The sequence below is a fragment of the Mytilus galloprovincialis genome, chromosome 8, assembly GCF_965363235.1.
Source record: "Mytilus galloprovincialis chromosome 8, xbMytGall1.hap1.1, whole genome shotgun sequence".
NCBI classification, from domain to species: domain Eukaryota; kingdom Metazoa; phylum Mollusca; class Bivalvia; order Mytilida; family Mytilidae; genus Mytilus; species Mytilus galloprovincialis.
Window position 1 is genome coordinate 11270266 of NC_134845.1, and position 63744 is coordinate 11334009.

A 63744-nucleotide genomic window follows, 5' to 3' on the forward strand; every position below is an offset into this window, starting at 1 on the left:
TTTTTACCTTTTTTCATTTCTTTTCGAAAGCCTTATGAGATTTCAACAACATATTTTGCTAAATTGTAATTGCGAAATTTCATAACACCTACATTGTGGTTAACAGGGTATGTTGACATTAAATGACAGTTTTCTCTCTGTTATGTTTGAAATCCTCCAAATGGTAATACAACTCATTTGCCATATGTGATAAGCACCTAAGGTTTTTTTGATTAAAGGGCCTAGGTTAATGACCCTAAAAATGCGGTAAAAGTCCTATTTTATTTTGACGTTTAAGATTTAGACTTTTTCTTATTTTATACATGATAAACTAGAGGACTTTTGTATTAGGGTTGCAAGCCATATGTATACCGTAAATGACCTTGTGTTATCCTGTAGTGACTTTTTTATATCATTTAATGTGAAAGTATAAAGAATCATATTTTTAGGAATCAGTGTCAAGCAAATTGTGAAGTACTAATAAGAGTGACATTTTCAAACAGGAAGTACCAAATTATGTCCCTTTTTTCGAACAAAAGTGTATAGAAACCATATTTTTTAATCAGCTTACAATAAGCTATCATATGGCACTTTAATGGACATACAGTACCAAACCCAATTTTAATATTTGTCATATCATTGGTGGAAAGACCTTCGATTGCTCTTTGAACAATTGATTTTTAACTGTGATTTATTGTGATTAATTGTGTTTTATGCTTTTATTGATGGCAATATCTCTCTTTACATGTAATTGTGTTGTCATGTGTAGAAATTTGGCATTTGTATTATTTCTTAATGTACCTTATGGCTTTGATGCAATCTGATACAGGTTGCTGCACAACACTTGTATGTCCAAAACTGTTATTAAACACATCGAAAAAAAAATTGTATATCAGATATATCTCAGCTTTTTCCTTGTGTCATTTCAAATTACCATTAAAGTGGTATTTATATTCAATTATTAATCCTGACTTTTTTTGCAAAACGTAATTTCATTATTTGTGTAGTTATAGTTCATGCTACATGCAAATGACTTGTAATGTATGATATATGACTTTATGTTCAGAAATAGGGATCTCTTGTGTTAAATGCAAGGTACAATTTATTTCTTTAATAGATAAAAATTAAAAAAAACAAAGGGACTTTTTCATGGATTCAATTGTGTTTTCTTTCATTTCCCAAATAAGCTAACCTTATGATGACAAATTCCTATGGGTCTAGGACATTATTGAAAAAGGCCATTTTGAATGCAATTAATACCTCCACCACTTGTATAATTGCCCATTGGGAGAATTTCTTAGTTTGGCCATCCGGTAATAGTTGATTTCGGCTTCGTGATACTTAAGGGTACCTCCTAAGCGCTTGCTGACTTACTCGTACGGGTCAAGGGTATTACTGACATGGACAATTTTCAAGGCAATAACTACCTCTACCTCTGCCAAAATGGCACATAGAGGGAATATCTTAGTTTGGCCAGCCGGATACCATATCTCCAATTTTAACCTTTTACCGACAAAGTCGTACGGGTCTAGGGTATAAGTGCTATAAGCTATTTTAAAGGCAATAAGTACCTCTTCCTCTGGTATCATTGCCCACGTGGAGAATCTCTTCGTTTGTCCAGCCGGCAATAGTTCAGTTCGAATTCGTTGTATCCGGGATACCATACCCCCCCTTTGAACCCTCTACTGACAAACTCGTACGGGTCTAGGGTATAAGTGATATGGGCCATTTTAAAGGCAATAAGTACCTCTTCCTCTGGTATCATTGCCCACGTGGAGAATCTCTTCGTTTGGCCAGCCGTCAATAGTTCATTTTAGAATTTGTGATATACCAGGGAACCCCCCTAATCCTTTTCTGACTAACTCGTACGGGTCTAGGGCATAAGTGCTATGGGCCATTTTAGAGGCAATACCATCTTCTACCTCTGGTATAATGGTCGATGTGGAGAATCTCTTAGTTTGGCCAGCCGGCAATAGTTCAGTTCGAATTCGTTGTATCCGGAATACCATATCCCCCCTTTGAACCCTCTACTGACAAACTCGTACGGGTCTAGGGTATAAGTGCTATGGGCCATTTTAAAGGCAATAAGTACCTCTTCCTCTGGTACCATTGCCCACGTGGGGAATCTCTTCGTTTGGCCAGCCGGCAATAGTTCATTTTCGGATTTGTGATATACCAGGGTACCCCCCCTTATCCTTTTCTGACTAACTCGTACGGGTCTACGGCATAAGTGCTATGGGCCATTTTAGAGGCAATACCAACCTCTACCTCTGGTGTGATAGTCGATGTGGAGAATCTCTTAGTTTGGCCAGCCGGAAATAGTTCAGTAAGAATTCGTTGTAAACCGGATACCATATCACCTCTTTTAACCCTCTACTGACAAACTCGTACGGGTCTAGGGTACAAGTGCTATGAACCATTTTAAAGGTAATAAGTACCTCTTCCTCTGGTATCATTGTCCACCTGGAGAATCTCTTCGTTTGGCCAGCATGCAATTGTTCATTTTCGAATTTGTGATATACCAGGGTACCCCAGTAATCCTTTTCTGACTAACTCGTACGGGTCTAGGGCATAAGTGCTATGGGCCATTTTAGAGGCAATACCATCCTCTACCTCTGGTATAATTGGTCGATGTGGAGAATCTCTTAGTTTGGCCAGCCGGCAATAGTTCAGTTCGAATTCGTTGTATCCGGGATACCATATCCCCCCTTTGAACCCTCTACTGACAAACTCGTACGGGTCTAGGGTATAAGTGCTATGGGCCATTTTAAAGGCAATAAGTACCTCTTCCTCTGGTATCATTGCCCACGTGGACAATCTCTTCCTTTGGCCAGCCGGCAATAGTTCATTTTAGAATTTGTGATATACCAGGTACCCCCTTATCCTTTTCTGACTAACTCGTACGGGTCTAGGGCACAAGTGCTATGGGCCATTTTAGAGGCAATACCAATCTCTACCTCTGGTATAATGGTCGATGTGGAGAATCTCTTAGTTTGGCCAGCCGGCAATAGTTCAGTTCGAATTCGTTGCATCCGGGATACCATATCCCCCTTTTGAACCCTCTACTGACAAACTCGTACGAGTCTAGGGTATAAGTGCTATAGGCCATTTTAAAGGCAATAAGTACTTCTTCCTCTTGTATCATTGCCCACGTGGAGAATCTCTTCGTTTGGCTAGCCGGCAATAGTTCATTTTCGAATTTGTGATATACCAGGGTACCCCCCTTATCCTTTTCTGACTAATTCGTACGGGTCTAGGGAATAAGTGCTATGGGCCATTTTAGAGGCAATACTAATCTCTACCTCTTGTATAATGGTCGATGTGGAGAATCTCTTAGTTTGGCCAGCCGGCAATAGTTCAGTTCGAATTCGTTGTATCCGGGATACCATATCCCCCTTTTGAACCCTATACTGACAAACTCGTACGAGTCTAAGGTATAAGTGCTATAGGCCATTTTAAAGGCAATAAGTACTTCTTCCTCTTGTATCATTGCCCACGTGGAGAATCTCTTCGTTTGGCCAGCCGGCAATAGTTCATTTTCGAATTTGTGATATACCAGGGTACCCCCCTTATCCTTTTCTGACTAATTCGCACGGGTCTAGGGCATAAGTGCTATGGGCCATTTTAGAGGCAATACCAACTTCTACCTCTGGTATAATGGTCGGTGTGGAGAATCTCTTAGTTTGGCCAGCCGGCAATAGTTCAGTTCGAATTCGTTGTATCTTGGATTCCATATCCCCCCTTTGAACCCTCTACTGACAAACTCGTACGGGTCTAGGGTATAAGTGCTATGGGCCATTTTAAAGGCAATAAGTACCTCTTCCTCTGGTATCATTGACCACGTGGAGAATCTCTTCGTTTAGCCAGCCGGCAATAGTTCATTTTCGAATTTGTGATATACCAGGGTACCCCCCCCCCTTATCCTTTTCTGACTAACTCGTACGGGTCTAGGGCATAAGTGCTATAGGCCATTTTAGAGGCAATACCAACCTCTACCTCTGGTATAATGGTCGGTGTGGAGAATCTCTTAGTTTGGCTAGCCGGAAATAGTTCAGTTCGAATTCGTTGTATCTTGAATTCCATATCCCCCCTTTGAACCCTCTACTGACAAACTCGTACGGGTCTAGGGTATAAGTGCTATGGGCCATTTTAAAGGCAATAAATACCTCTTCGTCTGGTATCATTGCCCACGTGGAGAATCTCTTCGTTTGGCCAGCCGGCAATAGTTCATTTTCGAATTTGTGATATACCAGGGTACCCCCCTTATCCTTTTCTGACTAACTCGTACGGGTCTAGGGCATAAGTGCTATGGGCCATTTTAGAGGCAATACCAATCTCTACCTCTGGTATAATGGTCGATGTGGAGAATCTCTTAGTTTGGCCAGCCGGCAATAGTTCAGTTCGAATTCGTTGTATCTTGGATTCCATATCCCCCCTTTGAACCCTCTACTGACAAACTCGTACGGGTCTAGGGTATAAGTGCTATGGGCCATTTTAAAGGCAATAAGTACCTCTTCCTCTGGTATCATTGACCACGTGGAGAATCTCTTCGTTTAGCCAGCCGGCAATAGTTCATTTTCGAATTTGTGATATACAAGGGTACCCCCCCCTTATCCTTTTCTCACTAACTCATACGGGTCTAGGGCATAAGTGCTATGGGCCATTTTAGAGGCAATACCAACTTCTACCTCTGGTATAATGGTCGGTGTGGAGAATCTCTTAGTTTGGCCAGCCGGAAATAGTTCAGTTCGAATTCGTTGTATCTTGGATTCCATATCCCCCCTTTGAACCCTCTACTGACAAACTCGTACGGGTCTAGGGTATAAGTGCTATGGGCCATTTTAAAGGCAATAAGTACCTCTTCCTCTGGTATCATTGACCACGTGGAGAATCTCTTCGTTTAGCCAGCCGGCAATAGTTCATTTTCGAATTTGTGATATACCAGGGTACCCCCCCCCCCCTTATCCTTTTCTGACTAACTCGTACGGGTCTAGGGCATAAGTGCTATAGGCCATTTTAGAGGCAATACCAACCTCTACCTCTGGTATAATGGTCGGTGTGGAGAATCTCTTAGTTTGGCCAGCCGGAAATAGTTCAGTTCGAATTCGTTGTATCTTGAATTCCATATCCCCCCTTTGAACCCTCTACTGACAAACTCGTACGGGTCTAGGGTATAAGTGCTATGGGCCATTTTAAAGGCAATAAATACCTCTTCGTCTGGTATCATTGCCCACGTGGAGAATCTCTTCGTTTGGCCAGCCGGCAATAGTTCATTTTCGAATTTGTGATATACCAGGGTACCCCCCTTATCCTTTTCTGACTAACTCGTACGGGTCTAGGGCATAAGTGCTATGGGCCATTTTAGAGGCAATACCAATCTCTACCTCTGGTATAATGGTCGATGTGGAGAATCTCTTAGTTTGGCCAGCCGGCAATAGTTCAGTTCGAATTCGTTGTATCTTGGATTCCATATCCCCCCTTTGAACCCTCTACTGACAAACTCGTACGGGTCTAGGGTATAAGTGCTATGGGCCATTTTAAAGGCAATAAGTACCTCTTCCTCTGGTATCATTGACCACGTGGAGAATCTCTTCGTTTAGCCAGCCGGCAATAGTTCATTTTCGAATTTGTGATATACAAGGGTACCCCCCCCCCCCCCTTATCCTTTTCTCACTAACTCATACGGGTCTAGGGCATAAGTGCTATGAGCCATTTTAGAGGCAATACCAACCTCTACCTCTGGTATAATGGTCGGTGTGGAGAATCTCTTAGTTTGTCCAGCCGGCAATAGTTCAGTTCGAATTCGTTGTATCTTGGATTCCATATCCCCCCTTTGAACCCTCTACTGACAAACTCGTACGGGTCTAGGGTATAAGTGCTATGGGCCATTTTAAAGGCAATAAGTACCTCTTCCTCTGGTATCATTGCCCACGTGGAGAATCTCTTCGTTTGGCCAGCCGGCAATAGTTTATTTTCGAATTTGTGATATACCAGGGTACCCCCCTTATCCTTTTCTGACTAACTCGTACGGGTCTAGGGCATAAGTGCTATGAGCCATTTTAGAGGCAATACCAACCTCTACCTCTGGTATAATGGTCGATGTGGAGAATCTCTTAGTTTAGCCAGCCGGCAATAGTTCAGTTCGAATTCGTTGTATCTTGGATTCCATATCCCCCCTTTGAACCCTCTACTGACAAACTCGTACGGGTCTAGGGTATAAGTGCTATGGGCCATTTTAAAGGCAATAAGTACCTCTTCCTCTGGTATCATTGCCCACGTGGAGAATCTCTTCGTTTGGCCAGCCAGCAATAGTTCATTTTCGAATTTGTGATATACCAGGGTACCCCCCCCTTTATCCTTTTCTGACTAACTCGTACGGGTCTAGGGCATAAGTGATATGAGCCATTTTAGAGGCAATACCAACCTCTACCTCTGGTATAATGGTCGGTGTGGAGAATCTCTTAGTTTGGCCAGCCGGCAATAGTTCAGTTCGAATTCGTTGTATCTTGGATTCCATATCCCCCCTTTGAACCCTCTACTGACAAACTCGTACGGGTCTAGGGTATAAGTGCTATGAGCCATTTTAAAGGCAATAAATACCTCTTCGTCTGGTATCATTGCCCACGTGGAGAATCTCTTCGTTTGGCCAGCCGGCAATAGTTCATTTTCGAATTTGTGATATACCAGGGTACCCCCCCCCCCTTATCCTTTTCTGACTAACTCGTACGGGTCTAGGGCATAAGTGATATGGGCCATTTTAGAGGCAATACCAACTTCTACCTCTTGTATAATGGTCGGTGTGGAGAATCTCTTAGTTTGGCCAGCCGGCAATAATTCAGTTCGAATTCGTTGTATCTTGGATTCTATATCCCCCTTTGAACCCTCTACTGACAAACTCGTACGGGTCTAGGGTATAAGTGCTATGGGCCATTTTAAAGGCAATAAATACCTCTTCGTCTGGTATCATTGCCCACGTGGAGAATCTCTTCGTTTGGCCAGCCGGCAATAGTTCATTTTCGAATTTGTGATATACCAGGGTACCCCCCCTTATCCTTTTCTAACTAACTCGTACGGGTCTAGGGCATAAGTGATATGGGCCATTTTAGAGGCAATACCAACCTCTACCTCTGGTATAATGGTCGGTGTGGAGAATCTCTTAGTTTGGCCAGCCGGCAATAATTCAGTTCGAATTCGTTGTATCTTGGATTCCATATCCCCCCTTTGAACCCTCTACTGACAAACTCGTACGGGTCTAGGGTATAAGTGCTATGGGCCATTTAAAAGGCAATAAGTACCTCTTCCTCTGGTATCATTGCCCACGTGGAGAATCTCTTCGTTTGGCCAGCCGGCAATAGTTCATTTTCGAATTTGTGATATACCAGGGTACCCCCCCCCCCCCCCCTTATCCTTTTCTGACTAACTCGTACGGGTCTAGGGCATAAGTGCTATGGGCCATTTTAGAGGCAATACCAACCTCTACCTCTGGTATAATTGTCGGTGTGGAAAATCTCTTAGTTTGGTCAGCCGGCAATAGTTCAGTTCGAATATGTTGTATCTTGGATTTCATATCCCCCCTTTGAACCCTCTACTGACAAACTCGTACGGGTCTAGGGTATAAGTGCTATGAGCCATTTTAAAGGCAATAAGTACCTCTTCCTCTGGTATCATTGCCCACGTGGAGAATCTCTTCGTTTCGCCAGCCGGCAATAGTTCATTTTCGAATTTGTGATATACCAGGGTACCCCCTTATCCTTTTCATACTATCTCGTACGGGTCTAGGGCATACGTGCTATGGGCCATTTTAGAGGCAATACCAACCTCGACCTCTGGTATGATGGTCGATGTGGAGAATCTCTTAGTTTGGCCAGCCGGCAAAAGTTCAGTAAGAATTCGTTGTAAACCGGATACCATATCCCCCCTTTTAACCCTCTACTGACAAACTCGTACGGGTCTAGGGTACAAGTGCTATAGGCCATTTTAAAGGCAATAAGTACCTCTTTGTCTGGTACCATTGCCCACGTGGAGAATCTCTTCGCTTGGCCAGCCGGCAATAGTTCATTTTCGAATTTGTGATATACCAGGGTACCCCCCCCCCCTTATCCTTTTCTGACTAACTCGTACGGGTCTAGGGCATAAGTGCTATGGGCCATTTTAGAGGCAATACCAACCTCTACCTCTGGTATAATGGTCGGTGTGGAGAATCTCTTAGTTTGGCCAGCCGGCAATAGTTCAGTTCGAATTCGTTGTATCTTGGATTCCATATCCCCCTTTGAACCCTCTACTGACAAACTCGTACGGGTCTAGGGTATAAGTGCTATGGGCCATTTAAAAGGCAATAAGTACCTCTTCCTCTGGTATCATTGCCCACGTGGAGAATCTCTTCGTTTGGCCAGCCGGCAATAGTTCATTTTCGAATTTGTGATATACCAGGGTACCCCCCCCCCCCTTATCCTTTTCTGACTAACTCGTACGGGTCTAGGGCATAAGTGCTATGGGCCATTTTAGAGGCAATACCAACCTCTACCTCTGGTATAATTGTCGGTGTGGAAAATCTCTTAGTTTGGTCAGCCGGCAATAGTTCAGTTCGAATTCGTTGTATCTTGGATTTCATATCCCCCCTTTGAACCCTCTACTGACAAACTCGTACGGGTCTAGGGTATAAGTGCTATGAGCCATTTTAAAGGCAATAAGTACTTCTTCCTCTGGTATCATTGCCCACGTGGAGAATTTCTTCGTTTGGCCAGCCGGCAATAGTTCATTTTCGAATTTGTGATATACCAGGGTACCCCCTTATCCTTTTCATACTATCTCGTACGGGTCTAGGGCATACGTGCTATGGGCCATTTTAGAGGCAATACCAACCTCGACCTCTGGTATGAGGGTCGATGTGGAGAATCTCTTAGTTTGGCCAGCCGGCAATAGTTCAGTAAGAATTCGTTGTAAACCGGATACCATATCCCCCCTTTTAACCCTCTACTGACAAACTCGTACGAATCTAGGGTACAAGTGCTATAGGCCATTTTAAAGGCAATAAGTACCTCTTTGTCTGGTACCATTGCCCACGTGGAGAATCTCTTCGTTTGGCCAGCCGGCAATAGTTCAGTTCGAATTCGTTGTATCTTGGATTCCATATCCCCCCTTTGAACCCTCTACTGACAAACTCGTACGGGTCTAGGGTATAAGTGATATGGGCCATTTTAAAGGCAATAAATACCTCTTCCTCTGGTATCATTGGCCACGTGGAGAATCTCTTCGTTTGGCCAGCCGGCAATAGTTCATTTTCGAATTTGTGATATACAAGGGTACCCCCCCTTATCCTTTTCTGACTAACTCGTACGGGTCTAGGGCATAAGTGCTATGGGCTATTTTAGAGGCAATACCAAACTCTACCTCTGGTATAATGGTCGGTGTGGAAAATCTCTTAGTTTGGTCAGCCGGCAATAGTTCAGTTCGAATTCGTTGTATCTTGGATTTCATATCCCCCCTTTGAACCCTCTACTGACAAACTCGTACGGGTCTAGGGTATAAGAGCTATGAGCCATTTTAAAGGCAATAAGTACCTCTTCCTCTGGTATCATTGCCCACGTGGAGAATCTCTTCGTTTCGCCAGCCGGCAATAGTTCATTTTCTAATTTGTGATATACCAGGGTACCCCCTTATCCTTTTCATACTATCTCGTACGGGTCTAGGGCATACGTGCTATGGGCCATTTTAGAGGCAATACCTACCTCTACCTCTGGTATGATGGTCGATGTGGAGAATTTCTTAGTTTGGCCAGCCGGCAATAGTTCAGTAAGAATTCGTTGTAAACCGGATACCATATCCCCCCTTTTAACCCTCTACTGACAAACTCGAACGGGTCTAGGGTACAAGTGCTATAGGCCATTTTAAAGGCAATAAGTACCTCTTCGTCTGGTACCATTGCCCACGTGGAGAATCTCTTCGTTTGGCCAGCCGGCAATAGTTCATTTTCGAATTTGTGATATACCAGGGTACCCCCCTTATCCTTTTCTGACTAATTCGTACGGGTCTAGGGCATAAGTGCTATGGGCCATTTTAGAGGCAATACCAACCTCTACCTCTGGTATAATGGTCGGTGTGGAGAATCTCTTAGTTTGGCCAGCCGGCAATAGTTCAGTTCGAATTCGTTGTATCTTGGATTCCATATCCCCCTTTGAACCCTCTACTGACAAACTCGTACGGGTCTAGGGTATAAGTGCTATAGGCCATTTCAAAGGCAATAAGTTCCTCTTCCTCTGGTATCATTGCCCAGGTGGGGAATCTCTTCGCTTGGCCAGCCGGCAATAGTTCATTTTCGAATTTGTGATATACCAGGGTACCCCCCCCTTATTCTTTTCTGACTAACTCGTACGGGTCTAGGGCATAAGTGCTATGGGCCATTTTAGAGGCAATACCAACCTCTACCTCTGGAATAATGGTCGGTGTGGAGAATCTCTTAGTTTGGCCAGCCGGCAATAGTTCAGTTCGAATTCGTTGTATCTTGGATTCCATAACCCCCCTTTGAACCCTCTACTGACAAACTCGTACGGGTCTAGGGTATAAGTGCTATGAGCCATTTTAAAGGCAATAAGTACCTCTTCCTCTGGTATCATTGCCCACGTGGAGAATCTCTTCGTTTCGCCAGCCGGCAATAGTTCATTTTCGAATTTGTGATATACCAGGGTACCCCCCCTTATCCTTTTCATACTATCTCGTACGGGTCTAGGGCATACGTGCTATGGGGCATTTTAGAGGCAATACCTATTTCTACCTCTGGTATGATGGTCGATGTGGAGAATCTCTTAGTTTGGCTAGCCGGCAATAGTTCAGTAAGAATTCGTTGTAAACCGGATACCATATCCCCCCTTTTAACCCTCTACTGACAAACTCGTACGGGTCTAGGGTACAAGTGCTATGGACCATTTTAAAGGCAATAAGTACCTCTTCGTCTGGTACCATTGCCCACGTGGAGAATCTCTTCGTTTGGCCAGCCGGCAATAGTTCATTTTCGAATTTGTGATATACCAGGGTACCCCCCCCCCCCTTATCCTTTTCTGACTAACTCGTACGGGTCTAGGGCATAAGTGATATGGGCCATTTTAGAGGCAATACCAACCTCTACCTCTGGTATAATGGTCGGTGTGGAGAATCTCTTAGTTTGGCCAGCCGGCAATAGTTCAGTTCGAATTCGTTGTATCTTGGATTCCATATCCCCCCTTTGAACCCTCTACTGACAAACTCGTACGGGTCTAGGGTATAAGTGCTATAGGCCATTTCAAAGGCAATAAGTTCGTCTTCCTCTGGTATCATTGCCCACGTGGGGAATCTCTTCGTTTGGCCAGCCGGCAATAGTTCATTTTCGAATTTGTGATATACCAGGGTACCCCCCCTTATCCTTTTCTGACTAACTCGTACGGGTCTAGGGCATAAGTGCTATGGGCCATTTTAGAGGCAATACCAACCTCTACCTCTGGTATAATGGTCGGTGTGGAGAATCTCTTAGTTTGGCCAGCCGGCAATAGTTCAGTTCGAATTCGTTGTATCTTGGATTCCATAACCCCCCTTTGAACCCTCTACTGACAAACTCGTACGGGTCTAGGGTATAAGTGCTATAGGCCATTTTAAAGGCAATAAGTACCTCTTCCTCTGGTATCATTGCCCACGTGGAGAATCTCTTCGTTTGGCCAGCCGGCAATAGTTCATTTTCGAATTTGTGATATACCAGGGTACCCCCCCTTATCCTTTTCTGACTAACTCGTACGGATCTAGGGCATAAGTGCTATGGGCCATTTTAGAGGCAATACCAACCTCTACCTCTGGTATAATGGTTGGTGTGGAGAATCTCTTAGTTTGGCCAGCCGGCAATAGTTCAGTTCGAATTCGTTGTATCTTGGATTCCATATCCCCCCTTTGAACCCTCTACTGACAAACTCGTACGGGTCTAGGGTATAAGTGCTATGGGCCATTTTAAAGGCAATAAGTACCTCTTCCTCTGGTATCATTGCCCACGTGGAGAATCTCTTCGTTTGGCCAGCCGGCAATAGTTCATTTTCGAATTTGTGATATACCAGGGTACCCCCCTTATCCTTTCTGACTAACTCGTACGGGTCTAGGGCATAAGTGTTATGGGCCATTTTAGAGGCAATACCAACCTCTACCTCTGGTATAATGGTCGGTGTGGAAAATCTCTTAGTTTGGCCAGCCGGCAATAGTTCAGTTCGAATTCGTTGTATCTTGGATTCCATATCCCCCCTTTGAACCCTCTACTGACAAACTCGTACGGGTCTAGGGTATAAGTGCTATGGGACATTTTAAAGGCAATAAGTACCTCTTCCTCTGGTATCATTGCCCACGTGGATAATCTCTTCGTTTGGCCAGCCGGCAATAGTTCATTTTCGAATTTGTGATATACCAGGGTACCCCCCTTATCCTTTTCTGACTAACTCGTACGGGTCTAGGGCATAAGTGCTATAGGCCATTTTAGAGGCAATACCAACCTCTACCTCTGGTATATTGGTCGGTGTGGAGAATCTCTTAGTTTGGCCAGCCGGCAATAGTTCAGTTCGAATTCGTTGTATCTTGGATGCCATATCCCCCCTTTGAACCCTCTACTGACAAACTCGTACGGGTCTAGGGTATAAGTGCTATGGGACATTTTAAAGGCAATAAGTACCTCTTCCTCTGGTATCATTGCCCACGTGGATAATCTCTTCGTTTGGCCAGCCGGCAATAGTTCATTTTCGAATTTGTGATATACCAGGGTACCCCCCTTATCCTTTTCTGACTAACTCGTACGGGTCTAGGGCATAAGTGCTATAGGCCATTTTAGAGGCAATACCAACCTCTACCTCTGGTATATTGGTCGGTGTGGAGAATCTCTTAGTTTGGCCAGCCGGCAATAGTTCAGTTCGAATTCGTTGTATCTTGGATGCCATATCCCCCCTTTGAACCCTCTACTGACAAACTCGTACGGGTCTAGGGTATAAGTGCTATGGGCCATTTTAAAGGCAATAAGTACCTCTTCCTCTGGTATCATTGCCCACGTGGAGAATCTCTTCGTTTGGCCAGCCGGCAATAGTTCATTTTCGAATTTGTGATATACCAGGGTACCCCCCTTATCCTTTTCTGACTAACTCGTACGGGTCTAGGGCATAAGTGCTATGAGCCATTTTAGAGGCAATACCAACTTCTACCTCTGGTATAATGGTCGGTGTGGAGAATCTTTTAGTTTGGCCAGCCGGCAATAGTTCAGTTCGAATTCGTTGTATCTTGGATGCCATATCCCCCCTTTGAACCCTCGACTGACAAAGTCATACGGGTCTAGGATATAAATGATATAGGCCATTTTAAAGGCAAAAAGTACCTCTTCCTCTGGTATCATTGCCCACGTGGAGAATCTCTTCGTTTGGCCAGCCGGCAATAGTTCATTTTCGAATTTATGATAAACCAGGGTACCCCCCCTTATCCTTTTCTGACTAACTCGTACGGGTCTAGGGCATAAGTGCTATAGGCCATTTTAGAGGCAATACCAACCTTTACCGCTGGTATAATGGTCGGTGTGGAGAATCTCTTAGTTTGGCCAGCCGGCAATAGTTCAGTTCGAATTCGTTGTATCTTGGATTCCATATCCCCCCTTTGAACCCTCTACTGACAAACTCGTACGGGTCTAGGGTATAAGTGCTATGGGCCATTTTAAAGGCAATAAATACCTCTTCCTCTGGTATCATTGCCCACGTGGAGAATCTCTTCGTTTGGCCAGCCGGCAATAGTTCATTTTCGAATTTGTGATATACCAGGGTACCCCCCCCCCTTTATCCTTTTCTGACTAACTCGTACGGGTCTAGGGCATAAGTGCTATGGGCCATTTTAGAGGCAATACCACCCTCTACCTCTGGTATAATGGTCGGTGTGGAGAATCTCTTAGTTTGGCCAGCCGGCAATAGTTCAGTTCGAATTCGTTGTATCTTGGATTCCATATTCCCCCTTTGAACCCTCTACTGACAATTTCGTACGGGTCTAGGGTATAAGTGCTATGAGCCATTTTAAAGGCAATAAGTACCTCTTCCTCTGGTATCATTGCCCATGTGGAGAATCTCTTCGTTTGGCCAGCCGGCAATAGTTCATTTTCGAATTTGTGATATACCAGGGTACCCCCCCTTATCCTTTTCTGACTAACTCGTACGGGTCTAGGGCACAAGTGCTATAGGCCATTTTAAAGGCAATAAGTACCTCTCCGTCTGGTACCATTGCCCGTGTGGAGAATCTCTTCGTTTGGCCAGCCGGCAATAGTCCATTTTAGAATTTGTGATATACAAGGGTACCCCTTATCCTCTCCTGACTATCTCGTACGGATCTAGGGCATAAGTGCTATGGGCCATGTTAGAGGCAATACCGACCTCTACCTCTGGTATGATGGTCAATGTGGAGAATCTCTTAGTTTGGCCAGCCGGCAATAGTTCAGTAAGAATTCGTTGTAAACCGGATACCATATCCCCCCTTTGAACCCTCTACTGACAAACTCGTACGGGTCTAGGGTATAAGTGCTATTGGCCATTTTAAAGGCAATAAGTACCTCTTCGTCTGATACCATTGCCCACGTGGAGAATCTCTTCGTTTGGCCAGCCGGCAATAGTTCATTTTCGAATTTGTGATATACCAGGGTACCCCCTTATTCTCTCCTGACTAACTCGTACGGGTCTAGGGCATAAGTGCTATGGGCCATTTTAGAGGCAATAATATGAATTGTTAATAATGACTCAGATTGGTCTGATTGGTTGGATTTTGAAGAATCATATGTCATTGAAATAGTAATTGACAGTTGTTATTTTTCTGTTATTTTTATTTCTGCAATTAACTATGTTTCTATTTTTCTGATATGTTTGAATAGAAAATACTGTCGTAATATTGTATGTTTTAGTTTCATGATTGGACTATATTTGTAGACAACGAACAAATGACCATCAATTCTCTGTCATTCCTAAATTTCTATATTTAATCAATTTTTTAAATTTATTGTAGCTTACATTGATTTAATTATCACAAAATTTTAATAAGAACTGTTCTTTACTTTATTTGTTTGTTGTAATGTCCCGTTTAATTTCTATATTTAATTATATTTTTTAAAAACTTGTTATTGCTTTAGTTTACATTATTTCTCTAATCACAGAATGTTAAAAGACCATTTCTTTGTTTTATATTGATGGAGGCATTTACATTGTTTTTATTACATTTACAATGTTGTTTAAAGACGCAGACCTTGAAGAAGACCCAAAGTTGATTCAATAAACGCGGACCTCGAAGAAGACACCCATTGACATGCCTATTTGAAGTAATATCAAATATAAATAGGAACGTTATTTAATTATAATTATCGTTCATAGTTTCTAACAACACTTCTTCGAACGCAAGTCATCTCATGAATATTATTGACGGCTCATGAATATTATTGAAGGCTGGCCTCATGAATATTAACGCCGGCTGCTATCGACGGCTAGATCCACACTAGTTGTGTTTTGTTGTCGTTTGCCTTTTCTTCGTTTTCGTTGTTTTTTTTACCATGCATTGTCAGTGTATTGTCAGTTTGTTTCTGAGGTTTGTTTTTGACTTATTTGTTTGAATGTCACTTTGTTATTTTTCGCATCTCTTTTACTCAATATAACATTGACGGGGACAAATCGAACCATCGACTTTGTTTAATGGGTTTACTTTTATAAATTGTTACTTGGATGGAGAGTTGTCTTATTGGCACTCATACCACATTTTCTTAGATCCATTTCCAGAATTATAACATTGTTCAAATGTGCATTATGCCAATGCAGATGCTATTGTGTTGTAAGAATCAATAATATTACTGCTGACATCCTGGCTATAGTTATGTAAACATTGTGCCTAATGATGAAGACATTGTAATAACAATACCAGTATCATACCCCTGGGATTCATTACAATGTTTATACTGTACTAAAACCGATCACATGGTTAATCATATATCTCTAAATACAAACTGACAACATTGGAATAGTTAACCTGTTGTTCAGAGCTTCCTAGAACTAGAGGAATAAATATGCAATTTCTAAATGACTAAATTGTAACCATGTATATATAAATTCTGTCTTTACTTATGAATCTATACCGTTTTACGAGTTTACTCAAGAGATGAATATCAAATGATCTCGTTTATTAAGCTTAATTAATCAAATTTATTTTCTTGTCATGTCGTTTACTTAATCGGTTTAATAAATAAAGTCTCTCCAATAAAAAGGATGAAATGATACGTAATTCAAATAATTTCAGATATATGAGGAATGTCAAAAAGAGATATTCCGAATGGATGAACGTTATACGATGTATCAGAAATTCTCTTTATCTTGCTTAATTATGTTTAATAAATGAGAATACATTGTAAAGCGGAATAATTTGATTAACGAAGACTTTTATCCATTTATTTGTACTTTGTGCAATTTCCTGTCGCCTTTCTTGATTAAAGGATGAAAAATGACATTAGACGACGCTTCCCGTGTCCAATTTGACAGGGAGAATCTATCTAATAACCAACGACATCAATTTGCTTTTAAATGGTATCACGTACTTATCTAAATGTTCATACATAGTTAAATGAATATTATAATTATATTTGAAAAAGATTTAACATAATATAAAGTAAAAATGGCGTGCGTCCGGCCAATTATCCACGTTACCTTCAAATTGTGCGATAATAGCATTCTTTCGTTATCAGTTAATTATAAATTTAAAAATTCGCCGTATTTTTAAACTTTCCTTGCCTTCGTCATTATCAAACTTGTAAAATAGGACAATTTTCTAATTTGATAATTATAATATTGAGTTGTTTTTTCAACCTTGATGGCGTGATTTTTCAATAATTATCTTATTAGTGAAGGACAATATTATAATAGTTATGAAGAACTATAATTTCCAATCTGAAAGCATGTTGTTTTTCAGATCACTGACATGTGACTGTGACGTGAAACAAAACGAGAGGAAGGATTTAAGAACTTTATTTTAATTCAACAATTAGTCTAACAGTAGAATGGTGAGTTTGTTTATATTTTCCTAAAAAATTACCACATTTTAACAAATCATGATGGAAGTATTAAAATATACATTATAACATTTGGCTAGATACAATATTCTAGATATATAGAAATCAAACATTGAAACTAAAAACGTCTTTAATAAAAATAGATTTTTAAAGCATGATTAAAACCTTTTAAAAGTTAACTTAAATAAGTTGGTGTTTTAACAAACAGTGGCAAATATCACATTTATTAATATTCAACTCATTGCGCAGGGTACATTTTTGAACAACTATGACTAGAATAGGAAAATGAAAGCATATTTGGTCGGGTTATTAACCGATACAATATAGGCTCCTTTTTGAATAGGTTTATTTTTGCCGCCAGATTAATTTTTCATCGGAAGATTTTGTTTTCTGCGACAAGCGTTTAAAACGACTGTCGTTAGTCGTGCAAAGTGAGGGAACTATAATGTACTGTATAGTATACTTCAAGTAAACGAAGTTGTGTTGAGCAAAAACAGATCAGTGAGGGAAAAAGAAAGAAACGGTATACATGTAGCATGAAAACAACGTCACAAGATGGAGTGATATTTCTTATTAAGAATTGTTGAATGGCATAAGGATCGTATACATTTGTACATATTGTTCGTGTGAAACTTTTATTTCGTCATCACAATATAAAAAGTAGAGTTTTATTTCAAAGAAAATAAAGGCGTTCATTCATAAATATAGAATTATTTCAAATAAAAATAAATCTTTTACTAGTAATTCAAACTTCCAAGCATACAAGCACGGCTGCCTGTCTGGTATTTGCCCCTGTTAATTATTTTGAGAAAGAACATATCAGATAGGATACGAGCATTGAACTATATATATATACATTTCCTTTGTTTGGCATACACCAGAAACTAATTTATTTTGCATCCTTGTATTGAGACTAATGTCAGTTATAATGAAATATAGAGTTTTGCAAATTCTGACATATATTTCACTGGATTACTGTTGACAGCCACGGGTTACTGGTTGTTGTTTCTGTTGATGTACTTCTTGTTTTATTACATTGTAAAATGTCGATATGGAACATACGGTTCTTTTCGGAATTTTACTTGAAATATTTATCAATTTATATAGCAATTACACAAATAACTCTACATATATATCAATGTAAGCAAACAATTTCCCCTTCAATTATTCCACTTAAAACTACCAATAAAGATGGACGTTCGATAACATTTATTTGCCTTATCAGTATTTGGGGATATCATGGCGGGCGTTGTTTGGTCATCGATAAAACATTTTTATGACCCTGTTGATTAGTGGTCGACCATGAAAAGGGACAAAGGCTTCGTCAATATTGAACTTTCACACAAACAGTGTCACGAATGAAATAAAACTGATTATACTGATTAACATCTTTGATTTCGCGGTATTTTAAACTAGAGCCTTTCACCTTCATAATCTGTATCGTAAATCTAACTGTCTCCAAAAGCCTCAGAAAAGCTTACTTTGTTGTGTCCCCCGAGTACATCCCTAGAGCTAACAACAAACCCTCAGAAAATAGTGTAATACTCGTGGATATGTTCTATAAATATTTAAAAGTAATATTAACTATAAGTTAGTTAAGTATGAACAGAAAATATATGTCAGTCATTAAAGTCTCAGATTTCAGTTCTAAATCAAGCCGAAAGTGAGAGTCGTTCTTCCCGATACCGACCCGATTGTAAGATTTGATAATCTTAATTTTAGGACATATAAACATGAAAATTTATAGAAGGTCTACAGAAGCTGGTTCTATACATGCATGTCATTAAGGAATGATTGTAATATGTTTTCTGTCTATGAAGTAATAACATCAAAAATGTGGTGCACACTGCACGCGGGTTATTTTAAAGTCTGCACCACATTTTTTTATGTTATTTCGAATAGACAGATAAAATATTAGTTATTTTTTATAATTTAATTCTAAATTCCATTTTAAACCGGAGTAAACCATGAAAAAACGTTGATGACGGTCACATGACTAAATTATGTCTATGGGCTGATAAACTAAACAACGTCATCCAATCAGAAGACGCGTTACATCCAAAATTAAATTATTAATAAATAAACTCATCATAGATATCAGAATTATAAAATATACACTTGACGGTGTATGCTATACAGACATCATAATTAATTAAAGCATTGTACATCATCAATGCAGTTTTAAATGTTTTGTAGCTGCTAACAATTTACACATCTCTGGTTTTTAAATGTCAAGGTTTGGGCGTTACTGGTGAAGATTGTTCCAAAAAGGCGCTTTGAACGAATGGAGTTTGTTTTTAAGAAAATCGGAAGAAAAAAGAAGCGTCGGGATGAAAATTAATAAGAATCTGCCAATTTAAAGTTATACATGTATACGACTTGATATGACCTTGCAGGATATTAATAACCAACATGGTCAACCTCTGTGTGGTCAATTTTCATGATTAATCAGCTTGTCATTAATGCCACCTTACATATACAGCAAGTAAACACTTTACGGAACATGTCAACAATAGTCGAGACTTAAATTAACTTCGATTCACAACAATATATATATATATAATATATGATACGATCCATCAAATTTGAAAATGCGCGAATTTGTAAAATATCGTGATATTTTAAGAATGTTTTGAAGCGAAACGTACAGGTCATTTTCCGAGTATCTCTAAGTTTCTATTTTAGTTCAATCTTGAAATTGTGTTACACCTTTTCTATTTTGGTAAACAGTAGCATTAAAGCGTACAGTTATATATACAATGTGTAATTTATGCTTAGTTTCATCTATTGTTGAGCATGATTGTTTTGGAACGGTAAACTTTTATGATGACCATGCATGACTTTGTATTGAAGTAGAATACTTAGAATAGTCCAGTGTTTCAGTTTTGAGCAGACCGTTGTTTCAGTGAGTTTAATTTTACAATAATTATATATATAGTCAATAGTGTTAATGCAGATGCACTTACAATTAACCATTCAAATATATAGAAATAGCTATGTTAGCATCATATTATGCCCAGTGCCCCTAATCAAGCTTCAGTGACCTTTGATCGTGTTTAATTTGTAGTTTATTTTATGAAAAATGATTTGTTTTTATGATAGCTTAAGTAAGAGCATCTTGATGTGACTATGAGTTGGAGTTTTTATCTATAAAATTTGATGTAGCACACATTGCAGTAAAATGACATTGTATATCTTGAATTTGACCTGTAGAACAAGACTCATCACGGTTTAAACTTAGGCAGTGGCTATTCGTCCGGCTAGCCGGACAAATAGTCAAAAATGTCTATTCATCCGGCATGCCGGACAAATAGCATTTTTACGGTTTTTCGCTATTTGTCCGGCCAAATATATAATGATGAAGATATAACATCGTGTTTTAAAGGTTTTGTATGAAGCACGAGTTGTTTTAAAATATGTTGTCTAACATCGTTTTATGAAAAAAACCTCATTCTGATTAAAAAAATAAACTATACATTTGATTCAGATTTATTTTATTCTAATATTCTAAAGGAGCTTGGGTATCGGAGTTGGGGGGGGTTGGCAAAAATGATTCTCTCTTTTGTTGTTCTGCCTATGAATTTTCTGTAAGGTAAATAGTCGGGCCAATCATTATTGGCTTCTTCTATGATTTCAAAAGATCCTGAATAAATAGTTTCTGTGAAGTTTGGTTAAAGTAAGGTCCTCATATGATTATGCACGATTCTTCATTTAAATTGTTCGGCGATTTTTAATTCATATGAAATTTGAGAAGGGCAGGCACGTGTAACCTGTCCCCAAAAGTAGGATTGTGTTTTCGATAAGATTTTTTTAGAAAATAAATGTATATTAGATACAACAGAAAAAGGGGGGATACCCAAACCCTGGTGTCTTATTCCCAGTCCAGGCATATCAGTTTGTTCATAGATCTGCGTTGTAGTATAACTAAAAAATAATACATCCAAGCAAGTTTGATCTAGTATTTTTTCCGAATGCGTTTTGCCTCCATAAGGTAAATGGGGGTAAATCTTCAATTTCACTTTAATTTCAGGCTTATCATCCTCACAGTTAACATGTGTATACTCGATTGCTCTGGAATCACTCCTATATACATTTGTTTAAAACAATCATATTCTCTCTGGTTTTCTCTATAGATGACATCTTTAAATATGAATCACGATCTCCAATTCTCAACACGTCCATTGCATACGCGCGTGTGTTATCCGACACCTAATCCGGGACACTTTCCACGTCACATGACACACTTTTATTGATATTGAATATTTGCGCATCCGCAGACGGATGGCCGGACGAATAGAGATTTTTAACTATTCGTCCGGCTAGCCGGACGAATAGACACTCCGTTAAACTTACATGATCAGCACGACGGTTGTCACATATGGATCAGGATTTGATTACCCTTACGGAGCACCTGATATCACTCCTAGTTTTTGTGTTTTATGTTTGTCTGATTGTCTTTTTCGTTTTATTTAGTCATGGTGTTGTCAGTTCATTTTCGACCTATAAGTTTGCATGTCACTTTGGTATCTTTCGCCTATCTTTTACACTATATACTGTCCAAGACAAGGGGAAGGTTTGTTGCCAGAAAACATTCTTAACCCCGACTCATTCATTCTGGGTCCTTTTTTTTAGCTTACTATGTGGTATGGGTTTTATTAAGTGTTGAAGGCTGTATAGTGACATATACATGTATCACATTATTTGATTTCTGCGCGTGAAGAGTATGTTGAAATTATCTTAAAAAAAATCGAAATTGTTTTACTCTCTTTATAAAAATAAAAATTACGAACGCAGCCACAAATTACTGGTCAATAAGTGCAAACTCAATTTCTTTAACGTTGAACAGTTGGGGGCTCAATTATTTCTTTGAATTTTCATGATTTATGCAGTCCGCAGCACCTTTGGCAGTCAGCTGCATCTTGCACTCGATACTCTCTGTGGTCATCTTTAACGAGACGTTAATTCATTAGCGCTAATTATATTTGCATAAATTACGTTTTGTTTACCTCTGGTTTCTCTGATTTCGTTAATAAGAAATAATACCGGAGTCAGAGACGGATGACAGCACAAGCTGTGTCCGGATCAGGTATAAAAGTGTCAGCTATCTTTTTTCTGTTGTTGTAAATGGATTATTTTAAGTTAAATGACAACATCCATTTTTTAGGATTGAACGTAACATCAATAATTCGCTGACCTATTTTCCTTTATTTTTAGTTCAGTGTTCGTCTCATTTAAGATTTAGGGTGGAAAACCGTTGTCACATAATATATATTTGTCTTGAGTTTCATTTTTTTTTCAATTTTATTTGGAGATACTTTTATGTTTCGTATTCGAAAATTCTATCCGTCAAGATCACACATAGGTACAGGAAGAAATGTAAGATAAGACGTGTGGAGTTAATGATATATCTGGTAATTAATTGAATTAACTGCAGACTGCATGGTCATTAGTGTTTATAACTGAAGAACATCCAATGGTCTGGAGTATTGACCAATGGACAGTTCGGTGAGATGGATATAACACAGAAAGAAGACAAAAAGAAAAACATATTTCAATAGATGATTCTCTAATGTGATATGAAGCGGACTGATAGGAATAAAGATTCATTGAAAGGGTGATATCAGATGGAAAAATTATGAAAATTTGATTTTGTGTCATTATAAACTGTAATAGAAATTTTTGAAAAGAAACAGCACATCAAAGATTGAATGAATGAACGACAAAAGGTAAATAGTTTATGCTTGTCAGATTTCTTATTTAATCAGTTGGATTGTCACCATGCAGTTAACTATATCGTGTAATGAACGGTATTTTATAGTTTATCAGAAGTTCATCACAAAAGTCAATTAAACATATAATTGTGTTGAGGGGTTGGGCTAGCACCATGTAACACAACTTCAAATGATGTCGTCTGCCCAATGCACGCGATGTCTACATCATTCTAAAGAGTCTTCCCTTTTGTGACCGAGAATGCGTGAAAAATATCCAATAAGTACAAATTCGATTTTGTGAAGTAAATGACCAAACAAACAAACAAACAAATGATTTACTTCTTTGCGCCCAATACGTGTTTTCTTCCAATTATTTTTGGGTTTCAGAGATATCTACATTTGATTGAGTTGATAACTTCAGTTTTGCGGATTAAATATGTGTAATTAAAACGAACACAGAGCACACATAAACATTTACATTCGGTTAGTAATGAACCGAATGTCTTAAATATTTTTTTTCTATTTCGACACTACATTCGGTCATTCAATGGGTAACGTATGACAAAGTTTGTATTTAAACTGACCATCCTGATATGGAATATTTTAGTGATTGCCGCACCATTTGTTAAAATTTATGGGGTAATAATTCAGTCGTTAAAGTCAATATTTATTTCAGTTACAAATGTATGGACTCCGCTGTCTGTCGATACAATTAGGGGTTTATTGCACGGTAGTCATGGCCGTGATTAATGGCCGAAAATTGACAAATAAATTGTTTTATGTGTTGTATTTCTGATTTGTAAATATCAATTATTTTACAAACTTTTACTTGTCCATTCATAGTCATTCATTAGAGTGTGTTACAATGACACTGTTGATACCTGACTACAAGACAGAATAAAACCGTAGATCTTTCTCTTTTCTCAAAATATCTCAGAAGTATAATATGATTACAAATATAAGTTTCATGACTGTTAGTTGTATTTTATTCAAAATTTTAAACGAAATAGATATCCAAAATCTGCTATATGGTGTGAAGCTCTGTTTTTTAATGAGTATGCAGCAATAGTTAGTCCCGTGCGAAGAATCTATACTTTCAGTTGCCGTCACCTTCTTACTGGCTGTTATATATGGTCTTTTCCGTTTTAATGTATCAAATTAACAGAGTGTACTTGATATCTTCTATTTTTTTTCATTTTTCACATTAAGTTCAATGTTGAGCTATTATATATAGTTCGCAGGTTTACTGTTTATATTTGATTGGTATAAGTCACAATTTGTAAAAGTAAACCATAATAGGTCAAAGTACGGCCTTAAACAAGGAGCCTTGGCTCACACCGAACAGCAAGCTTTATTCCCTTTCACGGGTTTTCTATGTATGGACCTATTAAACTTTCTTGTTTAAAAATATGGAAATAAGAAAGTACATGTATGTAACACCCAAAGGAAAAGGATGTCAACAACTACAGCCAACCGTATACGGCATTTTCTGACTATAACGGTACCAGTATATGTACTCTTGTGTTGCGTTACCAGTTACCATGATGATGGGAGTTTTTGATGACATTGACTGGCTATACAGCCCTCGCACGGTTGGATAAGAGACCAATAGTTTACCGTAGACCTTTTATGTAGCTTATACTTTAAGGATTGACCTTGGACCTTATATGGAAACAGAAGGGAGATTTGGGATATGCATGTTAATGAGACTTATGCAGAAACCAAATTAATGAAATAACCAAATGTTTTACACCTAGAGGTATCTTATATAATTGTAAAATAATCTTTGTTCATTGTTGAAGGCCGTATGGTAACTTATATAGTTGTTTATTTCTGTGTCATTTGGTCTCTTGTGTAGAGTTGTCTCATTGGCAATCACTGGTCACATCTCTTCTTTTTTATATTTATGTCTATTCCGTCTCAAAGTAGAATAGTGACACCGAACCGTCTTCATACATAGGCGGATCCAGGGGGGCCTGGGGGGCTCGGGTCCCCCCTTTCGTGGGAGAAATTTGGTTGATTATATAGGGAATTACTGAAGCATGACTGGAGCGGCCCCCTCCATTTAGGTCAGTCAGCGCCCCCGCCCCCCCCCCCTTATGAAAAGACCTGGATCCGCCACTGTCATAGGACCATATTTACAAAGAAAAGATTTCGAACTATACGGTGGTCAGTTCAAGCTTTATTTAATTACAGATCATGTTATGCTGAAATGAGCATTCACAATTATAATCAGTTTAATTTCAATTAGTTTGGTTGCCTGCTGAGATTGACCAAATCATCAATTCAATAAATTCTATAATTGAATAGGAGTTAAAAGCAGCATAAAGACATCTTCTTGACGCACTGCTAGTGTAGGGTCAACAACCAATTGTTATCCATTTTCATTGTCAATTGTGGTCTTATTGTCGTACACGTTGCATGTGGAGACAAACATAATGTTCATTCTTTGCCTTTCGCCATCTTGTCACAAACACTTAAAGTCAAATGAGAACTTTGCATGGTACCTGTTTATATCATAGCACTTTAAAATTTAAATTCAGTAAACGAATAATAACAACTTTTAATACAAGCGTTTGAAGTTAAGATCTGTCGGCAGTACGAGATCATTTGATTGTTGAATCTCCCGTATATCGTGGGAGAAGACCGCCCAAAACTGCGACTTTTATATATAGTCTTAACTTATAGAATACTTTTGTTTATTCATTATTACTTCCATAATGATATACCATATATAACTTTCCGGGGAGGGATTATTATATGTAACTGTTAAGTTTATACAGTTGCATCAGCAAAAAAAAAGATTTTTATAGCCAAATAATTGTCAATTCTGACATAAAATCTAAATGGATGTATATATATGAAAGTTAATTGGTTGCATGTCGTTGTTTACCGTCTGTCATATTTGTTTTTCGGCAATTGTTTTGTCATAAATTAGGCCTGGTTAGTGTTTTCAATTTACTTGTTTCATATTTTTCATGTTGGAGCCTTTTATAGCCGACCATACCGTATGGGTTTTTCTCATTGGTTCGGTCTTACGATTACCTATAATAGCTAACATATACTTCATTTGGACTTTGGTGGATAGATGTCTCATCGGCAATTATACCAATTGTCACCAGAAAGGTCTATATATATATAAAAATATTTTCTGTGTATACATGTTTACTTAAATTTAACAGACTGTCTATGTTTCAATAATATCCTTGTTGTTGAATTAAGGAAAAAACAACAAACAAACAAATAAAATATTGCTCTTTAGTCCAAAACATTCCTTCAATACACGGCTAGGTGACCAGAAGATTTATTACATGCCTGGTTCCTTGTTTAGATGATAAATGAACGACATGCACGGTGTCGAAATACATTTAACTTTGATGTTTGATTGAGATAAAACAAAACAATGTTAACTTTGTACTGAAAGTTATTTTATACTTTGGGATTTCAAAAAATATATGTTATGTCCTAACAAATTGAAGAGTCCAAGGCTGAACATGTGTCGATTGACTGGTAAAAAACGGCCTTATAAACGTTAAACAGTTTTCAAAAATATTATTTGAATTTTAACGTGTATATTATTTTGTCCACTTTTACACAATTAAATTTTCATATCCAGATATTGATGATTTCAAAATCGTTAATTTTAAAAATTTGCCATATTGTCAATCCCATAATTATAACCATTATATTTTTGACACGGAATGAAGACAACAAAGGGGTCATGCAAACATTTTCCACCCGATAGAACAGAAATGTAATAAATGGTTTTAGAGAGTTCAGTCCAGTGAAAGTGTCATATTTATCTCTATACTTTGTGGTTCAATAATATGTGGTTTTTAGGGTTGTTATAGTTGTTATATGGCAAAGCAGATTAACTTGCAATATTTACGGATGTTTCTGTCTCCTGTTTTGGTTATACAAAATACATACTAAATTCGACTGTCATTTATATTTTTACACAGTGGCACAGTGTTTCCATCACACCGGTAATTCGGTCTTTCGTCTTTCTTGTTGACCATTTTCTGTGGTTTTTTTTTTTTTAGCAAATGGAGAACATCCTAAAAGGCAGATTCTTCCTTTTGCGCCACAACCCTTTTCGCTAGTAATATGTTTACGCCATTCGTTTTAAAACTAATTAGTATGTATCATTCATCCCTTGCGCCAAAAGTTGAAATACGACTGCACAACATTAAGTTAAAAACTAATTTTAATAATGAAAATTAGGCCTTCCTCGTACTCTTTTTAAATGGATATCGTAAGTAAAACCGTCAGATCACATCCATTTTAATATTACATTGACAGCTATCAACAATATAAAGGTTTTTTATTCCAACTTTGAGCAATAATGAAATAAAATAAAAGTTTTTACACGCTTCACTGTCTTGCTTGGAATAATCATATGTCTCTTGCAAAACACATACCCTCCTTGTAAGGCTTGTAACATCGTTAATTAATTTTAGTTAGTTTTGGCCCAAAACCTGATGATTTTTATCCTTATACTACTAAGAGAACCCAAGAACTTTATATATAAACTTCAATCGGTTAAACACTTGTGTTGCTTTTGGTAAACCCATTACAAATGTGACCCTTATTTTAGGGTCACGAAGGCATTTTTGCCTCTGAATTTGTTCAGTCCCAGTTTGAACTCATATTTCTGCAATACCTTGCAAATGTCATACAAAAGGAAATTATTTAGCATCTTTTCAATTTTTCAAGATTCCAATACTTAAAAGCCAAATTATTCCAAGTGGATGGTTCTCAATTCTAATAGTTAAATTATAAACCCAACCTTCGACTGAATCATCGACCAATTTATACAAATTATTGATATTTTCAATTTTGGACCAAGAAACTAAAAATATCCATTATCAATCAAAGAAGAAGGAATGCAAAGTTTTCCCTTTCACTGAACGGAAACTAATTTGATGTGAATAGTAAAAGAGTAAATAGCTTAATTAATACCTTGTCAAAGGTTTCCCGCGGTTTAGTGTATGGCGGATTTGCATTCACCATCCGTTATGAAGTGACATTTATATCGAGATGTCCTTTTAGAGCTATTTAATTCAGTACGTGTTGAAATCTCCTGCTGATCTATTAAAAAATTATTGTGTGAATATATTGCATTATAATGAAGTCAACTAAAGAGAGACAACTCTGTCACATCATTGCATAACTAGTCATAGTACTACTTTTGAACAATTGAAATTGGTTATATGAATTCATTTTATTTTAAGAAATTAATGGTCAATCTGTGTTTTGGGTACAATTTAACAGATTCAATAGGTAAAATTACGTGTTTCAAAGATTTATTCTGACAATGACTTATTCTATAGAAAGGATATATAAATACCCGTATGTGGTCTTTTCTGGATTTCATGTTTTATGCATTGGCACTTGTCTTATGGAAATTTAGTAAGGAGGGAGTTATCGCTACACAATTAATCTAAAACATACATAAAGAAGACAAGAGATTAAAATATAAAAAATATTTATCAAAATTCTGAAAATCTTGTCAAGTTAATAATCCAGTTAAGATCTGGGTGATTTATCCGTATAATCCGCATTAATCATATTACGCCATGTTTTACAACCGTGGTGTTAATCAATTAGTGTTCATTTAATGTCAGACAATAGCATCACATACCAGAGTAGATCTTCTTCTTAAATATCCTAACGTAACATTTAAACAGAATAAAAATGTCATAATCAGCTATTCAATATTTAAATGAAAGCAAAAACATCTATTAGAAGAGTTTAATCTAATTAATCCAAAGCCTTAAGTTGAAAAGAAGGATTATGATATTTTCTATCTCTTTCCCGGTCTTGTGCAAAATGAATTGTTCTCCATGATAATATTTTCATGTAAGTTGCGACACGTGAATAAACATATAGACCTTCTACGTAATGAGTTTACACTCCTCTCTCTACAGGAGCCTTAACTTGACACTACAAATGAAAGAATAATATTTATTTTGTGCAGCGTTTCACTTTTCTTTATAGTCTATTCAACTGACTGAGAAAACATGGTAATTGGCGCTGCATAAATGAGGAAAACATCCGCTTTTCTTTTGATGGCGGCAGTCCGTTCGGAACATCCCTGAAGCTACAAAACATAATGTCATGTCGCCTTTTTCTATTCATTTTGTCTAAATAATTGCAGTTTATCTTATATCTTGTACAAACACCTTGATTACCGGAAAACTAGTGGGTATAGAAAAAATTGTGATACATGTCAAACTAGGACAAAAGAGTTACAAAGTTAAGGTGACATCCTTCTGAAGATAACGATCATAAAAACGTTTTTTCCTTTGAAATTTAACAGGTAAGTCTAAGTTTAAATTTGACACCTATAATTAGGTATACGCATACTATTAGCAGAAGTAACAGATAGGCTTTAATAATAGCAATATTTAGTGATATTGATGTTGCATACAGAGATCTCATGTCTTTTTTCCTTATAATTCGAAAAAAAGAGTGTAATTCTTTTAAATGCGGTGGTAGTCGCACAAACGTTCAGACAACAAACTTTATATATAACAGAAACTTTTGAGGATTAAGAATCTTTACCTCTGAAAATAATATTTAACCAGAAACTGTTTAGGATTTAGAATCTTTACTTCTGAAAATAATATTTACGAACTAACCAGAAACTTTTTAGGATTTAGAATCTTTACCTTCTGAAAATAATATTTACGAACTAACCAGAAACTTTTGAGGATATGGAATCTTTACCTTTTGAAAATAATATTTACGAACTAACCAGAAACTTTTGAGGATATGGAATCTTTACCCTCTGAAAATAATATTTACGAACTAACCAGAATTTTTTGAAGATATGGAATCTTTACCCTCTGAAAATAATATTTACGAACTAACCAGAAACTTTTGAGGATATGGAATCTTTACCTTCTGAAAATAATATTTACGAAGTAACCAGAAACTTTTGAGGATATGGAATCTTTACCCTCTGAAAATAATATTTACGAACTAACCAGAAACTTTTGAGGATATGGAATCTTTACCCTCTGAAAATAATATTTACGAACTAACCAGAAACTTTTGAGGATATGGAATCTTTACCTTCTGAAAATAATATTTACGAACTACTAGTAACCAGAAACGTTTGAGGATATGGAATCTTTCCATTCTGATTATAATATTTCGCCCTAAAGGGGTAAAAGGGAAATTACAAACCAAAACCTAAGCTTTCAGAATACTAACTGATTAGACCTAAGCAGTTATTATTTTTTCTTCGTACTTTGTTAGTCTGCTTGTTAAACTTGTTAAAGACGTCCGATCAGAATATCAAAATAATTCATGCATGCGCCTGCGAAAACTAATATCTGCTCTCCCTTTTTCTATTCACCGGCATGGCCAAGTGTCAAAGAATTTATTTGACCACACGTTCAAGAGTTTCGTTTATTAATTTTCAATTTATAACAATTCAAATCTATGTGACAGACAACTGCCGTAACTCTGAAACATTGGGAAGTGTGTTTAAGTGTGTTTCATCAATCTGTAATTAGTCCACACAGGACAAGAGATATGTTAGCCAGATTTGAGTAGGGGACGGAGATAAGGGTTGAAGGTGTTAAACCCATTAATCATTTTCTGTCTAAATATTAGTCCCACTTAAATCTTGGACTGCCACAACACCCATCAAATACTGATAATTCAATTACACCAATAAAATTCTAATTAGGTGACAGATTGTACAAATTTTGGAGGGTTTTGAGGCAATATGTTTGACATATTTAGTTTTACAAACATTTCTGATTTTGACATCAGGTGGAGTTTGCACAAAACAAACCGAACACTTTTCGTAAAAACTTAAAGTCCGTATGCAATAACTAGAAAAATAGAGATATTTTGTATAATCCCGGCATTGAGAACAATCCTTCGTAAAGATAGATGAAAGGCATGCAAACAGTTTTATTTTTAGTTACATTTATTATACGTGTCTTCATAGTGATATAAATACAATCATATGGCACCACGAGATATTTTATATCTATAACAAGAAAAGAAAATGTTTTGAAAAAAAGTGTGACTTCGTTATAATCATATAGGACAATTAGTTCGAACAGAGACAGATATATTTGTCCCTGATGACTTCAAGCCTTACCAGCAGTGATTCAATCTAAAATGTACTTTTCACAGAAAATTCTCATGTATATAGTCTTCATTTTATAAATTGGGTTTAGAAATATTGTTTCTTCTTACTTAAAATAGTTTGTATTGTTCAATAAGTTAATCCTTATACATGAGACATATTGTCTGGTTATCCCAAATATATGTATACATGCTTTCATATACAATTGTTTAATACGTACATTTATTATGAGGTTATGAGAAAAGGGTTTACATGGATCATTTATTCAAAAGAAATTTAACAAACTTGAAAGCATTAGAAAAACAAATGTGTGTCCATCGGTTCTGAACAACATTAGTCGCCACGCTTTCATGAAACCATGTTTTGTTTTTAAAAGACATGGACAGATAATTGTATGTTGAGTAGAGGGTTTTGTTGGTGACATAATAGATAATGGGATAGATTAGTTGTAATGACCACATACATAACTTGTTGTTCCGTAAATCAACCATGTCCAATCCAATGTTGAATCATATTTATAACTACAGGTAATTGCAAATTGTGGACTTTATTTATGAGACCACTTTGTTTATTGGCCCATTAAATCTGCGGTGAATTTTGATTCTCTTTTCTTCTTCTTCTTCAAAACTTCTTCTGTCTGACCGCTGATGGCGATGACCGGATTTTAAATATAAAGGAACGAAATCTTGTTCGGTCTTTTTTGGGACGTTAAAGCTAAAGCAAGTGCATGCATGTTATAGAAGATTAACGTACTTTATGTGCGTGGCTCACTTTGAAAAACAGGTGCTTATTACATTTTTTCCATGATTCAAGTTCAGACCTAAGCAATACGGTCCACTTTTCAGTTACTGCCCTGACTAAGTATCTTTCAGTTTGTCCGCTGCATCTTCTTTCTAATCTTAACAGCTTGATTATATGTTTTAACAATCTCGTATCCCGAAAATATATTCCATTGCTCAGAGTACTGTTTAACTAACAAGTAAACAAGTCATCAGGATATTAAAAGAAAGCATATTTCGTTCAAAAAGATTTGACAAAAATTATGATAAATAATACATCTGGGAACAATATATCTATCATTATATACGTTCCTGAGCACACGTATGTATCTGTTGAAGATGAGATGATATGTAATCCTTTATAAAAGGTCTCCTTGTTCTTTGGGGTGGGGGTCTTTTGGTTTTATGATAGACCGTGTGCTGTCCTTTGTCAGTGTCTTCTTGGTTTTATTGTTTCTTAGGGTTGTTGTCGAAAGTGATATCCTTAATGTATATATGGTTCCATTTTGTTTAAACGTTGCTGTCTATGTTTGTATATCGTATATAACCCTTAACGTTTCAAGACCTATATATGTTACTCTTTAAATGCGTCTTTCTGGTTCTATTGTGTGTCAGGGTTGCTGCCCTAGATGGAGACCGTATATGCTATACTTACAGTGTCCCTGGTATTGTGTTTAAGGGTTGTTATTATTGTTGGAGACCATGATAATGTTAATTAAAAGACATTTTTTTTGTAGAGACACTGTCTATTGTTGTGGCTGTATGCTAACCATTATACGCGTCTTTCTGGTTTTGTTGTCTTTAGAGTGACTGTCTATATATGTGTTTTATAAATTATATATGTCTTTCTGGTTTTACTGGTTTAGTTTTTTTTTATATACCTTATGTTATACTGTATATGTGTTTATAATTGGTTTTGTTGTATATAAAGGGTTAATGGCTGTCGAATGTTCTATACCATATATGTTATCCTCTGGAGGTGTCTTTCTAGTTTAATTGTGTTGTAGAGTTGCTGTCGAATTTTGTTAGACCGAATGATACCCTTTTTATGTGTCTTTATGGTCTTAATCTGTATTGTGTTTCTGAATAGCTGTTGAATGTTTGAGACCAAATGCTACCCTTCCAGTATAGGCGTCTCTCTTTTGCTAGGGTTGCTGTCTATTTTTAAAAACCCGTTACTATGCTTTCCTTTATACTAGTAAATGTCTTTCTGGCTCTAGTGTGAATCGAGGTTTATTTTGGAGACCGTATATTTTCCCACATAAACATATTTTTAGTGTAATTGTTTTTTAGGATTGTTGTCTATTGTTGGAGAGTGTGTCTTGGAACCCATCTACTTAACGCAGTTCTATTTATCATTGATATCAAAAATATTAAAAAACAAAGATTCAGTTCAAAACTGAAAGAAAATAACATACCAATCTGAAAATAACATGTGGATATTTCAGTATGTTCCATGTTTTATAAAGAAATATTCCCAAACTTTAGAAATGATATTAATCATATCTTTATTATTCTAGTTAACCTTTCTCTAGAAATGGGTGTATTATTTACCCAAGATGTACTCGACTCACCCTTGAATTTCTATATTGAATTAATGAAACGAGAACCATTTTAAATAAATCACAAAAAATACATTATTGATTTCACTGGTAAAAAGACTTTGAATAGATTATGTTTTCATTGAGTAGAGTCTCCTAATGATACATAATAAAAGTGTATAATGGAATCTGGCATGAATAGCGAACTCTGATAAAAGATTGGAGTTTCTTATATTGCATGTATTGTGACCTTTAGTTCTGGTTTAGTGCTGAGACATTGTTATAAATACAAACAATATTGAGAACATGTAGAATGCAAATGAATGCACCTTTCCTTTTATTTGTTAATAGTTTATGAACGAGAGTAAGAAGTTCCATATTAACTTGTCAACAATGTGTTTTGTTTCAAAAGGTCATTTGACGGTCGTGCACTGACGAAAACATGAACAATTTGTAGACTTGGATTTCGTTTTAATTCCTGCTTTTTTTCCTGATACGTTAAAACAACTCGTTAAGGTTCATGTTCAAAATTACTTCAACAATACTTTTTTTGTTCTTTGTCGGATGTTTTTAGCTTGACTTGCAATTACAAGGGCTACAAGAAAATATAACAAAAGTTTAAAAGAAATGCTTTGTTATATCTGGTGTAAATCTCCATTTATGCTTTGGTCGCGTTCTTATATATTGTTTGGTTTCTAGGATAATGTAAATACTCTGTTTTCTTTTTCATCAGATTAGGTTGGTTCGACAAGCTCTTTGTTTATTTATCTATCTTGATAAATTACTGAACATATTTGAAGAAAATGCAACAACATACAGAAATTTGGAGCAATAAAATTAAATACTCAAATTCTTTATATTTAGCAATGTTATCCTAAAGTAAAGAGCGGCAAACTAACAGTTCTCATATCTTCCTTTGTAAATTAGTCCCTGTGTTTGCTATATGTATACACATCATAAAAAGATCAGATGGTTTTCAAAGAGATAATTTAACGCATATCCTAGTTACCGTTTTAAATTTGTGCATACGCATTAATATTTATTTTTACAACATTTCTGTAAATCCCTTTATTTTGTCATTCAATTAAGGACGTGTTGAAACGTAAATATATCAATTGAATTCTTCTGAAATAAAAATTAAACAAATGAAGAAAAGTTTGTAAAATTGTCTCCAAAATCAGACTAAATTACAATGAAAACTATCATGATATATGCTAGAACAATATCAATTTATTGACACCTTTTTCAATGTGTCTGATATTGTTAATTGTGGCAGGTAATTAACAAGGTTTTGTGATTTAATTAACAGGTAGCTGACAGCGTGAAGTATTTTCACACCTGTGTAATAAGGTGTACTTCACATCAGATGTTTCCAAAGGTGATAAAATATTATGTTGGTCTTTAAGTGTGAATATATTGGCATTTATTGGTTAATAATGAAAATATGATCACATGATACAATGATATGACAGTTATTGCATTGTTCATATATAGTTAACAAACTATTATTGAGAAATGCTGCATTGTAAAAATTACATAACTGTATACCATGACATGTATAAATTTGCATGCGAAAGTTGCTACGTCAAGATAGAAATGTTATGAAATTGACGTTTAGTAAATATCCTACAGGGAGCATGTAACTTTTATCATGGTTGTTTGCATATATAAATATAGTTTGAATCATCTTAGCAGATATTATCATAGCAAATTGAAATGTTATCCATAAATGCTCATCATTATAACACCTAGAAATGACAACTTTGCTAAGGAGAACCGTAAAAGTAAGATACCTATCTAGAATATTTTGCTACCAATTTCAATTCTTGATTGTGCGTAAATGTAAATCGAACCGTAAAATTATCTTTCACTTGCCAAAGAACTTCGAAAGTAATCATCGTTTGGTGTAGAGTTAAGACTATTCGTTATCCCCCAATTACTGAAAACAAGAAAACGATAACAAATATAACGGTAATGTAAAAATTCACCATCAATATAAATAAACCATGAAAGTTTCATCACAAACGATATTAGGGGTAAATAAATTAGCATATGTGAGAGCTTGTAAAATGTAGAAGTAATAGTTGGTCTAAAGAAAATACAAGAGTAATTATTTAACCACACTAGGAATGTTCTGTGTGTGGTAGTGCGTCATGATGATACCGTAAGGAAACGTTCAGATAACATTATCAGGGAATGTTCTTATAATACCGTAAGGAAACGTTCTGGTAATATTCTCAGGGAACGTTCTGATAATATCGTAAGGAAACGTTCTGGTAATATTCTCAGGGAACGTTCTGATAATACCGTCAGGGAACGTTCTGGTAATATTCTCATGGAGCGTTCTGATAATACCGTCAGGGAACGTTCTGGTAATATTCTCAGGGAGCGTTCTGATAATACCGTCAGGGAATGTTCTGATAATACCATTAGGGAACGTTTTTGTAATATTCGCAGGGAACGTTCTAGTACTGATAATAACGTCAGGGAACGTTCTGATAATACTGGCAAAGAAACGTCCTGATAATACCTGCAGAGAACTGAATATGTGTGTGCAAGGAAGTCAGAAACTGTTGGATTTACATCCTTGTTGGTAAAGTTAATTTAAGTATTAGCCTGACTGGGTATTATATCTCATTAACACCAAGATATTAAGAATTATAATGCAATTTAAAGAATGTCTTTTAATAGTTGCAGGAGGGGGTCTTTCAGATATTTGACTTTCTGTTATTGAAAAGCGCGATAAATACACGATATTCAATTACTTAAACGACTTCTTTATGTAAATTAGAAAAACATTTACTGCATTAAAATAGATTGCTGAAATTAACAGCATAGAATGAAATTAATAACTTAAAAGTGTGTACTGTAAGATCTAGCTATAACGTGAGAACTATAGAAGAAATAAATTCTAAGCAATGCACGCTGTCTGGTCTAAAATATCTTATACCTTGTATATTTTCAACAAGAGTATAAATTATATCGATTATTTTGTTGTTTGATAGAGAAAAGTCCCTAATATTTTCTATTTAAAGTCATCACCAAGACCATAAGTTTATAAATTTTCCTGGTGAAGTGCCAGGGTGATTATGTGCTTCAGAATTTAGAGAAAATAAATATACTGACCACTTACAGATAGGGTATAATAAAACTGGGGAATGTCAACTAAGGCATATGGTAAAGTCACATTGATCAAGGTTTTATAGAAGCTTGATTCATTCCGAGAAACAAACTGAGCAAGTTGCATGCGCACAAAGAGGTATGTAGAGAATTCATACCCTAGTAGTTGTTTTTATGGTTGTTTTTTTTTTTTTTTGCAGCAACAAGCATGTTCGGAGATGTTTAAGTAATCATAATAGGTATTTAACTAAAATAGAAAATTACTTAGTTGTTGCTTGTTAATTATCTCCACAACTGGCACATAAAGCATATCAACAATACAATGTTATTCGGTTTATCTAGACATTATGTTACTATAGAAAACTGGTTCACCGAGTCTGACTTAAATATATAGTAAAAAGGAAATAACATTTATTTTATGAATATAAAACTCAACATGAGTATTTTAAGTTCGAAAATACATCGCAGAAATAAGAGTTTTGAAGAAATAGATTTCTATACATGCAAAACTATAACATTTTTTTCATTTTGAGAGGCAAATATTTTTTTCTACATTTTTTTTATAAATTTATATATAACGCATCAGATTGTGTGTAAATAGTTAAAATATTGTTATAGGCATTTATGCTAACTTTAAAACCAGTATTGTCCTCAAATATGTATGAAATATTTGCCATTGGACGATAAGCAACCAACAAAAATCTATTTAGTTGTTGTTAGTGTTCTGAATGCAGTGTAAGATATTTAAGTTTGTACACATGTGTATAAATTGACAGTTGCACAATCGACATACATCATTGCATTTTCAATCGGGCATGTATCTGTTTCAAGTGAATGAGTTACTTAACATCATTTGTCGAAGTCTCAAATTCAAGTTTTTACCAATTTTAATTAGATTGAAAAGTTGTGTAAGTTTCATTCTAGGTTGATTGAGAATTTGCTTTTATTTGAAGCTTTCTATTATATTTACTTTTATTTGCTAAGTTCATATGAGCATGAATGCTTTTTCAAATGACAAGAAATCTCAAATCAACCCTTGAATCGTATATTAAGTTTAAGTGTCTTCGGGGAGGGGGCGATTACGAAATGGACAAATAATTGATGGACGGAGGTCCTGTATTTAGTAATTATAGCTTGTTAAACACGTTAAAAACTAGCGGAATTTTGTTCTTCAATGAATTTAAAGAAACTAGTCTCTCCTAGGTCGAGCTGGATAATTATAGAGCGTAGCTACAACTAATATTGATAAATTGTATGGACATACGTTTAACATTAAAGAAAAATGGTAAAATTATAGAGATCAAGTTTCAAGTTAACACGATTCTTGGTTATATAATTGATTTTTAAAATCACTTAAAATCATGCACTTTTATTCAATTCACGTTTTTTTAATGGTTATGTATATCTATGGAAGTAGACTATGTTTGTCCAGTGTATTTTTTGACATTTTTATTTGTTCCTGGCTATTTTTTTATTTTATAAATTATTGGTTTTTACATTAAAACGGCGTTAGTGCGTACAAGGGTGAAATATTTAAATTATTTTATCATGCATGGAAATAGTAGATTATTCTCTATACTATAGCAAAGAAAATAAGATAATTAGTGATTTCTTCATTAAATCGTATCTTCATTATAAAGTTTATAAAGATCAGAATCTGTCCTATTAATAATTTTGTAACACTTTTTAGAAGTGAATGAGTTTCAACACAAACATAAAATTTGTCCCAGGGTGTTAAAAAAATTAAATTAAATGTTCTGGCCTGTCATATAAATTCTTTTACAAAATAGGAAGAAATACTCAAAAATCAATTAAATATATAACTGTCAGTTATTGACTTTCACCTGAATATCTTAACAACGATTGGTCAATAGCGTTAATTAGGGGCGGGACTTTTAACACAGATAGTAATTCCAGGTGAAAATATGAAAATGAAAATGTATGCAAACGGTATAATTTTTACCTGTTAAGAAGGAGGGGATTAGTTGGTACCACACATTAACACTGTAAACAAAACGACAAGGTAAAGCAATACAAGTGAAAGTTTATTATATAGTGAGGATTAACATGTTTTATACAAGATCGTCAACTATGTTATATTGCTAAGTTTACATCAATATTTGTATATCTTTATTATTTCAGGCCTACATGGAAAGTTTAGTCAGAAAACTTGGATTAATTTTATGACAAAATTTAGACAACTGATGTGGAACTAAAGATAAGGAGAACACAAGAAAATGCATATTTATGTGAAATAAGTGAGATTCTGAGAACTAAAATGAAAATGGAGAAATTTGTAATTACGTATACTGTTGTGTGCTGTTTCGTTTCTCATGTTTTATCATTGGATCTAAGTTATACCATCCCAGAGGAAGGAAATATAAGTTCTTATATTGGAAATGTAGCGAACGATTCTTCTTTAAACCAAAGTTTAAATGTTTCTGAACGGAATAATATGAAATATACGATATTAGATGGTACGTATGCATCTTATTTTAATGTTAACGAGCGGTCGAGTTCTCTATATATCAGTAAGAGACTAGACAGGGAATCTCTACAGGAATGTGAATTCTCAACGTCATGTGATTTACCAATAGATATAGTGGCTCAATCTATAATTGGAACTTTCTTCAAGAAAATTAAAGTCAAAATAACTATAACTGACATAAACGATCATGAACCGAAGTTTCCTGAAAGTAGTATGTCTTTAGAACTATCAGAAGCGTTTGTTGTCGGGTCGTCATCTCCGATTGTCGGGGCTGTCGACATGGACAGTGGAGATAACGCTGTTCAGAAATATTCACTAAAACCTAAAGATACTCCGTTTACACTAAATTTTGTGAAATACGTTGATGGCAGTTCTTCTGTCAGTTTAGTTGTAAGCAAGAAATTAGACCGGGAAACAGTCGATGGGTACCAGTTGCAAATACTTGCCGAAGACGGCGGCAACCCTAAATTTACAGGCACTCTTGATTTAACCGTCATTATAACGGACATTAATGATAATCCACCGTCATTTAACCAATCGACGTATAGCATAAGCGTCAGAGAAGATACAGCAGTTAGTAGTACTGTTTTTAATGTCAAGGCCACTGACCCTGACCTTAACAAGAACGGCATGGTTACGTACAAGCTTAGTCCTCATCAATCAGACAACATCAAACAGATATTTGCCGTCAATAGATCTACTGGTAGTATATTTACGTTAAAACCCTTAGTATACACTCCAGGAGAACCATACAAAATCATTGTAGAAGCAAATGATGGCGCCACCATCCCTCTGATGTCACAAGCTACCATCTTTGTTACAGTTCTCGATTCTGGTAATGACGCTCCTGTTATTAATGTCAACCTACTTTCCAACACAGACATGGCGAAAATATCAGAAAACGCAAGCGTCGGCGCCGCTGTTGCGCATATTGCTGTATCTGATGATGATACTGACAAAAATGGCGATGTAACCTGTTCAATTCAACATGACGTTTTCAGACTAGAAAAAATAACTGGAGAGGAAAACGAATACAAAGTTGTAGTTTCGAAAACGTTAGATCGTGAAAAAAATGAAATCTACAAAGTGATAATAGTATGTGAAGATGCTGGGTCACCACCTAAAAATAGTACAGCTGAATTTAATGTCAAGGTTCTGGATGAAAATGACCATCGTCCAACCTTCCAAAGTTACAAGTATGAAGTCGTAATTTCAGAAAATGATTTCGTTGGTGCCTCTATAGTCCAAGTGTCGGCCCTTGACCTCGATTTAGGGAAAAATGCTGAGATTGTTTACTCTATTGAACCATCGGCTCATAACTTTAGAATTGATCCAGAAACTGGAAATATTCATGCAAATTTTATTTTAGATCGTGAGAAGGTCCCATATATGGAATTTCGTGTTCTTTCAAAAGATAAGGGTTCACCTTCATTAACTGGAACTGCTGTAGTAACCGTTAACCTAACAGACGTGAATGACAACCCACCAAAATTTAACAAGTCTGTTTATGTTATGCACGCCAAAGAAAATGAAGAACCAGGATTGTATGTAGGGGAGGTAATTGCTCATGACTTTGATAGTGGCAAAAATGCAGTAGTAAATTTCGTAGCTGAACCTGAAATTGAAGCAATTAAAGTGTTAACAGATGGATCAATTTTTACAAGCCTAACACTTGACAGAGAGTCACGACCCCATGGATATAGCTTCAATGTAATTGCATATGATGGAGGAAATCCATCATTGAATTCCACAGCTCACGTGACAGTGTTTGTCGTTGATGAAAACGACAACGACCCGGTTATTAAATTTCCGACTGCGGAAAATGGAACCGTTCAAATAGTTTACGAAAAACCGACAAATTCTGTGATCACATACGTAGTTGCATCTGATAATGATACAGACAATAACGCCGTTTTGACATTCTCTATACTGCAACATGATGTGCTGAACACTTTTAGAATCAATCCAAAAACAGGGGAAATAACTCTTGCAAGGGCACTAACTACAAACGACATGAAACCATTTACTTTTACAGTCGAAGTGGAAGACAGTGGTACTCCAAAAAGAAGAGATAGACAAAACTTAACAATTATCATTTCATCGAACAAACCACTGGTCTTACCACATAAAGAGGCAGAAAAAGATAATGCCTTGATAGTTGTTGTTATTGTATGTGTGACTGTTATTTTGTCCGGTGCTATTATTATGGGAATATTCCTAATTCGCAGAATGGACAAAAAGAAGAAAAATAAGAAAAGAAACGCAGCAACTCCAAAAAATGACAAATTATATGATTCTATACATAAAAATGGTACTATTCATCGAGATGACGTTGATAACGAAAAGAAAGTCAGTTTTTCAACACATGCTACGTCCAATGGTATTAAAGATAAATCACAAATGCAGCTATCCAATGGTCATCGTCAGGAAGAAGTCACCCAGGTAAGAGTCGTACTAGCTTTTATCTGTTTATCTTTAATGTCAGTTAACTTTCCGTTTCTTTCTTTGGAAAACCAGAGAACTTGATACAATTTTGGTAATTTTTATCCAGATATCTCAGGCGAATTAAGTTGGCAAAATGTTGATAACAAATATATATACCAACAGGAGTTGCAACTGTGGCACAATGCTAGTTACTTAGAACAAATACACATACAACCTTGTCGGTTATTAAAAGGTCACGCCCTTGTTGTGCTTATGCTTGACTTGTACTCGTTAATATCTTATTAAAAATCAGATCTTTTTTAAGATTGTAGTGGGAAAACGGTTTCTAGTCTTGATTTTAAAACTACTGTCACTTTCAACGCAAAAAAGTTTATCAGAAGCCAATCAGATTTGAGATAATTAGTCATTTGTCTGATAAGGAGAAACAATTGTTTTCATGTCAGTCGACCGAAATAAACAATGGTCAACTTTTTAAAATAGAAAAAAAAAAAACCAAATCAAAACAATTACGTTTTGTTTGATAAGAATTAAAACTATATGTAAAATGCAGCATTCCTTGTTTTCTTGGTATCTTGTTGTTTTTTGGATGACATATGACACATGTGTGCAGATACGACATGTGTCACACATGTACATTTGACTATTATCGTCCAGATAACAATCTCTTCTACACCTTTCGGCATTTACTAACAGTTTATCTGATTTTAATGCAGGAAATAAGTGATTATGAACATTTCTTTCCATTAGCAATTAGACACAATTTTAAAATGCTTAAGATGCAATGTTATATTAAATGCACAGTTTTTGTTAGGAAAAAGATATTTTATTGTAATTATAAATTGGTAAAATTATATAAAAGAAGTATAAGATTTGAACACAACTAGTTTGAATAGCGGTTCAAAATTTTGACTGGGTGAGGATTTCTCGTAGTAAACTATTGGTATATACGTAGTAATTAGATAAAAAATGTTAAGCACACCTACATTTTTGGTTAAACATTCAAATATTTCTATCCAATAATTATTTACTGATTTACATAACTTAATAAATCATACCATATAGTTATAGCGACCGATACGATATGAATTAAAATATTTTTAGATAATGTTGTTAAACGGTTTCAACTAGACCTTCTTAAGAGTCTTCACTAATATTCATTGACCCATGAGTTCATAAAAGACATACTTGAAAACGTCTTTATTTCTCAAAAGAGCTGAATAATTATAAAGAAACTAATTTTCTCTTATTATAATTTTCTGGTCCACTTTTTATCCTTGAGTGTCTAGGGCTAATAGAGGCTATTATGACCAATTACTTTTGGTCAATTATAGCACATTTAAAAATTCAAATTTAGAATTTAAAATTCTTAATTTCAACGATGTTTTCGTGCTGGAAAAATTTTTGTTTTCAGAACTGACAAATATTGTTGAAATTCAATATAAAATAAAGCCAGTTTATAGTTTTAGTTCAAAGTTATGTCATTCAGAATAAAAACCAAATTAAAAAAAATATTTTAAATGATTTACAATATGTCTTTTATCCCAAATGGTTAATTATTAAAATTTTGTTAAGAATTAAAAATTCTATTGATATTATTGAACAATGTTTAAGCTAAGTAAATGGTGTCTATGGTTGATGGATGAATAAGCAGTGTCTCTCTCACGACCCTGTTTGTTTGAGCAAAGCTTAAAATACATGATTATTTATTGACAGATTTCTCTGGCTGAATTAAAATTTTAAATATAATTTAAATTTTTTATTTGTACAATTCTTTTGTTTGATATTGTTTAACAACTTGGGATATATTTGAAATATCTTCTTATTCTTTACATAGTATTTACACTAGATTCTTTGGGGTTCTGTTCAATATTTAACATGTAAACAAGTATGGATCAACAAGATTCAAACAATTTTCATTTTCTAATTCATTATTCAGTAGATCGCTTCCTTGAATCGTTAAACTATAACAACAATGAAAATTAGCAAGAGAATGGTTTAATATGAGCTAGAATTAGAAACCAGAGGTCACACATAACTGTCATGTTAAAACGGATATAATCCGTTCTTTATTTCGGGTTTTACTTATGTAATTTCCTGTTTCTCCAATATCCAAACCATTTTTATTTTATAAAAAGAAACCGGATTTTGTTTTCGAAAGTTAATCATAATAAAACTCTTTTTTACCCTTCCCATTAATGTTTCCAATTTCAGGTGTAAGACTATTGCTGCTTGTGAGAGGTATGTAGTGGGAGTGTGGTGCTAATAATGCTTATAACCACATATACACATATAACCACTAATACCCTTCACAACCAGTTTATACAATCCTTCACCGAGCCCATGTAATGGTTTCTACTAAGCGTTTTCTGGATCAAATTTCAAACCCACAATTCCGAAAAGTTTAGAATATACACATGAGTTTTTGTGAAATAGTCAGCGAGTTCACAAAATGGCCAAAAGCACATTACTCTAGAAATGTACATCAAGTTGCTTTAATCTGGAGTTGTCTCATTGACAATCATACAGCATTTTTTTTTATGAAATTCTATACGGTGTGTATTATTTAAGCAAAACTAAAAGAAGGTCAATAAACTTTTTGAATTTTATTGGTTTAAATGAAAATCACACTCTCATATAAGGTTTGGTATATGTTAAATGTGACCAGTCGGTCTTCCACTTGCTTTGCTGACTAACATCGTAGTAACAATAAGCTTAAACAGAGGCAGTGTAAATAAAACGGAGTTAAAAAAAAAACCACCATTTTAAACATAGCTCTTTTCAGTTCTGATTTGTGAAAGCAATTTATTCCATTTTTCATCTATAAATCAGATGACATTACCGGTTCGGCTTCATTTAGACATAACTAGTTTTGAAATAACAATGTAATATCATAATCGGCAGACAGGTTTTTAACTGAACATTTACAGGTTTTCGTTCTGTATTCAATATTGTTAATTATTCTGTTTTATTGTTTGTTTTTATTGTGTTCCACAACATAGAGATCCAATTATCACGAAAGCGATGGTCTAGTTTCTGAACGCTGATGAGTAATGCCTGCTCATTGATGACGTACACAGTGTAGTATTGTTTTTCTTGCCAGCCAATGTTATTTTATTAGATATTTTCTCTAGGTGACTTCACGAGAATCTTGTAAGTTTTGATAATGCAGTGCATAATTTCATTGTATGTTGCCCTGTGTTTTGAGTTGCTGTCTGGTTGACCTTGACTGCCGTATCACTGTGGTAATGAGTTGTTTTATGGCTGACCTTGACTCCTGACTGACCTTTATTTCCATATCACTGTTATCCACCACCACGTTTATTTTACATTTCCCTGCATGCACTAGAAATGTTCCGAATTCGGGTGGCATGACAATTTTCTGTTGCATCATTGTTTGAATATATCCTTTTTTATGTTTGATTGTAAACGTGAAAAACATATCTTATTTAATTTTTATATATTGGTTTTTGATCTGGATATAATGTTAATAAAAGGTGAGACAATAAACCAAACAACACTTCCAAAAATCGCCAAACACATTTGATAGCCTAATAGGGATACTTCTGTGAAAGACTAGAGTTTAATAGTATTTTATTTTTGTTATAGTGCTTTTCTCTTCAAACTATCAAATATTTCTAGTTAATGAACATAATATACAATGATATATTTTCGTTACGCCCAACTTTTAAAACCCGAAAACTAAATCAAAAATAAATTTTGTCCTACTTTTCACACAGCCCGGTCAGTATGCCGAGAGTTGCGTGGGACCTATTTTTTTATAGACTCTTTCAAACTGATATGAAGTGTTCATTTAGGAAATTTATACAGGAAATATGAACAAGTTTTAAGTGAAGGAAATTACCATAATGTGTTGAACCTTTAGTGTCTTGTCAACAAACCAAACAAATTATACCATAAAACATTAAATTTAAAGTACCACACGTCCTTACTGCTTTATTGTTATTCGATGGGGTTTTGTTTGCCATCATGCCAGTTTAGATTAGAACAAATCGATAAAAAAGAAATCCAAGCAAATGTATTCTTTTTCTCCTGAAATAAAATTGATGAAAAAATCAAAGAAAATCAGCAAGATGAATAATGAATAGACATAATGATCCTTCATCAAAGCCTAACATGGCAATATTAACATATAATTAGCGCCAAGTGTTTTATTATTAGTTAGAGATATTAATTTTATACCGGATCTTTCCTTTCTGGACACGAACTGCTTTTCCTTTATGGATATTGTTTGACGAATTGTTCAATACATCTGAAAACAAAATAACGGGGTAATTTCCCTTGTGTATGTTTGAAGAATTAGCACACGAAACAAGAAGTAAAATTTCAAACAGAAAGTTTGTCATGTAATATATTGAAAATTAGTCACCACAAAATTTGGGTTAGGTATGAAAATATATACATCATTATCTCTGAGATCATTATAAACAAAAAAGCAAAAAAACCAACAAAAAACAAAATGAAATATGTTATTAACGTTATATGTAGTACAGTTATATATAACACAAAGTTCAAAGAGATCTGTTCAATATTGAAGTCTTCATGAACGGAATTTTGCACAGAAAATTTGTTAATATCTCATCAATTAGAAGTCAATGTGACCGCATGAGAGAACATGATTTGTTAACGTTTTCTTTGACATTAAAGTCACTATTTAGTTTAATATAAATGAAGCTTTATAATTTTATGACTTTGACACAAAAGAAACCTGGTTTACAAAGCATAATATATTATGACTTTTATGGATGAATGCAAATATTCTATGATGAAAAATGGCGTGTTAGTAGAAGATGAAGTGTTAACTATCCTCAAACAAATTTATATTAAATAGTTGCACTGTCATATGGGAAATGTGTGACATTCTTTGATTACTACACCGTTCTTTATTAAACTAACATTAATAATGGATAGAACTCCGTCTATACTGTTACAAAAATACATAAAGTTAGTGGTATGAAACAAGTATTTTTTTTTCGTGACCGTATGATTTATCTCATGTAAGCAGATACAATTTTATCAAGTAAGAATTGGTGTACGACATATAACGTCCATCATACAGCAATCTAACGACACCAAGTCAGTATATAATGGAAACTTCAATTACAGAAATGCAGTCACTGCAATTATTTCGAATGTTTGTTTCTTTTCTCTAAAGTATTTTTATTTCAAGTAAAATTGACTTTCATTTCTATTTTGATGTCATGCAATGCTGTACTTGCCAGCCCCCTGTTACTCAGAGATGGGACGACATTAATTTGTCTAAATCGACATGAAAAAAAGATGTAAGATTAAAAGGGAAAGCTAGCATATAATCTGCAGACAATCTAAGAGTGTCACTGCTTGTGACGGTATTAACTGTGATCCAAGCTGTTACGTCCATGTTACAATGGGGAATTGACAAAGTTACATGTGTCTGACCCGAGGACAAGGAAGATCTCACCGACTTATCTCCCTTTAAAGAAAACAGTCTTATCCCCCATTGTTGTGACATCTTTACTTATAAAAATATCCCGGAGTGGATCAATTCCGTGTTTTCTCAGTTTACATAATTACTTAATCAATATATTTCTGGTACAAAAAGTAATGAAATTTGAAGGCTCGAAACTCAAATTAAATTTTGCTAATTAAAAGTGAAGAAATTTGAGTCATTTTTGTTAGTGTCGTCACTTCTTTCATACATGGTTTCAGTGCTATAATTGCAATCGGTGTCTTGTAGATGTAAACGAAAAGTATACTAAAAAAAAACCTTTTAATTTGAATCGAGGGACGCATTGCCATTCAAATAAACACAGCTTTGAAAAATGGCTTGAGCTTTGTAGACATCGGAAACCTATAAAATCAATATTGAGTTTGATTTTAACAATACTAGTAGTCGATCACAAAATATCGGCGCTGTTTTTCATTCGTAATTAAATGTGAAAAAAACTGCAAATCCATAATTGTACGTGATATGTGATGGTGTGCTAATGACACATATCGCAAAATTGGCATTTTTCTTTCTGAGCATTTTATCATAGAGAAAAGTTCTAGCTTAAACTAGCATGCAATGGATTACCATATTTCTGTTTTAAGAGTACTTCAGTTCACTTTCGTACCCATTATCCCCAACTTGAGGTTATAAATCAACATTTTTCTCTTAATCCTTGTCAGGTTCTCAATTAAAGGATTTTACCTGTCGATATCTTAAAAGAAAATGACACGGATAAATTGTTTACTCAATAAGATAAAACAAATATTGAATACCACCATCAAAATCCCATAAAAAGACTGCTATTTTCTCATTATAATAAATCAAACTTAAGACAATTCTGTTTAGAAAGAGATAGTGACAGTTAATCTGAATGATAATTTGTTTCATCTTAAGATTTCATAATTGTAGATTTATATTTTGTCAATATTTGGACAGTAATTTTACAAAGAAACGTCGAATGTTATAAATATGTGTTCCCCTACAAAGAAAAAGAATTGCCCATGCATGTAGAGGTTTCTTTCATCTAAGTTATGAGTATATTTTACACTTTGTCACCATTTTTTCAAGGTCACATTAAGTTCTTAATTTCGTTTTGGTAGATGAAATACTTATTTAATTTTATGGTTTTCAGACTGTTGACCGAATGATGGCGCCATCTCCTTCATCTTCAAAGTATGGTCGATCTGCTTATTCTGGAAAGAGTAAGAGCCAATCAAGTCAGTCGTTACAGAATATGCAAATGAATAGACTGCAACTTCATCAAAGTAACCTTCAGACTTTGTCGATTCCACAGGTAATGTGATTCCAGGATAACTTCCCTCATCTTAATTTCAGATGTGCTACAGTCAGTGCTCTTACTAATTTAACCATAAACAGAAGTTTTTGTCAATCCATCTAAATGATTATAATTCAGATCTATCGTTACTCAGTGGCGGATGCAGGAATTTTCGAAAGGGGGGGTGCTAGCCCAGGGCAAAGGGGGGTGCAGGGGGGTGCAAACATATGTCCCGATTCAAATGCATTGATCGGCCAAAATAAAGGGGGGGGTGCGGACCCCCGGAACCCCCCCTCTGGATCCGCCACTGTTACTCACTTAAATTATAATCTTTTTAAATATTTAAACCTTTCAAGTTTACCTGTAGCTTCTTTTCGTTGTAAAGATCCAGTCGATATTATATATTATGTGGTCCCAGCATCTTCATATATGTTGCGCAGTGAAAATTAGAAGACGAGTATCTGTCAGAACTGTTCCTTAAACACTTTTATTTTTATTAGAATCGACAGATTTTATAACCTATTTTATTTATATAGAATATGGGTAGGAAACATGAAGATAACCATAGTGAAACGTCAGGAGAAACAAACGATAGTGGAAGAGGAGGCAGTGAAAGCGACATACACAGTAGTGCATTTAACCATAGTGCCGAGTTAGGTAGGTCTAATTGATACAGGAAGTACAACAAATAAACTTCGGAAAAATTTGTTATTTAAAATATTATGCAATAACCATATAGTGAGCTTAAAGTTATATATGTTTAAGACCCCAGTCTTCCATGTTAATGAATGAAAGAAGATGTCGGTATACGCCAATGAGATAGCAATTAAATGAGACTTTCTTTTTCGTGTGATCATTTCGAGATGGGGGACTAGTCTAGTTGAAGACAAAAGCAACACATCTACAATCTTTTCATTATAAACTTCTCAAAACTAAAGTTATTTAGATTTTTAAGAGAAATCTTTCAACTTGCATGGCAGAGAAGAATAAAAACTATGCTTGTGTCTGCTATTGGAGACTTGGGTTTTTCTTGTAAAACTAATCCAATGTACTTTTCAAACAAATATACCAATAGTTATCTGAGATGGTAATTTGGAGTGGCAAAGGTTGAGCCCATGTAACTTTTATTATTTCATAGTTGTCGATACATATCGTGCACGGAAAGTTATAACTCAATATTATCGAATGGCATTGTAGATAATACATAAACTTAATCCTAAATCTTATTGTACTGTAATACAGATGAAAAGTTCAGGTTGTATAATTGTTTCCTTTCACTCCAAAAATCATAATGGTGTTGATATTGATGTTTTAATCTTTTTTGGAAATAAGTTCTTAAGCATAACAATTATCTATAGAGACTGGTTAAGTAAAAAGAAAAACTATTCCGCTACTTTACGGTGGAATGACAAAATTACACTACTTCTAGTTCACTTTTATCGATTTTCCATTGAAGAACATTAAAATTTACAAGATTATATATCGGTATTAATGTAAACCTTTCCATTAGAAAATGACCATAATTTTTGCTTGATTTGACTTTATTTTTCTTACAGTTTTCATTCTAGTAGTATTATCCATTTTGGAATTTATTAATAACTTTTAAATTTGTAAACAAAGGCATTGAAATGAGTGGGAAACGGCCTATGATAAAACAGTATAATATAAATATATGTCGTGTCTATATTTCTCATTAGTTATCTAAAACCCATATTAAACTATAACAAAAAAACTTAATTTCAGTCGAATATAAGTATCTATTTAACTTTAATGGAATCCATAACTGTTAAAACTGCCCATTCATGTTAAATTCAATTTCATCAATATTATTTCAGAATTCAATTTTATCAATACTTTTTCAGATTATATGAAGAACAGATATTCACCAGTGAATTCACCAGGTCGGCCTTTATTAACAAAAGAAAATATGAACAAATATATGCATCCAAAAGAACGATATAGATCTCAAAATCAACAATATCTAGTTCAAAATAATTGCCATAGACAATATACACACGGTGGCAGTAGTGGGCCGCCATACAAAAACAATATGCATTGGAATCCTATAAGTAACGTTTTAAACGGAAGCATGGCAATCATCGATGACTATGATGATGACACAACTACTTCCGGAAGTTACGTAGTGGATGATCAGGAGCTAGATTTAGATTTTAATCCACCACAAGATTGTGTTGTATAACAAATGTGTCTACTTGTTAGGTATGTATTAAGCTACTTGAAAATATTAAGACCTTAAAAGATCACCGAAGAGACATCAATGCATTGCTGAAATGCGCATCTTGTGCTGACACAGTGTTTCTCTAAATGCTACTGCAGACGGGAATTCCGGTAGAAGTGGAGTTAAAAAACAATGGTTGATATTTTTTTCAAAAATGTTTAAACATTTGGTCCCTATATGTCCGTTATCCAAAGCTAGAAGCAATGCACAATTATTTTATATTTTTAAGAATGATACATTAAACTACAAAAAATACTATTAAGAGGATATGACTCAAAGATAGTAAGCCATATTAGCAGAATTTTAAGAAAAAGTAGATTTTATGAAATGCATATATACAGAAATAAGAAACCGAACCACCGTCCTAGTTTTCATCCGAAGAGTAAGTTACAAAACAATTACCGTGCATCCTTTTTATAAAAATAAATTATCTGATTGATCTCTCCTTATATCATATGCAACACGTTCATTTAAATCGTGATTACATTCAGTTTAATGTAAATGTAATAAACATATGAAAAAAACTGCATCCCCGCAAAGTGACAAATTTAGCACATGGGACATTGTATGACGTATCCATTTGGCAATATTTATCATGGTAACTAATTTTAATTGCATCTCTGCCGCCAGTAATTATATGTTGTTTTATTTTTTATAAAAAAAATATTTTAATCCGGTGCAAAACACCTATTTTGTGATAATTTAGAGACCCTTGTAAAGATTAAAAAGGAAAAGACTGTAGATTGATCTACTTTATTAGCAGATAACAGTCTCCAAATACGTTTACAACGTTTAAACCTCCGTTTTATCTGATTTAAATTTACTCACCTTTTATGTGAAATATAGAACTATTTAATATTTAAACATTTTAAAATCTGAGATAAACAAATTTAATCATAGAAAGTTAAAGTTTTCATTACAAATGTGATAAAAGATGTGTTCCACATTAACAGTTGTCTGATCAAAAGAAACCAGTGAATTTCTCTCCTTTTTATGATGACTGATCAATCGTCCTTACTGATCCTATCCATACTTTGTTAAGTTTCACGCCATTACCTCCCCTTATTTAACTCACCAGTGAAGGAGTCGTTTGGTTTGGAATGTTTATGAACTTTTATGATTTATTCTTTTAAGTTTACATATTAAATTTTAACCTCCAACTTTAATAATGACTAAGGAATATTTACAACATTGATTAGATATTTATAATTGTTAAATTTCATATTAAATGAAATTAAAGTAGTTTTTGATATAAAAGATGGGAGTTTATGGTTAATGTTGTATGTTGCTTATATAAACAAAATATATTGAAGTCCTTGGAAAATATATTGCTTCGTGTCGTGTGGTATCGAAAAGATAAACCATGCAACCGACAGTTATATATCATATAGTAGTAGTACAACCTATCTTTTTATGAAAGCTGACACTTTCTATGGTGTTCTCAATATTTGTCTATAAATAATTCAAAGTTTCCTTATGTTTATTTATTAGTTCTTCAAAGTATAAACAATACGCGTGGTATAAGTCTTGTTGGGACATCAATTTTGATAACTCAAGCTTAATAAACTTATATGGTTTATTAACACCAGTCTTAATTTTTTAAGTTATGGTGTAACTAAATATGCATTGATACGATAAAACATTTAAAGAAATGAAAAATGTTTAATTCTGCGAATTCTAATTCAACCAATGCATTGCTAGAGTTTCTCGCTGTATTGAAGACCCATTGGTGGCCTTCGGCTGTTGTCTGCTCTTTGGTCGGGATGTTGTCTCTTTGACACATTCCCCATTTCCATTCACAATTTTATTATTTATGAAAACGCACATTCAACACAGCAGCATAAGTGCAGATTAAAATACAACTGGCCATCGGTACGGTATTTGCATTAGGCTCAGTATGCATCTTAAAGCAATTAGTTTGGATATAACCTATAATGTACATCATACTTTTGTTTGTTTTTCTGATCGAGTCTGTCGTACCGATATCCTGTAAATGTAATAGGGTGTGCTTCGTAAAACGGAGTATTACCATGAACGCAGGCACAAAAAAAAATGGATAATAGAACTACATCAGATATTATATACTGCTGAGAATGACCCAATATAAAAATGGTGTTGTTCAATATTCTTAAATACTTACGGTATGAGAGAGGGCAATTCAATGTCCTCTGTCCCGCCGTCGACTACGCGAAAGAATGTTTTGCCCATTCCAAGGAGTTTCAAATATCTATTGTAAAATTTTATATACTGTTTTCAGATGAAAATATGTGGTCTTCCATGTAAGTTGGAACGTGTTCCTATTGTCTATGATTAATCGACAGACGTTCTATTAATATTTAGCTCTATCTGGAATCTGCCGATATTATTTGAAATTTATATATAAGTCTATATGTTTTCTACTGTGAAAGCGAGGAGATATTAATAGTAATAGTTAAATTTCAATAGAACTTTTAGACAAGCGTTTTAACTCTTTATAATTAAACAAAATATCATGACAATGTTTTGATACAATGGTTTAGACAGTGTTTTAATCAATTCTTCTTTCCTTCTTTCGCAGGTAGATAAAATTATCCAGTGCCAAATTGTCTCAAGTTATATCTCAGGAAATCCTCACAGAAGATATCGTGCCATATCATCATGCCATGCAGGAAACTACATGACGGAATCCGGAAATATCATCCAAATGACTTTATTCCGACTATAAGTTGTGCCATAGTATGCATTTGTATTGCACCTTTCAGAAATCTACATTTTATGCATGGAACTGTTGTCAGAAGCTGCATCGGATGTTATTGAATATTCATCGTGAAAAAAAATATGTATAATATGTCAATTATAAGGAGTAGAGTGATATTGGACAATAAGACAAAAGACTACACACCCGCTTGCATTGACATAATTATAAACCTATGTTTATGGTGAAACAATCATAACCTGAACCAAGTGCAATTAAATATTTATTTTTTCCATTTTATAATTATATAAAATTTGTCATTTGAAGTCTTTCATCTTTATTGGATAGAACTATTGGGACACACATTAGTTTGAATATTTGTTAAAAATACCATAAAAGTGCATCAAATGTGATAAAATATTCATCTTTTCCATTACTTATCATCTTATCTATTTGATCCTGAAAATCCTACAACGATAGAATTACAAGCAAATTTCACAGATGTAATACCTAACTTATTATTCATGATTCATGTGAAAATTGTAAATTTTTATTTGTTTGTCCTGATGTAATAAGTTTTTGATAACAATTAGAGAACATTAAAACATATTCATGCTTTTTAAAGTATTATCAAATCATACTCAGTTTAAAAGAGCATGTATTAAATCTAACACTTTTTTGTTAGTTTACGGTTCATAAAGTTTTGATATTTTGTACAAGTAAACTGCATTGTCATGCACCTTTATAATTGTAAAATAATCTTTTCATGGATTGTTGCTTAGCCAACAATATTTGTTTAGACTAAAATAACCAAATTTATGTCGTATTAATTTTCTTAAGGTTGTTTACAAGTTTACCTAGAACTTCTATTTGTTGGTTAAAATTCCTACTCGGAACTTTCTTTTATTAATTCATATTTTCTTAAATTACAATACCAATCAAATAATACATTGATCAATGAAAAAAGGGAGGTGGCGTTAATCAGTTCTTTTTAGAAGACAGTGGCGGATCCAGAATTTTCATAAGTGGGGCCCATTGACTGCCTAAGAGGGGGCCCGCTCCAGTCACGCTTCAGTGCAACCAAATTTTTTCCCAAAAAGGGGGGCCCGGGCCCCCTGCCGATGGCCCCCCTAAATCCGCCTCTGGAATACTCAAAACGAAAGGGACAGTTTCTAATGATTATAAGGAGACACGAACCCACCAACACAAAATAATCAAGATTAATCGGTCAAATGTATCAATAAAGTATTTGTTTTGTCTTGTCGTATTGTCTCCAGACGAGGGATACTTGTGCGAATAAACTTACCATATATACCAGGATACACACACCTTAGATGTCTTTGCATTGCACCTTTACATCTGATAATGTCTCGAAAGTTTGTACTAAAAGGGGTCATCTTAAGGAATATTATATAATAACTGAAGATCATTAACCGAAAAACTGAATGATTCTATGTTAAAAAGTATACTTATTGGAAACTTGTTGGCAGAGGGATCTGTTTTATCATAAATAGATCATAACACTCAAAATACAAATTAATCTTTTTCACAAGCCAAAGATTTGTGTTAACAAAAAATCAACATTTCTTCATGGTGCGAAAATGCATTAATTGAAAAGAAATGTATTTTCTCCCATATGGTCTAAGTTACCTTTGATGTTTGTAATTTCTATTATTAATGGTTGCCATGGCCAATTGGTTTCCAATAAGGTTACAGTCATTCCTTTCTGAATTATTGACAACATTGTGATTAGAATTATCCTAAATGCTTTTTTTAATTATAGTTGTTGCTTCTGATACAATGCATTAAGTAGTTAAACTTAACTACATGGCGCCTAACCCACATTTCTTTGTTTTGATGTTATAATTATTAAAAAAAAAATTGAAGAAAATAAGAAAATAATAAATTAATGTTTTAAATGAAGCTAGATAAAATAACATTGAAATAACCTGATAGTAGATGTCTTTGAGCAAATGACTTATTAAGCCTTTTAATATTTCAACTCCCACTTCAAGTTTACGCTGTTGTTATTAACACACATAATAATTTGAAACAAAATCAAAACTATTTTAAACAGGGGCTGGTACATTTTTTTCATCCTTTAAGTGCCATTATGTAGTTCAGGGGCCTGGTTTTCGAAAGTATCATAAGATATGTCATAAGATATATCTTAGGACATATTTTATGATGATCTTATGACTATCATATGATATGTCATAGGATGTAAATCAAAGCTGTCTTAAGAGAGTCATAGCTATGATGCTCTTATGACTGTCATAAGGGAACATTATTTTCTATTATTTTAAATAATGATTAAAAAGGGATGAATATAAAAATGAAAATGAAAAGTTTGAGCATATTAATTATTACAATTCTAAATATTTACGATTTTTTTTTTTTTTTCATTATAATGAACATGAAATTTTATGCAAAAAGGAATTGAAATATGAGATGATAATTTGTTTAAAAGTTTGTAATATATAATAAATCTTGAACTTCGCTTTCGTGTATTATCATACATGCATTGTTATTTAACTGTGAATACTTTTTAGATTCGGTACATCGAGTACCCGCTTAACGAAATGCCTGTGCACCGTTAATAAAGTACAGTAACTGTCAAATATACTAGGAACGAAATAATATGTATATTCATTATACAAAACCGGGAGTTAAAAAAGAATTCCAAATTTTATGTCGCAGGAGATTCAAATTTTAATTCAAGTAGTTGAGAAAATAAAATCTTTACTATTTAGCATACTGAGAAACACAACAAATATTTGTATTGCAATTAACATGAAATTATACATGAAAAGTGATTAAAATTTTAGTTGACAATCATAAGACCATCATAAGTCATGTCGCGAGGGGTCTTAATTTTACGACAAAAGTTATGACAAATCGTAACTTGGGACACTTTCGGAAACATATCTTACGACTATGACATGTCATAAGACCATCATAAGACATGTCTTAGTCATAAGATACTTTCGAAAACCAGGCCCCTGAATTATAAATAATTTGCTTCTGTAATAAAGACCCTTTATATAGACAATATATCAGGGTCCCCTATCAAGAATAGATCTTTGAAGTTACATACTGAGACAACTTGTGTACTCACTATTATATGTTTGTAATGTCCGAGGTTTAAAGCCACAGAAAGAAGGGGAGGGATAGTAACGCCTATCATATAGTGATGTTTGAACGCCATACTTAAATCAGTCATTTACAGGGATTTAAGAACCATAATGAGCAATTCTGTGTTAAAATGAACAAATAAATCAACTTTAACAAGGGTATGTGTCATGAATCACAATTAATAACATTTTGATAATTATATGGCAGTAGCTGAACATATTTCTAAAATGATTTTAATTCGAAAATAAAATGTCAACCAGCAACCGTGTAAAATTAAAATATTTTATCCGCTAAAAGTGTGAGATTTTTCTATATGTAATAACGTTAACATGCATATTTTAAAAAGTGAAAGCTTACAAATGAAGATGTTTTTGTTTCATTTTAAATAGAAGATATAAAATTTATGCACACAGACTATGAAACTTTTAAAGACTCCATTTTGACATATAACACACATGAATGTGTTTCTATGCTTTCCAGTATTAATTTCTGGTCTATATTACAATGTATTCTACAGTATTAAATATTTAAGAAGATGTTTGTAAGGCAATATCCAATTTGTGTAAGACATGTTATTCTATCGCAGGTTTGCTATCAAATACTTTATTTTTGATGTCATTCTTTGAAATCATTATCAATAAATTATCAAACAGACTATGATATACAACAAACACTCAAACATTTTAATGTCAACCAAAACCTATTGAAAAGCGAAGAAACGGTTTTATTATTTTTATGTTTTTTTTATCATTTGATATAAGCTCATAGTGGAAATGACAATTCTGGACCCTTAATTTGGGTCGGATGCAGTATCTATCAGGGGGTGGACTTTTCGGATTTACCCATGTCATTAATAAGGGGAGATAGTTTAATATTTTTTTGTTTGATTGATTTTCTGTGTTTACTTATTTTGCTAACTTTGATTCATTTTGTAAAATTGGATATTGTTAATTTATTGAAAAAAACATATCAGTATAATTTCCATCTGCTTGTGCAGGTTTTGAGCTCGTTTGATTCCTTTTCGTAAATGCCAGAACTGATGACTCTGATAATTTTGTTGGATCTTTAACACATTTTATTCCATTTTATACATATTAAAAATTGTTTTGTATTACACTTTCCGATACAAGGGACCAAGTCATGTTTTTCATATCGTAAACTAATACATTATTGCTGTTTCATTATCATTATACTAGAAAAATTTCTAGATACATACCAGAACAAAGCATTTGTAGAAATATTGTTAGAATCATTTGAATAGCCCGAAAAGAAATTCTATAAGATAATGTTTGAGAATATCGATTCAAAAACCGTCCAGGTCTGTATAAGTAAAACATACCATTGTATATCATTACATAACAGGAAACATATTATATCACATCGCTTCAATTTATGCATCAACAATTAAAATGTCTGGATGATATGAATGTAATTTGAGCAACAGAGAGTATGAATGTGTTATTTATATTGAAAGAGGGACGAAAGATACCAAAGGGACAGTCAAACTCATAAATCTAAAACAAACTGACAACGCCATGGCTAAAAATAAAAAAGACAAGAAAGATGATTAGGTAAATTAATATTAATTTGATTTTTACCAAAATAAATTGTTTTGATTTTTTTAAATGTTTTTATAACTGCATTCTTTTTGTGAGAAAACGCTTGGTTGTATAATATCCCTCATCGGTATGGGCCTCGGTGGCCAAGTGGTGTAAGAAGGTCAACTATTGTATCACTTGTCTGTCAACGCTGACGTTGTGCATTTGAGTCACGCACGTGTCAAATATTTGCCATACATTCTCTCAGCACTCTTGCCTCCTTCATCAACAAAAAACTGACCGCCACGAAATAATCAACAAGTTAAAATTGGTGTTAAACAAAAAACGAACAACCAACTAATCCTTCATCGGTTATACAAGTATGAAACAATTGGAAAATGTTCCCTCCGAGCCAATTCGGGGAGTGCAATACAATGGATCTAATTGTAAATTGTGGAACATGGAAAATGTCAAACGCTATATATATGATATAGATATAGGCTATTTATAGTACATTGTATTAAGTGGCAGAATATGAACAGAATATATACACATAAAACAAGTCGACCTAACAAAATATTCACTGGTTCGATTAAAAAAAAATCCCATAATTCCAACAAAATCACAAAGTCAAAATGGCAGTACATGACCGAAAACGGATGATAATCGACAACCCTTTCTATAGCGAAATTTAAACTGTTGGGAAAAAAAAAGATTCGGAGTCTCATTATGCTCCATTCGACTCCTAAACAGTGTACTGGTAATTGCAACTTTGACAATAGATACTATACTAGTATTTATGGAAGTTATTGGGCAAAAACTTTCCATGGAGTATCGCACATTATGTATTCTTTTAAAAGGAACAACAATCCATTAATGGTGCAAGTCCCACAACTCCGACAATAAAAATGAAAATAGCATGGCGGTACGTTCTGATCTCACAAACGCACATCTACAGTGTATCAAAAAGTAATATTACACAGACCTATGGCTGTTGAGAAAACAAAAATAATTAGTTTTTAAATTACAGATTCTTTAGATACCTCAATCATGTCAATCTATCGTTTAGTTAAGGATTATAACCTCATCCCCACTTCAGACAGAATATGTCGCTGATATAATATATAATGACACAAAAATATTCTAATAATTGAACAGAACTTTAAACAATCTATTTATGTTTTGTGAAAGCTGCCGTCTCCTCTGATAAAAGCTGTTCAACTACAGGATGGTGCAAGTCATGTGGTAACAAACGATGTCTGACTTGCCAACAAATACTGAAAACTCAATTTACTTGCCACTCCACTGGGTCTGTGTACACAATATTTTGTAATGTAACTTGCAAAACCCAGAATGTTGTACACATTCTTCAGTGTCGATGTGGCATGCAGTATGTTTGCGAGACAGAACAGCCACTCCCCGTAAGTCGTCATTTAAGATCACACGGGCACGACCAATCTGATCTAAAAAAAACTTACCATCCCCATCATAGATCACAACGAGGATTGGCCAAAGACCGACAGACTTGCTCGGTAAAGTTTTGGGATAAGAAAGCTCAGGACAGTTTCCCCAGAGGGCATTAATGAAAAAACATAGAAGAGTCACTCATTTTCCCTACCATCACTAATTTCCTGCCATCACTTGTGTCCAGTAACTCCGGCTTCCGTACTGGACTCTTACACTTTCAGGAATTTTTGAATTATACTAGTTTTAATCACAGTTGACAGGGATGTGTAAATACGCAGCCACGTTCTATTACTTAACCGTAGTAAAAAAAAGTATTACTCATTTTTCTTATCATCAAATTACTATATTTGTGGGATGTTTAAATACTCTCTGTTGCAATTGCTCTACCGTTGTCATATTTTAATTATTATACCAGCTTAGATCGGTCAGGACTGTTTATTGGACTATTTCCACGCAGTTGTTTTACATCTCAAATGTCACCACCTTTGGGAATTTAGAGTTGTGCCAGTTCACATCGTAAATAACTATTTTTATTTTGGGCATATCTTTGTAGTCTTTGCGCCGTGTTTGGATTTTTTAAAAATTGTTCCAGCGTTCGCTTAAATTGTATAAATTTCAAGATTTTGATAGAGTCTTAATTTGAATTGACATGATTCATTTTCCATCATGCAATTACCGAGGAAGGATATCTGTTATCCGAAATATCTAACATATTGTTCGTTTTATTGTGTTTTTGATGATGTACCCTTTTAGACAGCTGATGAATTTGAAAGCAATAAAAAGAGATAAATAACATATTTGAATCATTAAAAATACTGTCATCAAAAACAACTACTGTGAATTCATTTATTTTCGGTGGTACCAATTTTCGTGGATTTAGAAAAACTTGCATATTCGTGGATATTTAATTTCGTGGTTTTGCTGAAGTCTTCATTCAAACCTATAGAAAAATTATCATTCGTTGAATATTTAATTTCGTGGTTTGACTGTGCCCACGAAATCCACGAAAATTTGTATCCAACGAATAATAATGAATCCACAGTATTACCAGATCTGTTCATCAACTCCCCTGATCCTATGATAAAGCATGAACCTATTTAACCCAACCGAAAGACAATATCCTCAATATTAGCATGAATAAAAGGTTACTAGTATGTTGGATATTAACTAAAAAGGTCACTTTATTATTTGCTGATACTCTGGAGCAGTTCATATACAAGTAGAAAACAAGAACACCGCCCATCCAGTTATAGGACGGAAAATTTCCGGCTTGAAGTCGTAATAGGTTCATTTTCAAGTATATAAATTATACATCATCCTATTTCTCATTTCTTTTAATCCATGAATATGTTACTTTTATTTAAGCACAGTATGTAAAATAATATGGCCAAAGTCCCATAACTCAGGCAAATTGAATGCTAATAAAAACTACGACAATATTAATTTCACACAGTTTTTGGTGCTTTAACGCCACATGTAAGCACCGCTTTGGGCTATTTCGTAGCGGCCAGTTATTATTGGTTGATGAAACCGGAGTGTCCGGAGAAACCACCGACCTTTGATAGGAAATTAAGCTGACAATCCTAGTTAATTAATATTAGAGCCGAGTGCAGCCGCACGAGCGGGGTTCGTACTCACATCATCAGTGTTGACTAACTAGTGATCACAGTAGTAACTACATAGACCACTTGGCCACCGAGGACCCGGATATACATGTATAAACATGGTTTGATGAAGAAAATCACGAAAACGGATCTATGATTAAAATACAAAATAAAAGATGTAATATACAATTCCATTGCTAAGTTTGTGATAAAATGTTAAAAAGTAAAATAACAAAACCAAAAACTCCAAGGAAAAATTCAAAACTGATAGTCACTTATAGAATAGCAAAATCAAAAGCTCAAAGACAACACAATGTTTGAACAGCGGTATACTGCTTTATTTGAGGAGAAGTTGCTGATACAAAATGGGTGCCCCAAAAGATAGCAATGGTTAAGTCTATCCGTTGATAAGGGAAACCCCATAAATAATTCCTATAAAAAAATAAAAAGTCAGTAGTATATCGATGTGGAAAACTCATAAATCGATAAAAAAACAAATCCGGGTCACAAACCAAAATCGAGGGAAGCGCATTAAATATAAGAGGAGAACGACGACACAACAACATGATAAAGGTGATATTGGGAGAAATTTTCATTAGATTGTGATAAAGGATTCAGGGGATACAAAAAATGATTTTCCCCTCCCCAATAATAAAGTCAATGATTTGGTTAGGAAATCCAAGAAACTGTTCGCATCATAAATGAAAATATGAGGTGCATAATTAAAAACATTATATCTTTAAGATTAAATAAAGTGTAGTAAGGTGTGTAGGAGTAGTTCCCCAAAATATGTACTTTACTGAACAGGTATACATTTTTTCACAATATTCATTTTGATTACGAAATGTAATATAGGGCGCCACAACTCATTATATGAATCCGCCTATGATCTTCTAATCAAAGATATAAGGCTTATAATTTGAAACGACAGATACATGATCATCTATATAAGGTTAATCAGTTGTGTTTGATTCAAACCATATAGATTGTCACATAGAATACCAACTATTTAAAAAAGGTTGGACTAAATCTGACCTTGGAAAGGTACGAATTGGGTGAAATGAATTTATATGTTACGGATAATTCAATGTTTTAAACAGTTGAACAATTGCATAAAATGTTTGATGTTAATTTGTGTCAATACACGAGTACGGACTATTGGGCTAGTGGTCACATTGAGGACGTCCAAAGGCAATAACATCGATCGCATGGTTGTACGTATACGCACTCATAAATGATCTTCTTATGGCTATGACGCGATTAAAGCTTATTGTGTTAAATCTAGGTATACTAGGGGTGCATTTCGTCGTCAAAGCCATCTTACCTTTGAACTTGAAATCAAAGTAAAATTACGAAAAATATTGAACTCTGAGGGAAATTCAAAAAGGAAAGTCCGTGTTCAAATGGCAAAATCAAAAGCTCAAACACATTAAACGAATGGATAACAACTGTCATATTCTTGACTGGGAACAGGCATTTTCTGATCTAGAAAACACTGCCTTTGGACGTCTCAGAAGTGACCACTAGCCCAATAGTCAGTCAGCATTAGTGTGTTGACACAAATCAACACCAACAATTTTGCTGCGTTGTTCAAATGTTTAAAACATTAGATTATTCGTAACATATAAAATTGTCTAACCCAATGCGTACATTACCAAGGCCAGAGTAAGTACATTTTAAAATATTAGTAGGTGATTTTTGATAGTTGGTATTTGATATGAGGATTTATTTGGTTTGAATGAAGCACCACCGAGTAGCCTTGCAAAGATGATCATGCATGAGTATCTGGGATTCTAAATCATAAGACTTATTTCTTTGATAAGAAGATGCAATATAGTCATTACTTGCATGTACTTTGATAAGTTTGTAAGCTTATCAAATATAATTTTGCACTCTTTTCCAACAAATAATAGTTCGAGTGAAGTAACGTTTCGTTCCAGAGGGTATCAACAGTCCAGTAGTCAGCACTTAGGTGTTGATATGAATATCAATTATATGGTCATTTTTATACATTTCCTGTTATAAAACGTTAAATTTTTCGGAAACTAAGGATTGTCTTATGCCAGGAATAGATAACCTTAGCCTGTATTTGGCACAACTTTTTGAAATTTTGGGTCCTCAATGCTCTTCAACTTTGTACTTGTTTGGCTATTTAACTATTTCGATCTGAGCGTCACTGATGAGTCTTATGTAGACAAAACGCGCGTCTGGCGTATTAAATTATAATCCTGGTACCTTTGACAATTATTCCTCAATAAATAATTATTGCGATGACTTTATTTTGGGTTTTTTCTACTGTAACTATTCTGTTATTTTGATACAGCATTATTTTCGTTTTTGCATTAAATATTTATACATTAATTCGATAATGTTCAATACAATACTTTTGACTGCTGGATCCCAATTATTATCGTCACATTTACCTTTTATATCGGTTTGGGTTGTACAAGCAATATTGACAATGTATAAACAACTGCAATACAAGTAACAGGCTTAGCTAGCTATAACACTAGGGCTTACACACTGTTACTTAGGTAACTACCGGTTCCTAGTCTTAAATGTGACAATAGTATTTCACTCATTGATAACGTTTAATTTTGTTATGGACTATCCCTTTTTGCATTTACCCTGGATTTCGTTAATTTTTTGTGACCTTTCTTTGATAACAAATGCACCAAGCTAATGAAATGATTTAACGAATGGAATCTTGAGATCTCGAAAGTAAAGTTCAAATTTAAACAAGAAATGCTAATTTGTTTAATTTCATTTGACTATTTGTTATTTGAAAGTTGTACATTTGTAAAAAGGTTGTTGAGTTCTTTTTGATATATATATCTGTTCAGCCAAAATTTGATATCAGGTACCGCGATGATCGTCCCGGAAATGTTGACACTGACTCCCTCCTATTACATAAACTCAACAACACAAATAACTCACCACATCTTACCATATATATATATATACAAATGTATAGAAGTTTCATGTATTTGAAACAAATTTGTCGAAGTCTATAGTATTTTAAGCATGAACTTGAAATTAACGCAGTGTTTAATGATAAAATATTTATGGTGACTGACAATGGAGATTT

General features: G+C 34.8%; 1 protein-coding gene across 6 annotated transcripts; it reads left to right on the forward strand.

Moving 5' to 3' along the window:
- Positions 1–16930: 16930 nt before the first annotated feature.
- Positions 16931–53238, forward strand: LOC143085070 (protocadherin-9-like). 6 transcript variants are annotated; one of them, XM_076261237.1, is made up of 6 exons: positions 16931–17029; positions 38445–41232; positions 47856–48017; positions 48536–48656; positions 49862–50219; positions 52796–53238. In XM_076261237.1, exons 2-5 carry the CDS (start codon positions 38581–38583, stop codon positions 50197–50199), a joined length of 3273 nt encoding a protein of 1090 aa, XP_076117352.1. In that variant the 5' UTR covers positions 16931–17029; positions 38445–38580; the 3' UTR covers positions 50200–50219; positions 52796–53238. The 6 variants fall into 6 exon arrangements, with proteins under 6 accessions (XP_076117352.1, XP_076117351.1, XP_076117353.1 ...); XM_076261236.1 differs by lacking the exon at positions 16931–17029 and adding an exon at positions 22364–22764; XM_076261235.1 differs by lacking the exon at positions 16931–17029 and adding an exon at positions 38178–38325.
- Positions 53239–63744: the final 10506 nt, after the last annotated feature.

What these genes read in the sequence shown, in the direction of transcription:
- LOC143085070 (XM_076261237.1), top strand. Translation starts at nt 38,581, where the DNA reads ATGAAAATGGAGAAATTTGTAATTACGTATACTGTTGTGTGCTGTTTC. An exon ending in AGACTTTGTCGATTCCACAG is followed by an intron (nt 48,018 to 48,535) that starts GTAATGTGATTC and finishes TTATTTATATAG; the next exon opens with AATATGGGTAGGAAACATGA. An exon ending in TAACCATAGTGCCGAGTTAG is followed by an intron (nt 48,657 to 49,861) that starts GTAGGTCTAATT and finishes ATACTTTTTCAG; the next exon opens with ATTATATGAAGAACAGATAT.